Below are 68,573 nucleotides of genomic sequence, written 5' to 3'. Positions count from 1 at the left end.
GGAAGTTTTTGCCATATTGGGCCACTGTGGGAAAGTGAGAAGTTAACCTTCTTCTCACTTTCTTACCCACAGTAGCATTGTGCCCTAGGATGGGCTGTTACAGGTCAGACTGTGGGATGTAGAGAGAGAGGTCATGGGGACCTGGGGTCTGTCCCCTGACATCAGGTTACCAACTTCATTTCCATATATCTCACTCATTTCTGAATGGTTTTTCACGTTCTTAGCACCATAAATTTACATTTATTCCAACCTTTCTAACAATACTAAGGTCGTACTCTAACTCTCATTATTCACCAAGTTAGCAAAACTTCGCATGCACAGTTGGCAATCATGTGTATTGTCCCCATACTCATTTGTATGCAGGTGACATTTGTATGTGGGTGACATTTGTGTTTAATTATTTGGGATTTATTGTATGCATGGGTGTTTGTAACCTTAATACAGGCTTTCATGATTTATTTCAGATTTTTCCATGATGTTCTAAGGTGTTTTCGCATTCTCTGTGCATTGTTTTGACTGGAGTCTTCCATATTTGGGCAGAAATTGGTCCTTGCAATCTCCAAAAGTGTGGATCTTGGTTCTGATGGCTGGTTCCCTTCACATCGCCACCCTCATGTGTCCTTCAACATAGTGCAGGATACTCTATTCCTGTCACTGGCATAACTTCACAATGGCTGGGCCGATTGGCCCGAAAATTTACGCAGTGCTAGTATCTGATTTATTATATTTTCTATGTAAATTTCGTTATATGTTTTTAATATGGATATTGCGTGAACATCGGCTTTTCCCTGAGCTATGACTTCAATGTTGCTGAACCCATTAATGAATATCTCCATGATGCATGACCCTTTTGCTATGAAATTTTGTGTGAATTGAGAATAGATCCCTCTCTTTTCAATGAGCTATCAAACTCGTCTCGGTCGTTACTGGTTGTTCTTTGCACTTGCCTTTTGAACATTGTCCTTGTTTCCCATGAATTTCGGCTATTTCTCCATCCTCTATCAGTAGTTTTTCCTGAAATCACCTTCATTGAGTTTATCTAAAAGGCATCTACATTCCTTATTATAAACACAACATCGAGTTTTACATTGGTTCCTACGGAATCCTTGTTCTGCGGTACTTCTGGCCTCAGCTACATGTGGATGTGGGAAAGCAGTTTCTGTGGAGGTTTTCTGGTTGGTTTCATGGTCAAATCTTACCTGATTGGCCTCGTTCTTGCTTTGATATTCGTTATATATTCTCCCGAGCATTCCGTCTTGTTGATGCTAAGCTTGAAGTATTCTTATTAATTTTCTATCCTCATATTTGTCATATGTAGTTGTAAAAATTCGTAAAAATTCGTGAAAATTCATTAAAATTCAAGTTCTTCTATCCTCTCATTTCTACTTGTCGTACAGGGGTTTTGTGATTTTCTGGCATATTTCCATAATGAGGTTTCATAGAGTGACCATTATTTCTCCTACACCATTCATACCTCCACCCTGAGATCCCATGATGGTCCCAACCTCGGACTTTGACTCCACCCCAGTTTAAGTCCATTGCATTGGTGACCTCATTTCACGTAAACACCATTGCCAATATTCCTCAGACTACCAACCCTGCCTCTGTAAGCTCTGCTACCTCTGAGCTTCATGGACCTACCTCGGCACTTTCACCATTCATAGTGTATATTTCACACTTCTCCCTCACCCTTATTGGGACTACTGCTTCTTTCTATTTAGCCAGTTAGTCATCCACCCCACTTCCCCACTTCCCCTCATCCTCCTGCCCCTCTGGGCCCTCACACTCCCTACCTCCTTTCGGATGCACCATAGAGTCTAACCCTTGACCCTCAGTGTAGTTCCCCATCTGTGTTTCCCTTTGTCTCCATTCAGACACCTTTGTTCCGTTTCGGACCCCCTTGCCTCCATCTCTCCATTATATATAGACATTTGTACATACTCACTCACTCCTCACTCAGTAAACAACCTGAGCAACCTGAGCAACCTAAGCTACTTGAACAACTTGAGTAACCTATGCCCCTGTGAGGTCTCAGTGGGGTAGCTCAGCACACAGAGCCATAAGTGATACAAAGATGTGTATTTTATGGTGTGTGTAAGCAGTTAACGGAAGTTACCGCTTACCCACATGACTATATGTATCTTGTAATTACACATGGCTCAGGGTTCAGGGCTATTGCCCTGACATTCTCCCCCCTTGCGTTGCATTTGCAACACATACAAGGTTGATGATGAAGAGAATAAAAATAATAATAAAATGGGTTACATTGAGTTTGAGATTATCAATGAGTGTTTTATTGTTGCCACTTTAAAGTGGATGATTTATACATGTCAGTGAGAGGAATTGAGAGAATAAATGGGTGTGGGGCCGTCACTTCGAAGTGAACGGTGATACATGGGTATCGCAGAGGGGAAAGTGATGAAGGGAAGGAGTTTTTCGAAAATAGATTTCGACCCAAAGGTTATGTCTTTGGTGTTCCTCCTCACTTGTTCCGTGTGTTAGAGACCTGAGCGAGACGAAGGAGTTGTCTCCATGGCAGAGGGCTTTGGCCTCAGTGACTCAGACCAGGAGCGCTGTGCCAAGTTACATGTTGAAGGAGGGAAAAGCTGGTAGTACCCTGACACCGCTATATCACGGCCTACAGACGATACCTAGTGCCTGACACACAGTACCCCAGTCCCCCAAAGCTCGTTGAACCTCCCCTATCATTGTTGTATTTTTTGATATTTTTTCAGACCAGGTTACGGCCCACCTGGACATGTTACCTGATCCCCCTTTTAGTTCTCATTGCCAGTAAGTAAATTAGGGCACAGATGTTGCAAGCAGGGAGGACAGCTAGACCACAGTCAAGGGTCGCGTCGCCACTCTCACAGCTGCTCCCTCACCAAAGGGAAAGAAGAAGGGGGGGGTGGAAAGGGCACCTAGGGTTTTGGACTCACTGTGACCCTGGTCCCAACTAACTCAGCCACAAAATCAACACACTAGGTGGACCTCCCTGGAAGACAAGCTAGCAGTACTGCCTGAAAAGCACTGTCCCCAAGACTACAAGCACTCAGACACCACCCCAGGCACACGGACCTAGTACTTAGCAGAGCAGAGGGGAGAATCTCTGTATCATACTAGATACATGTTGTATATAAACCATGGTCATCCGAACTAAAGTCCGAGCAATCCAACGGTGTTAGGGATGGACAGAAGCGGATGGAACAACACAGAACAAAGAAAACAACAGAAAACATGAAAAATATATAGGAACGGCCACACAATCGATAAATTTCGACGATCTCCACAACGGCGGCACCAAATCTCCCGATACTGGACTCGTTCTACTCGTCTTGGTGATAGCTTTCCAACGATACCAAGTGCGTCCGTATCGGAGAAGAACCGGGGGAGATATGGCGAAATTACTGGGAAAGCGGCCCAACTCTAGTCGATTTTATCACTGGAGTGTAACCTATGTACAAGTTAAGTATATATAGTTACAGTGAGGCAGGCCCGTGAATAGCGGGACCAAGCGGAGCGGAGCTAATGGGGATAGATGTTAGCTGACTGAATATTACCGACGAGTCGGATTGCAGGTTTAACGGAATGATGGGTTATGACCCACAAGTGGAAAGGAGGGATAGGCCTGAAGGTAGACTTGCAGGGCAAGCAAGTGAATTGCCCAGCGGAGGTGGGGATGCACTAGCAGACATCGGAGCTGTCCAGAGAGCTTCAGGGCTCTGTACTTAGGGAGGCGTAGGTAATATATTGAATTAGAGAGGTGGTGACCATCGGGGGGTTCTGTCATGACCAACAAATCCCAGGGCTCCGTCAGCGGCAAATCAATGCTGATAGGCGAATCTGCCAACCCGAAACCTGATCCAACCAGCCCTCAATCCAGTGTCTGGCCCCCTGCCCTACCAAGTGAGACTTTGCCAACAATCAGACCCTAGACCCTGCCGGCATTCCGACTTCACTTCCAGTTCCTGAGCCTTTGGTGCTCCTGGCATCCAGTCCCTCTGGTTCCTCCTAGGCCTATAGCACAACTCAGTCTCACATCCCTGCCTCCACATCTCCCTCATATTTTGCATCTTCCATATTCCATGCATCTTCCACATCCAGACCTCTGCCCACCTCTGCACCCTCTGTGCCACTCCTGGTTGACCTCCACACCCTGTAGTCAGGTCAACACTCCCCTCCGTACCTTTGCTGGCCATCATGCTGTCCTCATTTGTGACAGCACTGATGGACCACCCTCTGTTGCGGACTTATCAGCGCCGCGCTGATTCCCGCATCCCATTTCGCGGACTTGTGTTGGTGCTGCGCACCGACCCCACTTTTCCTTTGGCCTTTTGCCACTCAGCAGCATTCATTCATTCCTTGCTGAGTGCCTATTATGTTCACCCATTTCATTCGCTTAACTTGCCAATATTGGCACTTGATCCGTGTGCTATTGCACTTTCCTATTCATTCATTTAATCTATTGGTACTTGATCCGCTTTGACTTTATTCATTCCTTGCCTCCCATCTCCCAGGTTCTCATCCTTGGTTTAGTTTGGTAAGTCCCCACTCATTTCCGCTTATTTCTGCACCGGACCGACTGGTCCCTCTTTTGATTTCTCTTACCTACTTATACCTTGTAAATACTTTCGGGGACCTCAGTCTGAAATCAACTAGAGTGCCCCCCCTGTCTGGTCTGAGTCCCTCCTTCTGCAAAGGGGGCTTCCCCCCCTCTGAGTCCATGCTTGCGGAGTCCACACTCCTCCTACAGGTCCACTCTGCCTGCAAGTCTTGTTTGAAGTCCGCTGTAAGTGTCAGTCTGTAAATATGGGATCTCCCCCAAATGTCAAGCTCAGGGCACAGTGCTCCACCTGAGTCACTGAGGCCGCAATCCCACTCTGCTAACCTTGAACAGCGCTTCCGGACGCGCCACACATTTCCGCCCGCATATCCACACATGTGTGCTCCAACAGACCTCTGTGTTAGACACTGGTCCGGGGTCGGCACCGAGGGTCGCCGTTGCGGGCCGCTATAGGCCGCGATGGCTGTGATGCCGTGAACAAGGCCTGGGGGTAGGGCATTTGGCCTCAGCAACTCTAAAGGGAGTGCTGTGCCCCCTAGCTGTCTCTTGGCCCTCATTTCGGACTCACTGGGGTTGCCTTGTTGGGGTCAGGACTTAGGGGTCATGGTCATATCGATATTAGAGCTAAGGTACAATAAAGTATCATACAGGATATATATAGGAGGAAGAAATGAATGGAAGCGGACCCGGGCCGGAGGCCGAAGGGTCCGGAAGCAAACAAGAAGAAGGAGCGGGGTTGGCTGCATAGTGGCCGGCAATGACTGAGGGTCAAAACAAACAATAACAGATAAATAAAGGAAAGAGTGTAGGGCCGCGATAGCGGCGATGGTATCGTAGCGGCGCTGGACTCGGAGTTGGGCCGGAGTCGGGCACGGGGATGATAGCGGCCCTGTAGGGGCCAAGTGGGCGGGGTAGAGGAGTCGCGCTGGGCATGGTGCCAGAGGCGGACTCAGGGTGGGGAGGTTGGTGCAGCAGCAGGGGAGTCGGCCAAGTGTAGGAGAGCCTAGGGGCAAGCGGGGAAGTGAGCAGGGAGTCCTCAGGGAGGATAGGGCTGGGGTCGGGACTTGTGCTCATGCTTGCATAGCGGGAACGGGCTCGGGCGGCATCGGGACGGGCGGGGAACGGGCCGGAATGCACGGCCATGACACTCTGCCACAACCTCCAACCTCGACTCAGACAGAAACCCATTCCGTCTTCAGTCCATCTTCCATCCATCTTCTGACAGTACTTCCGACTCTGACAATATTCCCGACTCTCACAATATTTCAGTCTCTGACAATATTCCAGACTCTGACAGGTTCGGAGGTGATTGCGGAAACCGGAGGCTCCGAGGTTAGTGGCAGAGGAGTGGAGGTAATCTGGAAGGATCGGAGGTAGTGGAAGATGATGGCTGTGGATGGATATGACACCGTGAGGATTCGTGTGTAAATGGAGTTTACACACGAGTGGTGGTGGATGTGGGTTTTTGATGAAGTAGAGATTTCCACAATTGTTACTTGCGGTTCCTTGCATACAATATTGTGTGTGGGGCCTCAAGTTGGGGGAAGGTGTTTTCACGGGCACCTCAATGGCGTATTACTGTGTCACTTTCCCTTTCCTCAAGGGTAGAGTTATCGCCCTGGAGGAGGGTTTTCCTCCAGGTTGTTCATCTGGACATCCAATTGCTGTGTCGGATGCAATGATGTAGCCTGAGCTACACTGTCGAGCTGTGGGCTCGACGAAGTGGGCACTGAAGGAGAGAACAAAGGAAGGTCAGTTGGGAGGTTCAAACGAGACCACCACCAAGCTGTTCCCTGGTTCTTTAGTTAGGATGGGGAAGTGTTCTAGTAATATTTGTTGTAATTATAGTACCAATCCGAGCATTTTGGCTAATTCTATTTTATGGGTTAGTCTAAAAGTTTCCGAGAATTGACTTACAGATAAACCAAGCCGTGCAGAGCTGTTCCTCCATTGTAATTTCTCAATTTGTCTGGGTGTAATTCTGTGTAGGATCGTTTAATTTGGATTTTAACTTGAATTAAATCTTCTACTTGGTGAAGTTTCAAAGATTCTACTCAGTTAATGGGTTTAGATTGTGTCTGAAGTGTCCCTTGAGTTTGTTTTATTTTTTGTCTTATTTTATTGCTTGTTTTAACAGTAGCAAAATAACTGTTTTGTGTTTACACTTTGGAATCTGGAGTGTTAACCAGCTCTCCTGTTGAAATATTTACTTAATATTTCTCTCCCTAATTGCTGCCTTTTACTACAGTGGCAATCTTAACTGTATATCACTTTTTCATGCTGGATTGACAACCAGAAATGCTTGAGAAAAATAATACTCTATTTTCTTACTTCTCTAAGGGGGGTGAAAAGTCCCAGAAAGGGTCTCCCTTTTATACTCCTTGGGTTGCCTTCCTTTTTCATGCTCTACCTTGTATTTACAGGATTTATTTACAGTGTATTTTCCTCAAACTGAATAAAAAATGAAATTTTCACGCTATAGTTCTACTGCGCTCTGCTGCACTGAACTGCAGCTCTACTGCAGTCATACTGCGCCTAGAATCCTTATTGTCCTTCCTCGCCTAAGCTATTTTAATGGTTAATTAGAACTTGACTGCACTGCATTTGTCGCAGTTTTCTATTTCAAATTTACCATTAAGTTCACTATGACTCAGTCATTCTGAATTCAAACTTCGCATTACTATGCGTACGGCTGCGCTGAGACCTTCAGCTGATTTATTCTATTTTTATCCAGTAACATTTAGTTGAAATGAGACTTGAAATGATAAATGAGTGAATTATTCAGGTTTAGAACCAAAAGAAAAAGTTGCTAGTAGTCAAGAATTGTTCAAACGAATGTATTATAGCTCTCCGCTTCATTGGTATATCGTTCCCTAAAATTCCTGCCATGGTCCATCATAGTTTAGTGGTTTTTGTGGATTTCATCCATCTGCCCTGATTCCCCTTTGTATTATTACATCCTAGTCCTCCATATGTATTGTTCGTTGTTATAGTAGGTCGTCCTCGAAGATATCATATTTTTATGTATTTTATTTGGGGCTCTGGTCCTCTAGAAGCTGTCTTCCCACGCATTTTCAGGTTTCTAACTTCATGTCCTTGTATCTCATTCATTTCTGAATGGTTTTTCACGTTCTTGGTATCATAAATTTTCATTTATTCCCACCTTTCCAATGGTACTAAAGTTGTATTCTATTTCTTGGTATTCGTCGAGTTAGCAAAAGTTCGCACGCACATTCGGTAATCACATGCGTTGTTCCTGTAGTCGTTCGTATGTGGGCACCGTTTCTGTTTAATTGTTCGGGATTTATGGTTTGCTCAGGTGTTTGTATCCTTTATACAGGCTTCCGTGATTTATTTCAGATTTTTCCCTCATGATCTAAGGTTGTTTTGTACTTTCCATGCTTTGTTTTGACCAGGGTCTTCCTTATTTGGACAGAAATTGGTCTTCGCGATCTGCTGAAGTGCGGATCTCGGTTCCGATGGCCGGTCGCCACCCTCACATGTCTTTAAGCATGATGTGGATTTCTATATTCCCATCATTGGCGTAACTTCACAACGGCTGGACCGTTTGGGCTGAAACTTTGCATAACTATAGTTTCCTATTTATCATAATTTTCGTGTAAATTGCGTTGTGTGTTTTAAATATGGATCCTACGTAAACGTCATCTTTTCCCTGAGCCATGACTTTGATGTCGCTCATCCCATTATTGAATATCTCATTGATGCGTGAACCTTTTATTATGAAAATCTGGGTGGATTAAGATTAGATCCCTTCCCTTCTAATGGGTTATCAAGCTCGTCTCGGTCGTTACTGCTTGTTCTTTGCGCTTGCCTTTTAAACGTTGTCCTCATTTTCCGAGAGTTTTGGTCATATCTCTGTCGTTTATGGGTAGTTTTCCCTGTAATTACTTTCATTGGGTCCATTTGGGAGACATCTGCATTTCCTATTATAAACACGACTTTGAATTTTGCATTAGTTCCTAAGGAATCCTTGTTCCGTGGTACTTCCATCCTCAGCTACATGTGTGGGCATGGGAAAGTAGTTTCCGTGGAGGTTCTCTGGTTGTTTTTATAGTCAAATCTTGGTCGATTGTCCCAATTCTTTGTTTAATATTTGCTATAAATTTCCCCGAGAATTCCGTCTTGTTGATGCTAAGCTTGAAGTATTTTTGCTAATTTCTTTTCTTCCAATTTATCGTATGTAGTCGTAATAATTCGTAAAAATTCGTTAAAATTCAGGTTCTTCTATTTTCTCATATCTACTTGTTGTATGGGGTTTTGTGATTTATCTGGCATATTTCCATAATGGGTTTCCATAGTGTGACTGTTATTTCTCCTACACTGCTTACCCACATGACTATATGTACCTTGTAATTACATATGGCTTGGGATTCGGGGCTATTGCCCTGACAAAAGGCCCCCAATTTGACAAAGTCCATCTGGACTGCTTGATCCATGGATTAGGGGGACCCGCATTCAACCTCAGAATAAGACTCCAAGATGAAACTCTCCTCAGGGGAGACGAGGGCATGTTCCTCGAAGTTCTCAACATACTGATGAGAACTTTCATCAAAGCCTCTGCCATGTTGAACGCAACAAAGAAATACTGCAACGTTAAATACGAAGCAGAGAAAGGCTTAAAACAGTTCTACTTAGAACTGTCCAAAGCAGCGTCCCAGATGGTAACGCCGCCAGACCAGGTGTCCTTTAACACCAGGTTTCTAAACAACATTCCCCTCAAATGGAAGAGGGAAATGATCGCTCATGACAGAATCAGAGCGGACTTCTCCTCAAACAAGGAGATGATAAAAGCAATATCTCATGTAGATGAGATAATCAATGGGCTGAAGATGTCTTCAGCCTACAAATCGGGATATTACACCCGAACAACCACCACAGCGACCACAAGCTGCAGTAGAGCTCTCCCATCAGGAAAGAGGATACATCCTTGAAATATTCGAGGAAAACCGGCAAATGCGGCAAAATAGGGCAAACAAGAGATTGCCCTAAACATCATGCTATGAGCGATGAAAAGCCAAGGTGCATAGCTGCCATGGAAATCATGAACACATCAGAAGAAGAGTCGGAAGACTCATCAGATGAAAAACCAGAGAACAACTCTGGTGACTCCGGAGCATCAAGCTTCGAAGTAGAGGACCCATATGAGGGACCCCAATACTCACCTGATTCAGAGGGTGAGTGTCAGGGCTTGGTCCTCGATCGGGGACAGCCTGACCTCAGTCCTAGGTGTGCGCGGTGTCCCGGGTGGTTGGGCGCTAGACCCTGTCCTCAGCTCCTCAAACTCACTGAAGGGACTAAGCGGGGATTGAGTTGTCATGTATTACAGAGGGTAACTACAACTTGCCTAAGCGGGGATTGAGTTGAGAAGAAGGGTAAGTTTCCCTATTCCCCGCTTGGCTACTATAAAAAGGAAGTGTACTGTACAGTTCATAACGTGACTCCAGGTAGAAGCCGAGCATGTTCCTGCGACTCGGAAAAGGTGTCACATGGGTTAAGGCGAGTTGCTCGCCTTAACCCACGTGATTTTTCCCGCGGGCTCACATGCGGGCTGAAGTTGTGAGAGGTATGTAGGGATGGGGAGGTCTGGGAAGTGGGGGAAGTCTGGGAAGGTGGTTCTGGGGTGTGGTTGGGTGCCCTGACAGCGGGGTCAGGGGTCGATCCCTGACAGTGAGGAAGTTAATGTTGGGACCATAAGGATGGGCCCAATGTCAGTCATTGACCATGACAACATAAATTACAAAATAAAACTGGCTGTGGCATGCCAGTTAGAAAACACGGCAGATGAGAAAGTTGCCGAAGCCTTGGTGGAAGCACCAAGAAAAGACACCTTGGGGAAATACACAAAAGTGCCCAAGGAAAACAAGGAGAAAGGGAAGAAGGACCAAAAGTCCATTGAAACCCAGACCCCCTTGTTTGATGCGAAATTTTGCATCTCAAAAGACGTGGGAAAATAGACCGCAAATAGACCGCTCTCGACAAAGAGAACGTTGATGGCTCACATGAAAATAGCAGGCATAAAAGCCTACACGCTATTTGACAGCGGAGCCAAAATGGACGCAATATCGCCAGACTTCATCTGTGCGGTCCACATCCCAATCCTCCAATTGGAGAACCCAGTCATCCTCCAAATGGGGATGAAAGGAACAAGATCACAGATCTTGTTCGGAACGAACGTAGACATGGAAATCAATGGCCACATAGAAAAACACTATTTCGATGTAATTAACATTGAAAGATACGACACCATATTTGGCACTCCCTGGTTAAATAAAAACCAGGTAAGCCTAGACTTCCGGTCTCATAAAGTGAGAATGGCAAACAAGGGTAGCATAGACACCCTTGGAGTCAGTGAAGACCATGCGATGAGATCACACAGGTGGAAAACTTGAGCAAGGGCTCGAGAACAGCCAAAAAAGAAGCCTCCCTGACAAGGAGGTGAGACAAAAACAAACCTCAGGGTAATCAGAAGAAAGTACCCTGAAGGTTGGCCCAACCCTAGTCCAGAAGGACTAGAACTTCCAGACGTACCACATCTGGAAGGTCTCCCCATGAACAGCCCCGAGTTCGAAATACTCAGGGAATGGTGGAGAGAGAAATTCGAAATTGTAATGGCACCAGCACCATTAGAAATGCCTCCCCTGAGGGAGAGTGAACCATCAAATCCTGTTAAAGGATCCAAACAACAAATTTTGGGAAAACACCCCAAGATGTCCTGCAGCACTGCAGGAGGCACTAGCAACCAAAACAGATCGCTACAGGAAAGCAGGATGGTGGTATCCCACAAGCAGCGAGTGAGCATGCCCACTACTATGCATCTGCAAAGCAGATGGATCTTTGCGCACAGTAATCGACGTGAGAAATCGTAACTTGAACACGATTCTCGACGTCACACCAATGCTGTCATATCCCGGAATCCCGACCCCGCGCACTCCCACCACATCACACCTTCCTAACAACTTCACCATCCCCTACACCATGCCTCCCCACTCCTCGAGTCACCTTCCCTCCTGACTGTCTCAGCTCCGGTCTGGTTGTGGCACACCGAACCTTGGCCACTCCCATCCCGGAAGCTCGGTCCCGAGTTGGAACATTCAGAGACTCCGGATTTGCTCCGATATCCCAACGGACCTCCGACATCCCGTGACATACCCTTAAAACATTCCTCCACCCATTTCATTTATTTGAGTCACCTAATATCCTTCGGATACGCAATTCCGCTTTCGGAGCTACCCACATCCTTCGGTGATCTCACTCACGTTATCACTTATTAGTCACCTTCCATTCTTGGCATGACTACCTTCTTCCTACCATTCAGTCGGCTAACCCCCCCTTACCCATTTCTCGTTCCCGCCCTCCTTGGTCCGACACCTCGGTTCCCCGTTTAAGATATCGTTCGGGACCTTTCGGTACCTCTTGGTATCATTCGGCACCTTTCGTTGTTGCCCCATTGTCATTCAGACTTTGACTAAGTCCTTTCCATTCCTCTTTATAAATACCTGTAGATTAGAACCTGTAGTTCCTCAGTTCTAATCTCGACTAATATGCTACCCAAAGTCCCTCTGAGTGAATCCCGTTCTGTTCTACAAGATACCTCAGACATAAGAAATATAAGGACTAACTGAGATGTAATGGAGGCACAGCGCTCCCTCCGAGTCGCTGAGGTCACGTCCTTCTTAGAGCCTCTTGTACCATCCAGCAGAACCGGGCTCCCTGAGAAGCTTCGGTCCACTACTGGAGCTCTCGGACCCCCCTCTAGTTGAGCCCCACCTGCATTCGGACTCACGCATTTACCCCTACAATCCGGGTTTTTGACAAATGCCAGACATGCGACTGATCCAAGAATCAGTTGCCAGAGCAACATACCAATCCAAGATCAATATGTTGGATGTGTATGAACAAATATGCGTGGATCCAGACAACATTCTCTATGCCCCACAGGATGTACAACTCAAACATGATGCAGCAAGGAGATTGCAATGCTCCTTGTACTTTCCAGTGCATGTTGACCTGGGAACTATGAGGAGAAGTAGGCAGACGTCTACATGTCTGGTTCCATGACATCTTCACCAGCACAAGCTCGGTGGAGGACCACAATAAAGCATTATTGTGGTTGTTCACTTGCCTCAAGGGGGCAAAGTTCTATATAAGCCGGAAGAAATTCCAGCCATTTGCCCCAATCCTAGACGTTCTAGGAAGCCACATGGATGAACAAGGCATCCACACTCAAGTGGACAAAATGGAAAAAATCCACAACTGGCGAGAGCCAGTAGACCACACAGGAGTCCTATGATTCCTGGGAATGGTAGAATATCTATCGATATTCATGCCGAATGTCAGTCACTACACAGGGCCACTGCAAACAATCTGCTCCAACAAACAGATATTCAGGTGGACACCACTCCACCAGAAATGCTTTGATGAGATCAAATGTCTCGCATGCAGGGCTCCGATTCTGAAGCCCTGTCATATCCGTACAATCCTGACCTCCACTCCGGGCTCCCAGAACTCTGAACCTGACTTCCAGAGTCCTACTTCCCTTCTGCCACCTCCTCCTTGCCAACTTCCAAGAGGTTATCCCACTTCCGGCTCCAACACCACCTTCAGTCCGACTCCGGAACATTCCGGGCCCAACCTCATCCTCGACACCTTCCAGATGAGCACACAACACCTATGCTCCCAACTCCGGACCTCTGCTCCAGAATCCTGGTTGCATCTCCGTCTCCAGAACCTCCGGTCTTAGCTCCGACCTCGGACTTAGACCCCACCTCCGCTTATACCCATTGTATTGGTTAGCTCATTCCATTTAGTTACATTTGCCAATATTCCAGAGTTTAACTTCCGAGTTCGGACTTTCCGGACTTACGTTGGACCTTGCAACTATTGCATTGCTCCATTCAATTCCGCTATTCTCCCTCATTCCTATTTGGGCTGCTGCTTCCTTTCTATTCAGTCAGCTGGCCATTCCCCACTCCCATCCTCCTTCCTTCCTCCTTGGGCCTTGGGCCTTCACTCCTCCTTTGGGAAACACCATTGAGTCAAACACTTGACCCTCGGTGTTGTTCCTCCTTCCAGCTCCCTTTGTCTGCTTTTGGAGTACCCTTGCTCCTTTTGATTCCGGACCCCTCCTTATATACAATGTACATAGTAACTTGTAACCTCAGTCCGAAATCGACTTGATTTCCCCCCAAGAGACTTCCCCTCTGCTAGATCCGAAATTAGGGACCCCTAGGACAACCAGCAATGGCACAGCGCTCCGCATGAGTTGCTGAGGCCAAGGTCCTTCCATGCTAAGTCTCAGATTCCATTCTGGAGACACTCACCCCATGACGGGATCGCCACTACACATAGCCGCTATTCCCACCGAGTCCCACATGCTGGGACCTTGCCGCTTTTGGAGCTGTCCCTGACAGAGTACCATGAGTTCACAAATGTGTTCAGTAAGAGCAAAGCCTTGATGCTAGCACCGCACCATGAGCATGACCTGAAGATCGACCTTGAGGAAGGCACTTCACCACCCTTGGGAACTATGTATTCCCTCTCTACTTCAGAACTCGAGGCTCTCCGGGCGTTCTTAGATGAACACCTAGCCTCCGGGTTCATTCGCCCCGCCACTTCCGCTCACGTGGCACCGGTCCTCTTCATCCACAAAAAGGACGGTCCCCTCCATCTTTGCGTTGACTTCCAAGGGCTGAACAAGATCACCAAGAAAGATCGCTATCCACTTCCCTGCATCTCAGACCTCCTCGATGCACCTAGCCATGCCACTGTCTATACCTGACTCGACCTCCGGCATGCTTACCACCTGGTTCACATTGTGGCAGGTGACAAGTGGAAGACTTCCTTCCGCACACGCTATGGCTCTTACGAGTGGCTTGTCATGCCATTCAGTCTCACGAATGCACCTGCAGCCTTCCAGCAATTCGTCAACACAATCTTTGCCAACCTCTTGGACGTTTCTGTGGTAGTCTACCTAGATGACATCCTTACCTACTCGGAAGACATGGCTTCACATCAGGAGCATGTCCAAGAAGTTCTTAGGAGACTCCACAAACATGGCCTATACGCCAACCCAAAGAAATGTGAATTTCACATGGACACTACGGAATATCTCGGATACTGCCTTTCTCCCTCCGGACTCACCATGTCCATCAAGAAGGTTAAAGCCATCCAAGATTGGCCCGAGCCCTGTAAAGTCAAGGATGTCCAGTCCTTCCTTGGCTTCGCTAACTTCTATCAGCATTTCATCCACCAATACTCTGACATTGTGGTCCCCTTGATGCACCTCACACGTAAAGGAGCCCCCTGGTTATTCTCTGATGACTGTCGTTCTGCTTTCAACACCCTGAAAGAAGCCTTCACGTCTGCTCCCATCCTGATGCATTGGGTACCCGACGCCCCCCTCATTGTAGAAACTGATGCCTCCGATTACACAATCTCCGGAATCCTGTCCATCCATTGCGATGATGGAGAGATCCGCCCTGTCACTTTCCACTCTAGAACACTCTCGGTGCCGGAGCTCAATTACAACACCCATGATAAGGAACTGCTCGTCATTCATGGTGCATTCCAATCGTGGCGTCACTGACCACAAGAACCTTGAGTATTTCTCCACCACCAAACTCTTGACCCAGCAGCAAGCCCGCTGGTCAGAATTCCTCTCCCAGTTCCACATTATGTCCAATTCCATCCTGGAAGACTTGGAGTAAAACCAGATGCATTGACAAGACACTGGGACGTCTATCCCAAAGAAGGGGATATGGACTACGCTCGCATCAATCTGCAGAACTTCCAACCGGTCTTCACATCAGAGCAGCTCACTGTGTCCTTACGAGCCATGTTCCTAGCTGCCACAGTAATCCGGGCAGCCATACTCGTCGATACAGAGGCTCTCCATTGAGACATTCTGTCAGGGCACAGCCCCTGACCCCACACACCCTCAGGTACCCTTCCCCTATTTTCTCCTATTTTTCCCTTCACTGTTCCACAATCCCGCATGCATGCAGACCCGTGGGAACGTTCTGGGCGAGTTACTTGCCCAGAAACCATCACAGCCACGACCGTGGGAACTTTCTGGGCAAGCAGCTCGCCCAGAATCTTCCCACAGGGGGGTGCCAATTATGGAAAGTCAGCAAAGAGCCGAAAACTGTATAGTTCCCGACTCCCATTTGTAGCGGCTTCCCAGGAGGTTGAGAAGATTACCCTTCTTCTCAACTCATTTCCTGTGAAGGCTGGGGCTAGCCCCCTCAGTGAGTTTGAAGATCTCGGACTGGGACTAGATACCCCAGCAACTAGGAGGATCCCCCTGGGCCCGTCGCGGAACGAGGGCTGGGCCCTGACACATTCTAGCCTCCCTCTCCTCCAATACCACAATCTCTTCTCATCTCGCTTCCCCCAACCTCCCCAATTCCTGCTGGTCCATTGATGCCGAAGGCCTGTTAAGGCTGGACAACCGCATCTACGTTCCGGATTCCAATGACCTTCATCTCCGCGTTTTGTGAGACAAACACAACCACCAGCTCTCCGGACACTTCGGTCAAAACCAGACTCTGGACCTAGTCTGTCGTGATTATACCTGGCCAGGCATCCATAACTTCGTCAAGAGCTATGTGTCCTCCTGTACTTCTTGTGCCCATGCCAAAGTTCCCCATCACAAGCCTTACAGCTTACTCAAACAACTCCCCATCCCTGAACATCCTTGGAACTCCATCTCAATGGACTTCATCGAACAGCTACCCTCCTCTTCTGGATTCACTTCCATCTTGGTCGTTGTGGACTGCCTGTCCAAACAGTGCATTTTCATTCCTACCCACAATACCATCACCTCTCCGGAACTGGCCAAGCTATTCCTCCTCCATGTGTTCTCCAAGCATGGAGTGCCTTCCCACGTCACCTCCGACAGGGGTCCGGAGTTTGTTTCTCATTTTTTCTGTTCACTTGGTAAGGCCCTCGACATCTGCCTCCACTTCACCTCCAGTTATCATCTGGAAGGAGACAGACAGACCAAATGGATGAACCAGATGCTCGAGCAGTACCTGCGTATCTATAGTAACTACCAGCAGGATAATTGGTCCAAACTCCTACCTCTCATGGAGTTCGCATACAACAACACTCCGAATGCCACCACAGGCGTCTCTCCATTCTTTGCCAATAAGGGCTACCATCTGAACATCACCGTTCACCTGGAGCGAGACCTAACATCAGTACACGCCCAAGAGTACTCAGTAGATCTCAACTCCCTCCACCACTTCCTTCGCAAGGAAATGCACCATGCTCAGATCTGTTACCAGGGCCCGGCAGACTCCCATCGGAGTCCTGCCCCAGCTTTCGAGGTAGGAACTTCGGTCTATGTAAAGGCCAAGTATTTCCGTTCCACCTGACCTTCCAAGAAGCTCTCCGAGAAAACCTCGGCCCATTCAAGATTATAGCCCATGTTGGAACCCACTTCCTCACCCTCTGCCTGCCAGAAAACATGCGAGCCATTCACCCAGTATTCCATGTCTCACAGATTGAACCCTCCATCCCAAACATCATTCCAAACCGCCATCAGCCACCTCTGCCTCCAATAGAAATCGAAGGCGAAATGGAGTTCGAGATCGAAGAGATACTCGACTCCAAGATTGACCAGCGTAGATGCAACAAGTTGCTCTACCTGGTCAAGTGGCTAGGCTATGAAGGGACCAACAAGGAGACACAATGGCTCCTTGCCAGCGAACTCAATCATGCCTCCGACCTCATCGAAGCTTTCCACTCCCAGTACCCAGACAAGCCTGGTCCCGAAGCTCCTTAGGAACCTCGACTCCTCTCCCATCTCTCCTTTCCCTCCAACTCCTCATTTCCATTTTCATTTTCATTTTTTCTCTCTTCTGTAAGTACAGCTCCCCTCACCTTACTAATTCTGGGCCGTCAAGGGTTCAGGCCTAAGAAGGGGATACTGTCATATCCATCCACAGCCATCACCCTTGACCACCTCCGCTCCTCCGCCACTAACCTTGGAGCCTCCAGTTTCCGCAATCACCTCCAACCCCCCCGATGGTCACCACCTCTCCAATTCAATATATTACCTATGCCTCCCTAAGTACAGAGCCCCGAAGCTCTCCAGACAGCTCCAACGTCTGCTAGCGCATTCCCACCTACGCTGGGCAATTCACTTGCTTGCCCTGCAGGTCTACCTTCAGGCCTATCCCTCCTTTCCGCTTGTGGGTCATAACCCGCCATTCCATTAAACCCACAACCCAACTCATCGGTAATATTCAGTCAGCTAACATCTATCCCTGTTAGCTCCACTCCACTCAGTCCCGCTATTCATGGGCCGGCCCTCGCTGTAACTATATATACTTAACTTGTACATAGGTTACACTCCAGTGATAAAATCGACTAGAGTTGATCCCCCTTTAGTTCTTGTTGCCAGTAAGTAAATTAGGGCACAGATGTGTAACTTGGCACAGCGCTCCTGGCCTGAGTCGCTGAGGCCAAAGCCCTCCACCACAGAGACAACTCCTTCATCTCGATCCGGTCTCTAACAATGCACACCAACTCATTCCCTGTGAAGCCCAGGGCAAGTCCCCTCAGCGACTTTGAGGAATCAGTGGCTGGAGAAGACTCTCCAGCGCCACTCCCGGGCCTCATCACTATGTCCCCTCTGGATGAGGGACAGACCCTGACAGAAATACTTCTTGGAACTCCCGAGTATTGCAAAACTTGTGGAGGATTACAATTCCCTGGGGAACACAGGACAAATCTCCTGGGAAAGTCTAGGCAAAGCTGCCTATGTGAAGTCCCAGTTCAAACCACTCAGGACTCCTGAGGAATGTGCTGCAAAAGTTGTGGGGTGGGAAGCGAAAGCTTCCAAGTACTGAGAGAGAGATGCAAGTCTCTGCACTGGACAAATGAGCCAGCAACCACCCTTCCCCATGGGAAGAATGGTAAACCTACCATATTCTACACCCGAGCCAAGTGGCTCAGGAACACAACAACCCACTCCCACCCAGGAAGTGCCCACCTCATTGAGTCCACAGCTTGACACTGTAGCTCAGGCTACATCATCGCATCCGACACAGCAATCAGATGTCCAGATGAACAACCCAGAGGAAAACCCTCCTCTGGGGCAATGACTCTACCCTTGAGGAAAGGGAAAGTGACACGGTAATATGCCATTGAGGTGCCCATGAAAACACCTTCCCCCAACTCGAGGCCCCACACACAATATTGTATGCAAGGAACTGCAAGGAACAATTGCGGAAATTTCTACTCCATCCAACCCACATCCACCACCACTCGTGTGTAAACACCATTTACACATGAATCCTCATGGAACAAGTGAGGAGGAATACCAAAGACATATAATCTTTGGGTCGAAATTTATTTTCAAAAAACTTCTTCTTCTCCTTATCACTTTTCCCCTTCATGATACCCATGTATCGCCGTTCACTTCAAAGTGATGGCCCCACACCCATTCATTCCTTCAATTTCTCTCACCGACATGTACAAATTGTCCGTGATAACAAAACACTCATTGATAATTTCAAATTCAATGTAACTTCTTCTTTCCTTTCTTTTCTTCATCATTAACCATGTATGCATCACAAATGCAATGCAAGGGGGGAGAATGTCAGGGCAATAGCCCCAAACCCTGAGCCATATGTAATTACGATGTACATATAGTCATGTGGGTAAGCAGGAACTTCCGGTTAACCACTTACACACACCATAAAATACACATCATCGTATCACTTATGGCCTCATGTGCTGAGCAACCCCCACTGAGACCTCACAGTATGTCTGTGACCAGTTATCGCTAGGCATTGTGCTGGTGGAGGACAAGGTCCATGGCATATGCCTGATTCACAAGATAGCAAAGTCGATGGACTCCAGGAATTCGATGAGCATTCATGTGTCAGGGACTCGTCTGGGGTCGAGGGAGCCCGGGTGTAGTGTGAGGCCCCGGCCCATGTCTATATTCCGCCCACAACATCAGTTGATGTTGTGTTGTCTAATAATTATGTCGTGATGCTAATTTAGCATCGCGGAAGCTTCTCTATTTATTTGTGCCGAGAATGCATTAGATTGTATATAAACCCTCGGGGTAGCTGTAAAAGGCGGATCAGCCTTTACTTCTACCCCGTTAATATACAGCAAATTCAAGTGTATACTTAGACGGACATCTGAGGCCTGAGGTGAACGGGGGAACGGAACGTTACCATCCCCAAACTAGTAAGATAATCTTTCACTTTTTTACGCTCTATTCTCTTTTCCATTCTCGGCACCATGTTACCAGTGCCGAAACCCCATTTGGCAACGTGCGCATCGTCGGCCCCTGACAATGCGCGACTTCGATCAAGTTCTCACGTGAACTTGTTGAACGACTCGACACCTCTTCTGGATGTCATGGAGATACAACACCAGGAGTACGTCCAACGCTCCTGCCAACACGGCCGGCCCCTCCACTGGCTGTAGGGGGGAAGACAACACCACCTCAAGTGATGGTGGTGATCTGGGCCTGCAAGGGCCCAGGGACGCATCCACCTATATGAGAGACGTTGACGAAGTCACAACGTCTGAAGCCCTCGCAGCTGAGACTCTCGCAGCATACGTCCCAATGTGCGCGTTGCATCCTCCATCCCCAACCCACTCCCTCATGTCTGAAACAGCGCGAGTACTAAGAAATTGCGTCGACCAAGTCGACAACGACATTGCCGACTTGAGGGGCGATGTTCATAACATGAATACCCAAATCTCTGGGAATAGCAATAACATCGCTCGTCTAGATCATAACATCATTAAGGTGGAGGAAAGACTTAATGAGAAATTAAACAAAATTCTCCTCACGCTCTCTCGACACGACGAGCCAAAGCCACCTGCAGCAACGGTGGATAACCCACCTGCAAACCCTCCAGTGAACCCAACAACAAGTGGGGACCCTATCATCGTCTCTGACCAGACGAAAAAACCCGCTGTTGAGGCGCAGGCGCCCCAAGAGGTCCCTGTAGTCCCCGTTAATCAAACGGGTCAACCAATCACTAAACCCGCTGTGGAGGTGCAAGCGCCCCAGGAGGTCCCTGTAGTCCCCATTAATCAAACGGGTCAACCAATCATTGGGGTCCCCATACCTGGAGGGATCCCCACTGTCTCTGCTGTCATCACAGAGGCGACAAGTTCACGCCCGTCCGTCAAGGTACAAGAATCTAATGGACGATTTGTTCCCATCTTTAGTGGAACTAAGCCACCTACCCCATTGACGGCGCCAGTAACCACTGACGCCAAGGGGAAAAGTAGGGAGATCGACACAGGACAACTGGCTGGATCGTCGACTGCAGGGGAGAGTGGAACTTCTCCATCCCATTTCAGGCCAGGCTTCGTGCCCGCGCCATTCATTCTGTCGTCGCAACCCACGAATGGTGGGGTGAAAATACCACGCGTTGACGCTACTCAAACACGTAATTTCCCTCCCAACCACGGAAGAAAGAAAACAGTGCCAATGAAGGCCACTGTGGAGACGATACAGGAGGAGGACAGTGACGTGGAAGTCACCAGTGTTCCGTACGATTATTACACACAGAAAAAACGCCCGATCTACGTCCAGGATCGTGTAGATGACATTGGCGGACAGCCCGCCAAGGTCAGACCTATCTTCGCTAAGCGTAGTCTCAGCGAATCTACTTTCGACTTTAACGCCCATCTGGATGTAGACGCGGCATTCATATACAATGTGGGTCATGGGGCAAACGGTGAAGACCCCAAAAGACTGTCCCACAGCACAGCACTCAGATGGGTGCTGGATAACTACCACCGATTCTCACAACCGCCTGCGGCTCCAGAAGGGAGCAAGAGGCATGTAGACCAAGTTAGGTCTAACTCAGGAAGAAGGCCCTGCCATCCGAATGGGGATGGTGATGATGAGGTTGGTGGCGAGGGTGGCTCATCCTGGCCCAACCCACCATTCCTTGACCCATTTGGCACCGAGATAAAACGGGAACCTTCATCCAACTTTCCAAACCGCTCGTCTGTACGACCCGGTTTGTTTGACTCAACCATGCGTTCATACGCAGCACCTGCAGCACGAGCAGTGCCTGATCCATCTGAGTTCATGACTCAGCTTCTTGAATCTGCACACCGAAGTGTAGAGGTTCGAATCCTGCAGCCACTGCCTGCAGATGTATGCCCAGAACTGCTCAAGAAGATGCAGGGACAAACTCCGACCATCAAATGGTCTGGAGAAAATAACTCAAAGATATTCCACAACTGGCTGCACTCCTGGCTAGCCTATATGTCGTCGTGTGGGTGGAAGGGTGAAGCTTATAACGAGTTTCACGTCCACACTTTGACAACCGCCGTTGAAGGTGAGGCGCAAGACCTCCTAATGCACTATATACGCATTGGAGTGCAGAACGGGGTAACTCCCCCATTCTGGGATCTACTGGAGATCCTTATCTGCACCTTCATCAAGAAGTCTGCAGCAGTAGCATCCACGAAAGCGTTCAAAACGCTTTCATACGATTCCACGAAGGGAATCAAACACTTCTATAATCAGCTGTATCGTGCAGCTGAGGAGATGATCACGCCTCCTGACCAGGCAACGTTCAATGAACGTTTCCTGAACGCCATCCCTGGCGAAATGCATTGGGAGATGGTTATGCGCCACAAAATTTCCGTGGACTACACAACGAAAGACGAGTTGTGGACCGCTGTGCTCCACCTGGACCATGCATACAATTCAATTAAGGCGATCTCTGCATATCGTAACGACTTGCAAGCGCCAACTGCATCAAAAATGACGCAAAAACAAGCCAATACTGCAGCAGCACCCAAAAAAGCTGCTGATTCTTTGTCTGCCAAGAAAGTGTACAAAAACACATTCGGGGGAAACACATCAACACTGAAGAGCAGACAACGCTCAACCTTCCGTGCGAGCTATTCGCCGGCTCCAAAAACAGAAAAGTCGACGTCATCTACAGCGACGAAATCGATGCCATCCTTGGATAAGGATGGGAAACCGCATTGTTATAAATGCGGGAAAGTAGGGTATCAACATGATTGCCCAAATCACAACAAGCCCAAACCGCGCATGTACAACATAGCGGTCAAGTCTGATGAACGAGACCTACAGGACTCGGAGCCTGTAGAAGAACCGGAAGGTGTTGAAGATCCTGCAGAGGTGCAGGACTATATGGCCGATGATGAGGCGTTCGACGATAAACTTGTGGATGACCTGTACGACCCCAACCTCCTCGCTGAGGCAGAGGAGTACATAGAGGTGGATGCCAACATGTTCGTCAGTGCTATGATGTTTGTGGATCCCACGGATGAAAACTTCTCCATTAAATTAGCGTCTGCTCGGCAAGCGGACAAACTGCCATCTGATGAGCAGATAGTAGCTGAGCTTGTTGACAATGCAGTAAAATCCTACAAAAGGGACGGCATAGTACCAGTCCCAAAACCTTCATCCAACAAACTGTCAATGCAAAGTGTGGCGAGTTCTTCAGTGCCTAACAAGCTTCTGAAGAAAATCCTGCCAATATTCGATGCGAAGTTTAGAATCTCGCGAGAAGTGGGTAAATACCCTGAAAACCGCAGCGCCGACTTAAGGTGGACGCTCACCGGCGAGGTTAACATCGCCGGGGTAAATGCTTTTGTCCTATTTGATAGTGGCACTGAAACAGACGCCCTATCTCCAGATTTTGTCCAAGCAGTGCACATTCCACTGCTCGAGTTGCCAAACCCCTTGGTTCTCCAGATGGGGACCAAAAACAGTCGTTCGTGCATAATGTATGGCACGAATACTCCCGTGACCATTCATGGGGTTATGACTACTCACTACTTTGACATTGTCAACATTGACCGCTATGACGCCATTCTCGGAGCTCCTTGGCTGAATGCCAATGGAGCATCCCTCAATTTCGATTCCCACACCGTCCACATAAAGACGGGTGATACCAAAACGTTTGATGTTCTAACGGAATGGGGTAAAACTTCCGTGGGGGCTGCTGCACGCGGTCGCCCCAAACTTCCCCGTGTGCCGAGGACCGAAGTGTCATCTAAACAAACGGCATGATGCAATACGGCGAAGGCTGTTAACCCTTCGCCATGCGTACTTGCCATGTCCGCTCAAAAAGACGCGGAAACCCCCCAGTGGCCCAATCACTGGCCAAGCCCGAGGTCGAAAGACCTCAGGCTTCCCGACTGTTCCCATTTAGAAGGGCTGCCAATGACAGACCCTGAATTCGTGCCACTCAGGAATTGGTGGCATGAACGTTTCAAGGACATCATGGCACCAGCCCCTGAGGTCCTACCCCCGTTCAGGGAGGTTAACCACCGGATCAACTTGATTGATCCGAATAAAAAATATATAGAAAGAAGGGCTACATGCCCTCAAGCCCTCAAACTGCAGCTTCGAGAAAAGATCGCTCATTATGAGCGAGCCAAGTGGTGGGAACGCAAGGCAGTCGTGACGGCTGCCCCACTTCTTTGTCTTGCAAAGAAGGATGGTTCTTTATGGACTGTAATCAATGCAAGAAATCGCAACGCGAACTCTATTCTCGATGTCACGCCCATGCCTGACATGCGCTTCATCATGGATAGTATGGCTTGGGTAACTTATCGATCAAAAATCGATATGACGGACGTGTACGAACAGATTTGTATCGAACTAGATTGTGTACAATACACAGGGATGAGTACCCTGTACGGTACTTTCATATCAAACGTGCTGCAACAAGGGACTGTAACAGCCCTTCCAGCGCGTTTTGACTTGGATCCTAAGGGACCAAATCGGTCGAGCCATCCACATATGGTTCGACGACATCTTCACTGGAACTACGACAGTGAAGCAACACAACGAAAAATTCTTGTGGATATATACTCATCTAAAGGACGAGAAGCTCTATGTGAGCCCAAGAAAATTTGAGCCATTCGCCCCCGTACTCGACATACTGGGGTGTAAAGTGGACTCAAACAGAATCCACGCAGATTCCGACAAACTAGACAAAATAAGAAACTGGTGGACGCCAGAGAACCACACCAAGGTTCTTCGATTCCTAGGTCTCATTGAGTACCTAGCGAAATTCCTGCCCAACGTCAGTGCATACACTGGGCCGTTGCAATCCATATGTACCAACCATATGCCGTTCCGCTGGAGCGCCCTACACGAAAAATGTTTCATGCAAATCAAAGTAATCGCGTGCAAGACGCCGATTCTAAAGCCCATAATCTGGGATATACCAGATTCAATTGGTTCAGAAGACCGAGAGAAGTACCGTGTCTGGGTGATCACCGACACCTGCCCCGCTGGCGTCGGGGCCGTGCTCGCACAAGGTGAGGAATGGCAAACCTCTAACCCTGCTGCGTTTATGTCGAAGAAATTCACCCCGACTCAACGGGCGTATTTTGCCTATGAGCTGGAAGCTCTAGGTGTTCTGGAAGCGCTCACCAAATGGCTCGACGAGCTGACTGGTGGGCGAAAGTTCACTGTGGTCACTGACCACAAGGTGCTTACTTACTTCAAAGAGAAGAATCACACTGCGCCACGTCACATTTGTTGGCAAAATTTCTTTCACGGTTTCAATTGTGACATCGTGTATGTACAGGGCCACACAAACAAAGTGGCTGATGCCCTGTCGCAATACTATGAATCCTTGTCAGACGAGGATGTCCACTACGACGATTACGTATCTGCAGATATACAGATTGATAAAGAGGGCGACGACCTGCCCTTGGCGTGTGCTGAGGAAGCACGAGAATTATTACACCTGCACAGGTTGAAACTGCAGTGCATACGCCTGGGTGCATCCCACTCTATCGGAGACGCTCAGGAGCCACGAGATCTCGAGGCATCCGAGCTCGATCCCCCTGACGATTGTCAGGGGAGGAGGGAGCTTTCCCTCGAAGATGTACTGCCGCCATTGGCAGAACTACGTCCTCATGTAGAGGACAAGGCTTTCATCACAAGTGTGAAAGACAGCTACTCCAAGCACACTGCTTGGAAAGGGATCCTCGCAAAACCTGAGGATTTCCCTAAGTTCTCGATCGTCGATGACCTAATTTTCCGTCTGAATGATTCAGGCGAACCATGACTTGTCCTCCCTGAATCTATTCATAAAGGGGAGAGGATTACAGGCATCGCGATCGAGCATGCACACCGAATCCTTGGTCACCTCAGCATCAAGAAGACACTCAAGTACATATGCAAACACTACTGGTGTCAAAAGACATCGAGAAATTCTGCACGTCCTGCGGGACGTGCCAGACGACCAAGAAAAGCAAACTCAGATATCCGGGACTGCTTCACCAGCTCCCGGTCCCTGAGAAACCTTGGGAGTCAATCGCCATGGATTTCATTGGACCATTCCCGACGAGCCTGAGTTATAACTACCTTTGGGTAGTTCTGTGCTGACTAACGTGCCAGGTTCACCTAGTGCCTGTGATGACCAAGGTCAAGACTATTGAGCTGGCGCATCTGTTCCTGCAACATGTTGTGCGCTTGCACGGCATGCCAACATCCATTGTGTCAGACCGCGACATGAAGTTTACGTCTCAATTTTGGACTGAGTTACACCGACTAATGGGTGTTAAACTCAAGTTAACTACCACGTTCCATCCTCAAGGGGATGACCAAGCAGAACGAGCGATCCAGACGGTGGTCCAGATCCTTCAGTCATTCGTCCGACCCGATCAGCGAGATTGGGCCATGCATATACCCATGGTAGAATTCGCATTGAACTCAAGTGCAAATAAATCAACGGGATTCACCCCGTTTGAGTTGGTATATGGATACCTCCCACAGATGACCATGTCTCTGCCGTCATCCGAATTGCCGGGGGTAAAATCCTTTGCCCAGCAGGCCCTGGACAACATCCAGGCCGCTCACGACGCTATTATTAAGAGTCATGTAGAGCAGGCTATCCAGGTCAGCGCCCTGATTCCCCCAAACTGAAGAAAGGGGACTACACATATCTTTCAACGAAAGATCTGAACCTCCCCAAGGGGAGGGCGCATAAGTTGTTGCCAACTTATATTGGCCCCTACAAAATACTGGAGGTATTTGAGGACTCATCAAACTACGTCCTCAGGCTTCCCCCAGTGTTGACGCAAAGAAATATCTTTGCGAAGTTCCACGTCTCACAGCTCGCACCTCATGAGCTGAATGATCCTGTGCTATTCCCTGGGCGTGCCGTAGAAGTCTTTTACGACTTTGGCGACGACCCAGAACGGGAATACCAGGTTAAGGAAATCGTCGACCATCGGTGGGACGACGATAAATCTTTATGGTTCCGTGTCCGATGGGGACTTGGTGACCTTACTTGGGAACCCTTGGCCAATGTAAACAATCTAATTGCGTTGGATGACTACCTAACAGTACAAGGGGTAGAGACTGTCGAGGAACTGAACCGTCAACGACAGGATCAGACGCTGGACAATAGATCCAGCGGACCATCACGACCACAGTGTGAACGTCGCCTACCGGTCCGATACCAGCGGATATCAATGCCTTATCACGGCCAACTATGGCGTTGAAGCCATGAGTTGCCTAAACTGGCAAGTCCGGGAATATCCGAATAATATCGGATAAATGCGACGAAAGCGGGATCAAATCCTGCTTCCTACCATCAAATTTGAAATCGCTCAAATGAACGTGACTGAATCCCCCCTTGCTGATTCTTCCCTCGACCTTTCCCCCATCAAGGAGGCCCTCGTAGACTCCAGTCCAAACTCCCCACCTGTAAGTCCCACCACGGATGCTGCCATGTCATCGATGGACAACAACTCCACAGTTGCTCAGACTGTCACCCCTGAAGCGCCCAGCACGGGCGTTTTAACCCCAAAACAGGACCATTTGGTCCTGCCCACTCGCGTAAGCGTGAGTGAGAAATACCCCCACCTGCCGCGTTCCACACAGACAGGGCTCGATCAACTCGAAATGATTACGGAAGTCGTGTGGGCCCATATCGAGAAGAAACTCGAGAAACGTAAAGAGACTACGTTCGAAGACGAACGTAGGAATGATGAGCTCGACAAGCTCAGGAATAAGTATGAGATGCTGCAGAACGAGGCCGACAACCTGCATTCTGAAAACGACCGTCTTCATCGATGGATCGAATCCCTCCGAAAGGCCAACGACAAACTCAACGAGGACGTTTTTAGAGTCGTGCACACGGCAAGGGGACACCCTGCATCTCCCAAACCCACCCCAATTCAATCTTCTGCTCCCTCGTCGTCACGGCCCACTGTTCCCCAAACCATCGTTATCCCCGGGGTTGGCCCGGTGGATCCTGCGTCGGCCAAGTCTGCACCATCGAAAAAAACCACCTCTTCCAAGAGATGGGCTCCCACGTCCAATGATGACGAGATGGAAGGTGAATGGGTCATCGACACTGATGCCCCCTTTGAAGAATTCGTTGCAAACCGTCCACCCGGCTACCACTACTACGAGTACTATGATGCCAAACTCACTGAAGTGCATGGCGAACCCCTACCCCCACCGACATATTGTCGATCGGTGGCCCTTCCTACCCGCTTCTACGACATCGACCATGTCGATAGAATTGAATTCCCAGACGCAGCTGCGCTCATCCGTGACAAAGAACTGTCAGGGCAACCACACCTGACCATACAACCCCAGAACCACCTTCCCTAACCTCCCCCCACTTCCCTCATCCTCCCATCTTTCACAACTACAGCCCGCATGCGAACCCGTGGGAAAAATCACGTGGGTCAAGGCGAGCAACTCGCCTTAACCCATGTGACACCTTTTCCGCATCGCGGGAACATGCTCGGCTTCTACCCAGAGTCACGCTATGAACTGTACAGTACATTTCCTTTTATAGCAGCCAAGCGGGGAATAGGGAAACTTACCCTTCTTCTCAACTCAATCCCCGCTTAGGCAAGTTGTAGCTACCTTCCATAATACATGACAACTCAATCCCCGCTTAGTGAGTTTGAGGAGCTTGGGATAGGATCTGGCACCTGGCTGCCTGGGACACCGCAAGTGTCCAGCTTTGAGGTAGGGCTGCCCCCGGACGGAGGCCGGGCCCTGACAAGAACCTAAGTGGTTCGAGTTGGTTCGAAACTACATACACACCAAAGAAGGTGTGAGGTTCTATGCTACAATGTACCATCTTGCCTGGTCGTTCAAGACGGGCAAGCCCTCGCAAGAGGACGTTGACACCTGTACCAACTGGTACAGGGTGGCTACAAACAACTGCGCCTCACGAATGCGTATGTCACACGACGACATTGAGACGGAGGCGATAAGACTTCCTGACCAGTACCCCCCGGCTCGTATTGCATGGATGTACATCCTCACGTGTTGATGGATAAAACCAATGACTGACAACGCTCGTGAACGTCGTAAAATTCAACATCAGGAACGAGCACTTATGTACTCGAACCCTCCCCCAACGTCATACTCAAGCCCACCTATGATGTATGCGAACCCACACCCTGTGGCGTATTCAAACGCCCCACCTCCGCCACAATACCCCCCTCCAACGTATGCACACTTGTCGGTGTACGAATCTGCCTGCGCACCACCAGTGTGAGGGCGTGCTCCCTCCTCTTCTCATGGACACGGCCATCCCACGCACCATGCCCATTACTCGCACCGTCGTCAAGACAAGGATTCGTCCATGAACGACGCTGACATCGAGACTCGTCACTATGACGACAACTATCTCAGCAACGATGTCGCTGTCAATGCAGCTAGGTCCACAACGACTCATAGGACTACGTTGAATCGCCCATCCGGCTCTGGCCCGTCCGGGTCCACACCACGTAAACGGATGAGGAACTGACCCCTCATATCCATACCTTCGTCAATGACAATGCCGTCGTTGATTACTCACGTTCGTCAACGACAATGCTGTCGTTGATTGTCTATTCTGTACCCTTCCTCTTTCGTCAACAACAACGTCGTTGATTATTCATTTTCTTTGTCGACGACAACTCTGCCGTCAACGACCTGCACTGTCAACATCGTCATGGTGGACAATGGTATTTAATAAACTCACAACGACAAGAAAGTCGTTTCATCGTCGACAACTCTGTTGTCGAGATCTGGGTGCATATGTTCCAGGAGAAACTCTAAGTGGGCTTCGCCTACAAACTACTATTATAGCCTCCTGCAATGAGTGTGCCCCCGTTTGCATACATCTTTCGTATGTAGAACGCTAAAATTTAATTTCTTGAAAATGCTTGCTTTCCCCTTGTGTATATATGCTTGTCCCCTATCTGCGATTTAATATCGCAAGGGAGGAGGATGTGAGGCCCCAGCCCATGTCTATATTCTGCCCACAACATCAGTTGATGTTGTGTTGTCTAATAATTATGTCGCGACGCTAATTTAGCGTCGCGGAAGCTTCTCTATTTATTTGTGCCAAGAATGCATTAGATTGTATATAAACCCTTGGGGTAGCTGCAAAAGGCGGATCAGCCTTTACTTCTACCCCATTAATATACAGCAAATTCAAGCGTATACTTAGACGGACATCTGAGGCCTGAGGTGAACAGGGGAACGGAACGTTACTGTCCCCAAACTAGTAAGATAACCTTTCATGTAGTGTCCAGGGCTGAGAGCCTGGCGGGGGGCAGATCGGGCGTGCATACTGACAGGCCCGATGTGGGACAGTGGTCCCTGGCCACTTAGACTGAAGTGGAAAGTTGAGAAGAAGGCTACTTCTTCGGTTCCCACTTCAGGTTCATTTATATACATGCGGCTTAGATCACATGACAGGTGCCACGTCACCCTCACACACAGCCGTAACCACCCGGGTGTCTCCGTGGGAGATCCTGAGGCCATCTGGTGCATGCACGCATGCTGGGCACAGTGGGAAGTCGCCCGAGGTGCCTGGGCTGGGTACATGGTGGGCGTGCAGCAGATGGGTCAATGGTACATTGATACAAAGAAGGTTGTCCATGTAGAATAAAGAGAGAATAAAGAAGAAGTAAGATAGGAAGAAAGTGAGGAAGGGAGAATGAGGAGAGAGGAAGGGGAAGGGGGAGGAGGTGAGGAAGGGTGGACAGCGGGGTACCGGGTCAGGTTGGGCCAGGTGGAGCCGGGTCAGGTGGGTGTGCCCTGACATCATGCAAGGTAAATAGATTGGACTGTTGACAGATATCCAGCTCCAACCATGGTAGAGCACAAGTATTGTACGAAGTCCTGCTTGCTGAAGGTGTCTGGAGAGCTTCGCTGAATGTGAGGCCAAATTTCTCATGATAGCAGTATACAGCCATTTTCAATTGAATTGTCACGTGAGCAATTTTCGGTTCCACTTGAAAATGAGGCCCAACACAAAGTACTGCATATCTTGGCACCCACATGAGCTAGCCTCTTGCAGTTTGCTGAAAAACGTTTGTCACTTCATTCCCTTGAGACTCTTTTGAGCGATAGTTGTGATTCTCATTTTTTGTGAGTTTAGGTTTTCCACCTTTATGCACGATTTCCCTGACAATGGCTTGGCAGAATTGGCTGAAATTTAGGCAGAACAGAGTACTACCCTATACCTTGGGTGTTTTTTCTTTGTTTGTTGGTGCGTTTTATTTTTGATTTTTTATCATTTATTTGGTCTCAATCACATTGAAATGTGTTTGTGCACAGTTTCCTTGACAACGGCTGACCAAAATGGGCCAAAATTTGGGCAGGGAGGAGTGAAACCCTATACCTTGGGTGCTTTTTTTTTCTTTTGTTGGTGCTTTTTGTCTTTGTTTTGTTATCATTTATATGATCTCAATAGTGTTAAAGTGCATTTATGCACAGTTTCCTCGACAACTGCTCAGTGGAACCGGGTGAAAGCTGGGCAGTAAGTAGTCTTACCCTTTACTTTACCTCAGGTTCTCTTTCTGGTTTCTATCATTTTCATCTTCCTTGTGGCTATCTTCAAGTACATCCAGAACACTACTAATTTATGTATTGTTCAAGTGTACATAGCGGCTCCTTCCTTCATTACATCTCATGGCACCTCTGAACTTTTCAAATGATGATTTTAAAGTCTGGATTGTGGTGATTGCTCTTTGTAAGGTCGGTTGGGGTTCTGACCTGGGTGACTCCTCAGTCCTCTGGCTGTGTCAGGGACACATCCGGGGTTGAGGGGGCCCAGGTGTAATGCCTGGCACTGAGGCCGTCATGGGGTGTGGAGCGGGCATGCGTACTGATGGGCCCGATGTGGGACAATGGTCCCTGGCCACTCAGACTGAAGTGGGAATCGTGAGTTGTTATTAAAAGGGGAAACTATGCTACTTACCTGAAGTGGGAATCATGAGAAGAAGGTTACTTCTTCGGTTCCCACCCCAGGTACCTTTATGTACATGCAGCTTGGGTCACATGAGGTTTGCCACATCACCCCGCATACAGCTGCAGTCATCTGGGTGTCCCTGTGGGGGATCCTGAGGGTGTGCTGCACATGCATGTGCTGGGTTGCACCGTGAGGGCGTCCGGGTCATCCGGGGCTGGGTGTGTTGTGCGCACGTCACAGGCAGGTCAATAATACATAGATATGGGGAAAGGTCGTCCATGTAGATAAAGATAGAAGAAAGAACAAAAGAGCAAAAGAACAAAAGGACAAAAGGAAGAACAAGAAGTGAGGAACAGTGATGAAGGGTGAGGAATAGAGGTGAGTGGGATACCAGGTGAGGGCAGGTGGAGCCGGGTCAGGCAGGTGTGCCCTGACAGGCTGTCAAGATCTAGGCTGTATTGAGCTATGATTCGACAAGTGGGTGAGGGTAAAGAGTGAAGAACCCTTTACCCAAGCCCGAGCTATACATATGTAAATACAGTTGTTTTACATTGTATACATGTCAGGGCACACCCAACCCCCCCTCCACCCAGGTCCACCCAGGTCCACCTCACCCAGTACCCCCTTCCTTCCCCCTTCTTTCATCTTATGTTCTTCTTTCTTATTCTTCCTCCTTTCTACCTTCTTTTCTATTTCTGTTTCTATCTCTATTCCTATTTCTATCTTACACGGATGACCTTCCTTTATATCTATGTACTATCGACCTGCCTGCGATGTGCACATGACATGCCCAGCCCCGGACGCCCCAGACAGCTCCAGGGTGCAACCTAGTACACACATGCACAGCATACACCCTTGGGATCCCCTGTGGGGACACCCAGGTGACTGCAGCTGTATGCAGGGTGACATGGCAGGCCTCATGTGACCCAAGCCACATGTATATAAACACACCTGGGGTGGGAACCGAAGAAGTAACCTTCTTCTCATCATTCCCACTTCAGTCTAAGTGGCCAGGGACCATTGTCCCATGTCAGGCCCATCAGTACACACATGTGTTCTGCGCCCCACGAAGGCCTCAGCACCAGGCGATACATCTGGGCCCCTTTGACCCCGGACATGTCCCTGACAATACAATGGAATAAAGATTGAATAAAGAAAAGGAGAACATCCAACACCCATTCCTTACACTCTTGCAGCATATTCATTCAGTCCCTACTTGAAGTGTTCATAGCTGCAAGTGATAAAAATTAGAAAGAGAACCTGAGTGTAAGGGGTTGGTGTAGGTTCCAACCCCAGTTCTCCTCAATCCTCAGGTCGTCAATAAAGTTGAGCTGTATGGAGCTTTAATTATCAACGATGGGGAGGAAAAGGAGTTCTGTTCCTTTTCCCAAATTCCCACATTATTGTATATACATTGTTTATACATGTTTAAATCGAGACAAATATACAATAAGATAATGAATGAAGGGTGGGGTTACCACTCCTTACACTGAGGTAAAGGGTAAAACTACTTAGTGCCCAGCTTTCACCTGGTTCCACTGAGCAGTTGTCGAGGAAACTGTGCATAAATGCACTTTAATGCTATTGAGATCATATAAATGATAACAAAACAAAAACAAAACACACCAACAAAAGAAAAAAAACCATCCAAGGTATAGGGTTTCACTCCTCCCTGCCTAAATTTTGGCCCATTTTGCCCAGCCATTGTCAAGGAAACTGTGCACAAACACATTTCAATGTGATTGAGACCAAATAAATGATAAAAAATCAAAAATAAAATGCACCAACAAACAAAGAAAAAACACCCAAGGTATAGGGTAGTACTCTGTTCTGCCTAAATTTCAGCCAATTCTGCCAAGCTGTTGTCAAGGAAATCGTGCATAAAGGTGGAAAACCTAAACTCACAAAAAATGAGAATTACTGTAGTATAACGAACATTAGTTCATTCCCACAGCCTCCGGAAGTTTCCGGAGGCTCCAAATCAATTCAATCCAAAATCTTCGTGTGACATGCAACGAACTTATGGTCATTATAGTACAGTACGACTATCGCTCAAAAAGGTCTCGAGGGAATGAAGTGACAAACGTTTTTCAGCAAACCGCAAGAGGCTAGCTCATGTGGGTGCCAAGATACTGTACTGGCACAACCAACAACCGGTCATGCATCATCCAGTTTGGAGCGTGATGCCGGACATCCGACCGGCAAGCTTGAGTGATGCATGACAGCCAACAGGCCGAGGCCAGAACTGCATGACACAACCCCTCAGACAACGGGTTTTCTGTCTTATATCCGAGAGAGTTTGATAATATTTGAATTTTGAAATGGAAATTCTCATGTCAAATTTTCTGCCTGGTATTATGGATGGATTTGTGCTTGCCAGCTGTATTGTGGCTTGTGCTGAGGAAACTATCACATACAACAACACCCCTAAATTTCTCATTGGTTGCTACAGGCTGTTCTCGCAAGCATCCTACTGGTGACAGTGGGATTCATCCTAACTCTACTACGGTAGTACATGAAGGACAATTCTCAGAAGCCATAGAGGATGATGTGGAGGTGATGTTGGAGGAGGTTTATGAACATCTCGACACCGGAACCCTGCCTGATGGCCTTGCCGACATGAATGGTGGCCTTCAGTTGAGTTGGAATGCTGCTGAAGAGGACAATGCAGAATCCATTGGAGAATTCACTGTGGCAGTTGGGTCTGAAGTTGGTAGTGGTGAGTTGGGATGGGGTAAGCGGCTTAAACAGGCGAGAAATCTGGAGACAGACACGCTTTTAACGATGTAGTTGGAACATTTGAATTGAAAGCTTGCACAGCCACTATATTCTACTCAAAGTGCGTGATGCCGGACATTGGGCCGGCAGGCCTGTGTGACGCGTGATAAATTCCAAAAAAACGCCGACCGGCAGGGTCAGCGTGACGCGTGACCGGTTGTTGGTCATGCCAGTACAGTATGCAGTACTTTGTGTTGGGCCTCGTTTTCGAGCGCGAGCGAGCGCGGAACCGAAAATTGCTCACGTGACAATTCAATCGAAAATGGCTTTGTCGCGGCGGAGCCGCCCGAAGCCAGTCACCGAGAAGCCGCACAGACTGTTATTATTCCGATATCTCGATTTATCTCCGGCGCCACACTCCTTGACACTTCGCTGGCTCACGCCTAGGAACTATGGAGAAAGCTGATAATGAAAATCTCCAATTCACGAAATTCGAGCGCGCCGATGACTATTTCAAGCTTTTGAATGACCTCCTCCAAGCCAATCTTTGGGTGGAACCGAGCTCAGAAGAGGATGGTAATGATAAATGGGCATTATCCAAGCTTCAACTCCTTGTAATTCCTGTGCCCTCCCTTTTTTCCCCTTTCAAGGCTAAAAACGGGATTTTTGATCTTGTCAGTTGGATGAATATCAAGAACAAGCATGGTTGCTCGATCCGTATCTGAAGAGAATGCTTACACCCCCGATCGAGTCGCTTCGAAATTACACGCATCAATATGTTAGGACCGAAGCTAAGAAGCGTCCCAGGATTTCCTCTCGCGTCACCCAGTTGGCAATGCTTATTTATTGGATAACAAAAACGAGAGGGCACAAGACTGTTGGTACGTTTATCGGACATGCTACTTCCTCACTTCCATTCAGGCTAGCTGCCTCGTTCCCTGCATAGCTCGCTTCTTTCCTCACCAAGTCCAAGATGTATCGACAATGGTTTCCTTCGCTAGAAACTCAGATCCAATCATGCATGAGTCTACAAGCTGGTCCTTCCGCTACATATTGATCCTCTGGCTGTCCGTCATTGCAAACATACCGTTCGATTTGACTCGTTTCGACCAAGATGCAAGTGATTTGGATACAGCATCGACGTTGGAAAATTTGGGGAAAACTTACTTGCAAAAATCTGGTATGGAAAGCGAAAGCTCTGCGCTGCTGTTGTCTAGGCTATATACGAGGTTTTTGCGCGACAATTCGTTGACGAGCTTTGACGCGTTTCCTGAAATTTCCTCCGCAGGAACGACACATCGTCCCGATTACCAAGCTTCCTGCAGTGGGCGAGGGAATCGCTTTCCAGCAGAAATGAATTCCTTGTACGGAAAATCTCCCCTTCTTGGTCGGTCTCCCTTTTCCGACTGGACAGCTGCACATAGATCATAGGAATCCTTCGAGTGATGGGCGAGATCTTCCAGTCCTCCACAAATCAACAGTCTCTCGTCTACCGTGACCAGATGATAGACTTCATTCGAACAATTCACGACGATACAGACTACACTGGCAATACGGTGATTCGAAAGTGGCTGAGTAAGCTTACTGGTCGTGCAATGCTGGTCGTTCTTCCTCCTCCCAGGAGCTCAACGTCCCGGAAACGGGGTGAGTGTTAATATACAGCCACAAGCCACAAACTAATGATGAGTTTATCACTTCAGCAAAAGTTCTCAAAACCGAAGGGCCTGCGGATTCGTATGGAAACTCAGTAGATGATGACTTATCAGACGTCCCAGAAGCCGTGGAAGAGGCACTCGAATATTTGTTCACAGCATTAGAGGATCGGGTACGTGACTAACCCCTTTTCTCTTCACGTTCTGTACATGGTTCTCACAACATCTCCCTTCTATCACATAAGGACACAATCGTTCGCTACGCCGCCGCCAAGGCATCAGCACGTATCGCCGAACGACTCCCGTACGACTTCATCGATCAAATTCTCGATAACATCTTTTCGTTATTCTCTGTCCATATCGTCGAAGGAGGAGGTCAACTGGACCTCCCAGCCGCTGCGGAGGCTACATGGCATGGCGCCTGTCTTGCATGTGCCGAATTCGCTAGGCGGGGGCTCATCTCCGATAGAAGACTCCCTGATCTCCTTAATTGGATGTACAAGGTGCTTACTACGCTGATCGCATCTATCCCATTTTTTGTTAAATTATCCATAGGCTCTATACTTCGATGTACGAAGAGGCTCCCACTCCATCGGCTCAAACGTCCGCGACGCCGCCGCATATGTCATTTGGTCACTTGCGAGAGCTCAGACGAACGATAGTCTACTACCATTCGCCACTGAGTTGGCAAGAAGACTGGTCGCGGTTTCGGTGTACGACAGGGAAATACACATTCGCAGAGCGGCGAGCGCTGCCTTTCAGGAGAACGTCGGTCGACAGGTCAGTCCATGCAGCTACAACGGTTTAACACCCGCCTCCTCCCCCCTCCTAGCTCAATCGGATTGTTTGCTTCCAAGGGAATCTTCCCTCATGGGATCGACGTACTACGCAAGACAGATTTTTACGCTGTCAGCATTAGGAGGACAGCCTTTCTGAAGTCCGCGCCTCAAGTAGCGGTGTACGTCTGAGGCGATTGAACGCCAACCGTGAAGCAGAATACAAATCCCTTTTTTTTTGAGGATAACAGGCACTTGGAATATCGGTCCTACTTCATTGACCATCTCGTTAATGTCTCCCTCAAGCATTGGGATCCAGCTATACGGTCGCTTTCCGCCCAGTCCCTTGGTTGTTTATGCCAATTAGATTTGGGGAACCTCGGTCCCGAAATGCTGCATCGATTGGTGTGTACTTTCCTTCGAAAAGACGCGCTCAAGCCCAAGTGAATAATTTTTTGTAGTCTCCAATGCTGAAATCAACGGAACTGAATGAAATTCATGGCTCTCTTTTGAGTCTTTCTGAATTGGCTTTGGCGTTTCACTCTGCCATTCCGCCTCGGGAAGCCGATCGACTCGAGGTACTGTTGTACACAAAATACCCACCACATTCTCGACAATGTTCATATTGACTTCTTACCTCAGGTCTTCAAACTGCTGGGAAGAGTACCCCCTTCCGTGCTCAAGAAGTATGGCAATGAACTCGTGCTCGGAGCCCTTTGCGACCTCATTGCGACCTCTGCATCTGAAATTGCCTTAAGTCTCCCCGAAGCTTCTACATGGTGGCGCCCCGTTCTTGATCGATGCATTCAACATCGTAACGTTGCAGTGCAAGAAGCTGTTGCGCGTGCATTTGCGTCCACCAGCCAACTGGTGTTGTGCAAGGATGTCGTTAATAGATAGGGCCATTTCCATTCGACGCGCAAAGTGTGTTATTGAAAAGCTAACATATAATTGCACAGCTGTAACGCAACTCCATACCAGTCCGCCTTCTGCACAACAGAGTCTGGCTCGAGTATTGGGTATCCTATCATACTCCAAATTGCCTCACGGCGTCAATGACGCCATTTCTTGCCTTTTAAACTGTGTGGACGTCAATGTGAGTGGACCCACGTCGACCGTGACCCTGGAAGATTGATCTCCCCAACAGTCATCAAAATTCTCGAAAAATGTGGAGGCGCGTCGAAATGCTCTGGAAGCCTTGGCTCGTATTGTGGAAAGTTCATCTTTCGGCACCCTTCAAGGTATATATACATATAGCTGCAAACGTGGTTTCGACGCTCAGGCTTTTTCTTCCCATCGCAGAGATTGGCCAGTCAAAGTTCCAGGAAATATTCGGAGCTTTCATAAATGGCCTTAATGACTACACCACTGATGAGCGTGGAGATGTGGGCTCCTGGATACGGATAGCTTGCGTACGAGCGATCGGCGCGTCTATATCTCGACTTTTCGTAGAAAAACAACTAGCGACCTTGGAAGATTGGTTACCTCAGCCAACGTATCACCTTGCTATTTCCGGAACATTGAAGCAAGGCGCGGAACGTCTCGACAATGTTCGTCAAGAGGCCGGAATCCAAATACGTAGTGTACTGCAACGAATCGGTGGTGGGACAGGGACCAAGGGCTATGATGCATATCACCTGGATGGAGAAGAGACGCTTTGGAAGTTATTCGATTCGTAGGTTGGATGCCGAATGTCGCATTCATTATCGTATCCAACCAATTCTTTTTCCTTCCTTCCGCAGGGAGCAGACTGAGTGGTTAAATCCTGCCTTCATCTTCCCAAGAATCGTGGAGGTTCTTCGAATTCCTACCTACCGGAAACAAGTGCTTCAAGGGTTGACACTAAGCGTCGGAAGCCGGAATGAAAGCACCGTACGTCCCCCCCCCCCTCCCCTTCCCTCGAGCATATCGACTCTTGCCATTTTTCAAATGTAACCTCCCTTCTAGCTTCGACCGGCGTCTGATGCATTAGTCCAACTATCCTCAACTCTTCCCATTGTCTCTTCGAATCCTGATGATGATGACACCAGCCTTGTCACATTATTGGATGATTTACACTTCATCGGACGTGAGAACTATGCTTCCAATCAGAGCTTTGTGCCAGTGATGCTAGCTTTCGAGCTGATTTTACGAGAGGCATCGATGGAGCGAATCAGTGACTCCGAAGACGGTAGCGCTATGTACGTCCAACGGAGCCTTTCGGGGTTGCACGGCCTTTGTAGTTGATTAGTTTTTTTTTCTTTCCAGTCTCAAGAAAACCCTCGATCTTGCATGCAGAAACTTGAGCAAGTTTAAGAACATTCAACGAATTACGGCTTCGATGAAAGTGTAAGTCTTCCGCGACGGTTTGATGATCGCTACATTTTTTTTTTTTAATTTTAATAACACACTGGGGTGGGTTTCTAATATAGGTCAATCGTCATGCTTTCTTGCCCACGTTTACGACGACAAGCGGCTTCCTACGTAGAGTTTTTCCTGAGTCATTCGTTCCCAACTGTGAGTATTAAAAAACCATTTTTTAAAACAATCAATCACCCCTTTGGAAAAACGGCCGGCGGGGATACTGAGTCAGTTTTGTTATCGTGATTGAGATTCGTTCTGCGACCGCCGAACAGCTATACTTGGCCCTACAGACATATCCGATAGTCGAGGAGGAGGATGAAGAAATCGATCGCTTACTGCTGGAGACTCCATGGTGCGTAGATGGATCAAAAACTTTGCTTTGTTTGTTTGTTTGTTTTTGCTGACGTTCTCGTGAAGGTCGGGATCACTCGAGGAGTACTCAAGTTCTTTAGCCAGTTTAGGAATACTATTGAAGGGCGATGGGACGTGACATAACCCTGGAGCTACACGCCTCTCGACGTTGATGTCAAGCAGGCTACCAGCCCTCTATGGATGTAATGCGATTTCCATGTTAAAGTGTATATGTAATTATGTATTGGCCAAATTTTTGAGCTTCAATCATCGAGTTCGTTACTGAGCACAAGACCTGGCCGGAATCACTTCGATCCAATCCCCAATGTTTCCCGACCCAACCCGGGGTCGAACGTGGTCTCCCACGGCAATTAATTTAGGCATGGGAATGTCCGAAATACACGTAATCCTCCAGCCACTACTTATCCCTGCTGGTGGTAGTGTGAGCCAGAAGATACTACAGCAGCGGCTTGCCAACTCTGAGGCGGGCATGAAAAAGGGACGCGGTCACTCTCTCTCAGTACTAATATAATGCCCCTCGTTCTAGCTGCTGAACTTTGCACATTACTCAGCAAGGGCCCGCCTTTCGGTCCGGAAGGACTGCTTTGGAGCTAATTAATATTTCTATGGCTGTGCCCGTACGTACGTACCTTGGGGTGTGTCTAGATTTTCCACAGCTAGCTTTGCTTGCTTGGAAAGATCGAAGCTGATCGTAAGAACTGAGTACAAGTTATCATTAATTAGCCAAGGAAGCGGTCCGGTTTTTGGCGACGTATATAGTTTGGATGGGCTGGCACTATATAATGGCCCCCCAGTGTTATTGCATGTGTGCATGTGGGGCAGCATGCCATGCATCGCAAGAGAAAATTAAAACCGAAAAGCTGCGCGAGCGACTAGCTCGGTGTGATGTTGCGAGTGTTTGCGAACCCCCCCATGCACCTTCTCCACCGTCCAGACCAGCGGTTGCGACTTGGATCCGTCCGTTCCGTCGGGACCCGACTCATTGGGCAGACTGTTGACTCAGCGATAACAATGGAAGGTGGGGGGGCGTATCTATCCCCTTCATGATTCTTAGTTAGCACCGCACAAAAAAAACGTGGGATTAATGTTCAAAAAGTTATTCCGAATTATGTACATAAGAATAGGAACTACATATGTAAAAAAAACCATGGATTAACGATCAGCAACTGAGTTCTTCTTCTTCTTCCGACGACCATTCATAAGAAGTGGCGCGTGGGGCTGGGCCCCCCCCTCAACATGTGAAAGAAGGCGAAAGGCGCGGAGACCTTTTTCCAACTTCCAACTTATGTACTCTAGATCATGCGATGGAACCAGTTTTACATATTTCCGTCCTTTCCCCACACCGTCGCCGTTTGCTTTGGAGATATGTACAGTAAGAGGATCTGAATTGTGATATATATATACGTAGGCAAACGCAGATGCTTTCCTGTATCTGTTCAACGGTACGAATAGTATAGTAGGAGCTAGGGGTGGTTAGGACGACCCACGCGCACGGACTACTTACGCGCAAGGGTGCATGTCGGCGTTTACTGTCACCAGAATATTTTGGCGACATGTAACACGAGGGGCCCCCACTAGGCAAGGTCACTGGGCCTCTATTGGAATAGAGGGGTCCTCCCCCACAACGGCGTAAGATTGAATTGGTTGCTATTTAGAACGATATCTATCAATCCACTTCTGAGCCACAATCAATCTGCCTAAGCCTCACTCCACCTCACGTGCACGCAAACATGCTAACCGAATTAGTAGAATTCTAGCCAATATTGTTGAGCTTCTATACGGAAGGACCTCCTACCCCCCCAGTCCAGACTTATCAGGTAAATTGGGGGGAGGGGGGGGGGAGGGGAGCCACTCATGGATACCGAGATAACCAACGCATATCTACTATGTATGAGGCGCAACAACGAAATTGATTTTTTCAGGGGAACATGGATAAAACGACAAACCACAAGATCAAAACGTGCTGGAATGACAATTCATCTCCAAATTTTTTGTTTGTATCCAAAGAGGGGTCGCGAGAAGAATTCGAAGTGCAAAGGAAGAAGAAGAAGAAGAAAAAAAAAAGGGGGTGGGGGGGGGAATATGCATGCAGCGGCGGTTCAACGACGCGAGAAAGAGAGAAAACGAAAACTTATCCAACTATGTACTACATGGAGTGACAAACCAAAAAAAAAAGAAAGAAAACTATTACACCGCGAGCGCGGTCGCCCACATGATATTGCTCCCTGGAGCGGTAGCGGCAGAGGTAGTAGTACTAAGCCTCCTCCTCCGTTCTTGAGCCAATTTTTCCAAACAGCAAACGTGTCTCTTCGTTCCAGCGATTCGAAGGTTCTTCAGTCTACACTCCCGACTGCACCAAGCTTCGCCACACTTGCCACATCGAGGGAAATCCTTTCCGTCGTCACCACAGACCGCACATCGAACGGTCGATTTGAGAAGTTTGCTGGCACGTTCGACGGCTTTGAGTGCTGGATCTAAAGGAGGGAGAGGAAGAACTTTGTCGTCGTCTCCCATGCGAGGTACTTCTTGTGAAAGAAGAGTTGCTTCAAGAGTGTTCGGCGGAGTTCGCGAGAGACGGCGGTTGGATCGTGGCGGACCAGATGTTTTAGAGGGTCGAGGTGAAGAGGAGATTGGCGTCGTTGGTTGTTTTGGTTTATTTTGAAGAGTTGGAAGTGTAGTAGGTGTCATTTGGGACACAGGGATGGAAGGGGGGGTAGGCGATTCTGAGTTGGCACGCGGGGGTTGTGTATGTGTCGTCGCAACCTGAACGTTTTGCTCTTCCGGGGCCGCGGGTGTAGTAGAACTAGTCGATGGAAAGAAAAATCTCATTGACGGATGAAGCGTTGAAGCGCGTGCCCGGACGCGTGCAAGAAGGGATGGGGATGGGGGTGGGATGACGCTGTTGAGGCTCCCGCCTCATTTTGTGGTGTTGGCCCGGTCAGGGACCCCGTTTTAGAGTGAATTTTGGACAAAGCGTCCTTGGCTGGCGAGCAATGTTGCGCGTTTTGATTCTTTGCGTCCATCTCGGAGCGAATATCCTCTGGTTCCGCGACGGAGGCTCGGTCCCAAAAGACGAAAGAGGGGAGGGGGAGGAAGAGACTGTCATGCCTGAGTCGTGTGACAACGGAAGGTGTGGTTGACGTCGTAGACCAAATTGATTCAACTTCACCGGGAGTAATGACCTCTTGCGCCAGCGGGGATTTGTGCAAAGTGTATGCCATGTGAATTGCGTCTACAGGGGTGATGTCGAACACTGGAGATTCTCGAACCAGGTTTGACTTTTGATATTGATATTGCGAGGATTCAAGGATCGTAGGGGACGCCGGAGGAGAGGGTAAGAATGCTCGTGAAAACGAAATGAGCGACCCCACCCTTTGACGTCTACTTTTCCCAATGGTAATTGTCGCAGGAACGTCTCGTACGGTGTCACAAACGGTTTCGACCGTTCCGGTGTACGTGCTACTAACCGTCATCGTCAACGAAGGCACGCTACCAGAGCGCGATGATGACGTCAAGACGGAGCTTTGACGCGTATCGTTCCCTTCCAGGGATTCATCCGAGCTCGATAACGACACGTTTGACATGCGATCGTCGAAAGATATCGCCTTGACACGATCACCCTTGGCCTCGTTATGGAGCTCATACCCGCGCTCGTTGTTGTTGTTGTTGTCCGCGTCGACGATAGAGGACGGGAACGGAATCGCTTGCGACGAGGGAGGATGGGCCATGTGAGAAGGGTGTTCATCGCTGGTAACAACCTTATAGGCACCACGGCGGTGCAAAGGATCGGTGCAGCCGAATTGCTCAGGCGCCCTTGTCAGGTGAGGATTCTCGCCTGATTCGGCTGTCGCACCACCGCCAGTAGTACTGTGGCTGATATCGAATTCGGAGGCTTCCGCCTGCGGAAGCGGGAGATGACAACTTTGGCAAATAATACCCTGGATGGGGAACGGTAAAAACGGTGTGAGAAAATCCAGACGCAACATTTGAATTGATCGCGCCTTCAGGGATAGAAGGGCGAAGAAAAAAAAAATAATAGAACGGGATCAAAATTTTAATTGTTGATAAGGAAACTCACAAGACACTGAATTGAAGCCTCAAGTGATCTCCTGGTTGCGTCAGGCAATAACGATAGTGCTCGTGTGACACCTTTATTGTGCGATACCAAGTAGTGAATAGTGTTGGTCAGGGTGCACAGGTCCTGAGGCTCGACCGATATGTCCGAAGAGTGCCAAAGGAAAGCAGAGGATTCGGATTTCGACTGTGCGGAGTGAAGGGAATCGCCGGGATCAGGTTCACTGTTATCCCACAACGTTTTGAGTGACGAAATTAGCATGTTCTAGTGGGGAATGAGTTGGAATATTGGTAGATTCAATAGATGTAGCGCAGATGCATGTGAAAAAAAAAACGCAGCGAAAGATTGCGTACCAATCGTGTGCTCAACGACTCTCCGTTGAGACTTGGATGCATCGAGTCGAGTTCATTTTCTCTCGATCTCTGAGATGATGAAGGTGGGAATGGATCACCGGTCGAAGTCGAACCCGCACTAAGACTAAGTTGACCATCCGACTTGATCAACATGGCCTGTAGGACGGTGACTATCTCGGTAATCAAGTTTGACGCAGTCTGGTTAACCGAAGTGAGAGATAAAGATGGAGAGCTTGTGTTGTTGAGTTTGTTCTGAGGGAGAGGGCCTGCTCCTGATGACTGGACCGAATGGGTGCAGTCGGGCGCATTCCCCTCGGGGAGGTGTCTCAGTGTGGCCACAGATGAGTTAGCGGTCCAATTCGGACTTCGTACCCCTAGAGACCCCATAGCCGCCTGAGCTGGTGTGTACGACGCGGCCACAATGGTTGGCTCCTGCTTACTCCACACATCAGATTCGAGCGTCATGAAGGTCGACTCAGGTCAATGTGTTTAGAAGTCTTGGCAGATCGCGGCGGAAAGCTTGGCTATTCTCCGTTCGAGTACGTATCTCTGGTAGGGGGAGGAGCGTTACAGCAGGAACACGCAGTGATTGATAAAAACCAAGGGGGGGGGGGAACAAAAAAAATATTGTTCAGATGTTGAGCTTCTGAAAAGGACCATTAATCGCGAAGTATTACATAACCAGTCCGTCACTCTCGCACGGCCACACTCAAAAGAATACATTTCAAGACACCAAGACCAGGCCGAAAACCGCTCAACTGGGTAAAAAAAAGATACCATCGATTGTTTGCAGAATTGGCAAGGCCGCTCAGTCACGCTCACCCTCAGGAAATGCCCCTTATCGATAAGGCAAGTTTCTTCCCATCATGAAAATCCAGAATATGAGCATTACACCATAATAATGATCTACGAGTGTGGTAAAGAGAATTGGCACTTCTGGGTTCAAAACGTGGCTACCGTTAATAAGATACAGTTCGCAACAGATCATTCATTTCCAAACAATGGCATAGAAATCTACGTTGGAAAAGGATTAGTGTATCTGAGCCTCAAAAAAAGAGAAGCAAGAGCAGGCGAACACAAGGGCACGCACTGATAGAAACAACAGGACGAACAGTCTCAGCCAGGAGGTATTGGCATTACTAGGAATGCAGGTATGATGCAACTGGGCGCTGTATCGTCATCGAATCGGACTTTATACATGCGGTCTGCTTTTGCTGGTGCAACCGTCTACAGAAAAGGGAGGGAACGGTTCAGCAACGTGGAACGACAATTCAGAGGAAATTGAATATAACGAAGGAAGGACCACAATAAGCGAGAAGAGAAGCCAGCGGCCAATCTCTTCCACTTTTTGTGGCTTGAGATCCGCCTTTGTCATGGTAATGCTCACCCTAGCCCCACCCGCGGCTGGAAAGCGCCTGGGACCCTCGAGGATAGTTGCACGATAGAAAGACGTTGTTTCAGGATATAATCCATATATTCTCGTACCCGGAGAGTACTCTGGAAATAAATTGGGAAAGTTGGGATCGGGGAGCACGACCAGAGAATCCGAACTAGCTTGGTACAGGCTAACAGATCCCAAGCCCAAGTGTAGTCGTCATATTAACAGGGATCAGGAACCGACGGTCACACGACGAATGATTATGGACGTACGCTCCTTCATCATCAGCATCTTCAACTTCATGCCTAAATTAGGCAAAGGGCACAGGACCAGGCGAATCATAGGATGATTTAGTTATTGCCCTTATAACGGGAAGATTTACTGGACTTACAGCTTTGCATTAAGTTGCCGTTTGAATTTCACAAGGATCCATTGACTATCTCTTCCCTCACCGGTGGCAGGGTCTATCCCCGCGGGTTGATGATATGCAACTTTTCGGCCAACTTCGAGCCCTCCCAATCCACTTGGCGGGTGGCCTTTCTTGTTCTTTCCTGTCCCTGTAAAGCCAGAGGCACCTCCTACACTAGCCAATGCAGTTGGGCCAGCACCAGAAGCAACTCGTCCATGTGGTATTTGCGATGTTGTCGATGACGCAGAGGCGGATGCGGGGGAGTCCAATCGAAGCCGGTTGTTACGCTTTTTGTCTGTAATAAAAAACGTTAACAGGCGGGTGTGAAATAATCGACAAATGGAGAGGGAGGGCACCTGATATTGGCGCATCTGGTGCGTTTCTTAATGCAATTATTACTTCCAAGCGTTGCAAAGCCAGGTCCATGAGACTAGACCAGATTGAGTGAATGAATTTCAGGAACATTCCTGCAATTGGCTAGCGCAAAAAATACGCGAGAAGCTAAGCGTTTTGCTCACTTGACCTCTTTACGTGCACCATCCCGTAACTCCTCCAATCCATGAACGAATTTCTTCTCGGTCGACTTGAACTGTTCGAATCCGGTTTCGGTCTCGAGCTCGGGAAGGTCAGCGATGAATCCATTAACTTTCGCAAGCGTTTCTCGCGGCCCAGCAGAATTGCGAAGTTCTAGGAGTTCATCGAGTGCTTCGACTGCTTGGGCCCAGTACTGAGACTCGTCTGTGGCTTCGGCGGAATAGAAGTGCAGTATTGAAAAGCGAGCACACGCAGTAAGACAACTTCGGGCCCCACTCAGTTTCTGGACGTACCGTCATTACCACTACTCCTGGCTGTCGTACCGCTGGCCGCTCGCCTCATAGGAGCTCACTTGTGCCGTCTGGTGCGGTCCAGGTCGTTTCTTACAGTTGTGACCAGGAGAACGTGTGTGATGAACGGAGCGCTCCCTCAAGCAATTCGGCGCCCGGTATCAGCCGGTCAATTTAGGCGCCCATTTCCGTTCCCCAATCGATAGCAGATCGATCAGCAAAAATGAAATTGAGTACATACAAAGTTGTCCATCTCCGGTTGGTCTAAAGAATCACGCTGCCCAAACAAAAGAAGCCACAAAGTGAAAAAAAAGCTACAGGCAAAACAACCTCAGCGCTCTGGGGCGACTCATCCCCTGGATGAGTGGATGAGGTAAGGCATCATCATGATCATAGATCCTCGAATGGCCTGTGGTCTTGCATTGGCGGTAGTGTGTCTTCGTTGTATGCTTCTTGACGTCACTGAACCAGAATTGCTGGTAGTGATACTCGCGCGAGCTCTTTGAACCACAGATCTCGAAGCATATGTCCCAGGGCGCAGCGGCGGTCGGTAAGTCTTGGGTGGTACTGGAGGCGAAATAGAAGATGGTTTAGGACTGGGACTCTGCTGCCGAGCAGCTTCTCCTCCCCGATCAACGTTTGCCAATGCGTCATTCTCCCTTTCCTTTAGCTCCCGGTCCTTCTTCGTCTCCCATTCCTGTGCCTTCTGTCGTTCCTTCGTGGCTTCTCGCTCCCGTACCCGCTCTTTCTCGTGTACCTTGATCAACTCCCTTTGAAGCACCTTTTGGCGTTTCGTTCGTTCCCTCTCCAGCGTCTGCTCCTCCCGCGTTCTTTCTCTCTCCCTTCCCGCCTCAGCCCGTCGTTCCTTCAACTTTTTGATCCTCATGGCCAACTTCGCTCGTTTTTGAGCGGTAGCATCCACAACGGCTCGAATCGCCTGCGCCATTTCTTCCATCCCTTTCTTACACCTATAGGCTATCGGCAGCGGATTGCTTGCTGTACCCAATCCTTCTGCATCTAGCTGTACAACAATAGCGATAGCCTTCTCGGGAGTAGATCCAGGTCTCAGAGTCGAACTAAGTAGATCTACTTTTGTGTAATCAAGGGCTGGCGAACGGTCACGACGTGAGAGGTATACGCTTGCACGCGAGGGATGAAACTGCTCTCGGTTGCAAATATACTTCTTGAGGTTCCCAACAGTATGAGGAGGTGGTGCCCAGTCAGCGAAGATGGAGCTAAGCGAAGGGTCGTTTACATCCAGCGGGTTTTGAGCAAAGATGGCACCTTCGTCGCTGGCGTAAAGACGGTAGTAGACTATGGAAAGAGATTCATCCACATCAGACCCTGAGAATAACACGGATCCTGGCGTTGCCGCATGTACTCACTTCTGGGCAATTCTAATTCCGCTGACCCACCACTGGAAGTCGAACCAGATCTCTGCGTACTTGACATAGTTTCCACAGCAACGAGAGCATCCTTTTGAGCGCTCCTTGCATCCGTCGACTCCTCCTGCTCAGATTCCTGGGTGTCCGGCGCAAAGAAATAACTCCGTGTATTGATAAAGCTAAACGTTGAGAACTCCGGGTCCCGTTTCAAGCTATCCTTGGTGTCCTGCACCGTTGCTGAAGACATGCAGTCAAGACAGGTCTAGGAAAAGATGGTGCCGTTCTGCGAGGTGTCTGACGACGTGCGAGGGGAAAGAGAAAGATGTGAAGGCCGTCCATACGCCGTGTACGTTGAGGCATTGGCTCCTGAAAAGGAAAATTCTCCATTTTGAATAGGAAGAAACGTGTTAGGCGTGCGACGAGCCGCACCCCAACGGCTGAGAAACTATTATCAGGGCCAAGTTACGAGAATCGGAGGGGAAGGGTGCAGGACAACGTGGCAGTGGTGAGAGTCATCAGTCGCATTCAATGCGTCAGGTGAACGATGCTTCAAACACGTTTCATGCCCGCGATGTACAATGTGCTCTCGGTGTGGAAGTTGCGCAAAGGACCCTTCGAAGGCATAGTTGCCGAGAACAACATGCCGGAAGTTGAGCGGCTCAAAGCTCCTGGTAGCAGGGGATGAAGTGTTGACAAGAATCAGCACGGACACGGATCCAGATGTATCCTGTGATTGCGCAGCCTGTACATCAGCAAACCTCCCATGTCGATTGCCGCGCTATATATCACTTCTATTGCACAATCAATTCTAGAGGGTACCCTGATATATAGATGTCATATCAATTCTATTTCAATGCTGATAGTAATGGTTGTGGTGCTATCACAATCAGCTCAAGTGGACACAGATGACATTTTGGTTTCGAGTAGTAAATAAATCAACACAAAAGTGAGAAACAAGTTAAAGGCCAAATTTACCATTGTGCATGTCATAGTTTACCTTCCCACTAATTGGACACCACCTCTCCATGTGTGCCGTCAATCTGTAGCATAGCCCTGATGCTAGAATAGATATGTGTCAGCTCAGCATAGTAACTTCATCTGTTTAGTCTCACCTTAAGTCCCTCTTTACAATGCAAGTGTAGCCACTCAGCACTATGTCCATAAGGCTAGCCTAATCAACATGAAAAGATGTCAGGCACAGGATTACCATTGGAGCCACTGCAATAGCGCTGCCAGGATGAGGATATGGGTTTGTTGGGATTTTGGGGTGGAGCCATACACATGTTGGGAGGGCATTCAACTTGGTATCTGAAGGAGAGATTGGAAGGCAGATGCTGCACTCACTAATATGGTGCTGCTCCCATGCCTGCTCAATGTCTTGAAGTCATTTTCTCGCTTGCCAAAACTTCAAGTTCAAAGTTTGAAAAAAGGGATGAACGGACTTAAGCCAAATTTGATTCCGGGAAATTCAGTTCGGTACAATAAAATCTGCTTTTGATTGTCAGGGCACAGCCCCTGACCCCACACACCCTCGGGTACCCTTCCCTCGTTTTCTCCTATTTTTCCCTTCACTGTTCCACAATCCCGCATGCATGCAGACCCGTGGGAACGTTCTGGGCGAGCTACTCGCCCAGAAACCATCACAGCCACAACCGTGGGAACTTTCTGGGCAAGCAGCTCGCCCAGAATCTTCCCACGGGGGGGGGGTGCCAATTATGGAAAGTCGGCAAAGAGCCGAAAACTGTATAGTTCCCAACTCCCATTTGTAGCGGCTTCACAGGAGGTTGAGAAGGTTACCCTTCTTCTCAACTCATTTCCTGTGAAGGCTGGGGCTAGCCCCCTCAGTGAGTTTGAAGACCTCGGACTGGGACTAGATACCCCAGCGACTCGGAGGATCCCCTTAGGCCCGTCACGGAACGAGGGCCGGGCCCTGACAGCAGAAGAAGGGTTAAACCTAGTTGCACCCCCCACCCCGATGTCATTAGAGGAACAGATTGCAGAGCTGACACGCCAGCTCCGGGACCTCCAGGCCCAGCTGACCACTCAAGGGCAACCCACAGCCGTAGCCCCTCCACCCCTCCATCATGCCCCAGTCCCAAAACCACCTAAAGTGGCCGCCCCCACCCCATTCTCTGGGTCCCAAGATGACCTAGACCGTTTCAAGGCCGAGTGCGGGCTCTACATGAGCATGCGGCACATGGAGTTCCCAGACGAACGCAGCCAAGTCCTATTCGTCCTCTCCTACATGAAAGGAGGCACGGCAGGGCCATGGGCTACTCAACGAATCAATACCCTCCTGGCCCCAGGGGCCCCAGCCACTACCTTCGATGACTTCGCTGCGGAGCTGGACTCCATGTTTGCTGACCCCAACCGCCAAGCCACTGCCTGCCAGAAACTTGTCTCGCTCCGACAGGGGAACGAACCAGTGGACAAACTGATCCAGCAGTTTGAGCTGTATGGCCCTGTTTCACGGATGGGAGATGTTGCCCTGGTGGACCGCTTCGAGCATGCCCTCCACCCCCGGCTCCGTGAGAGCATCTACCGCCTCCGGCCCATGCCCACAACTTGGGCTGAGTGGAAGCGCGAGGCCTCAGTTCTTGACAACCAATGGCGGTGATTCCAAGCCACCCAACCTCGCCTCCCGGCCACCAAGCCATCCCCCTTCCTCTCCCAACCTGCTCCAGCACCCATGCGCCCTGCCGCCCCAGCCACCATCCCAACCCCGACCCCAAAGCCAGGCCCCCAGCCTATGGACCTGGACCGCATGCGCCCTCCCTGGGAGGAGCAGAGACGAGCAGGTCTCTGCTTCAACTGCAACCAACCAGGGCATGTGGCCCGACACTGCCTGAGACTGAGACCCCAGCGAGCCCGCCTAGCCCTGGAAGACCTCCGGGCGATTGCAGACCTACTAAGGGACCACCCTCAAGGACCGGATCAGGCAAAAGCGGAGGAGGCGGGGGAGGAACTGGCTGAGGATTTTTGAGAAGGTGACCGGTGAAGGATGTGCCCCGGCCGCCCCCCAGCATCACTGTATCCGCATGTAGATACCATGGTAATTCCAGAACTACTGCATGACCTAAACTACACCGAGTGATTGCTAAGAAAAGAAAAGCCACACCCACTAACCCCACAAGGAACAGCTCCCCGGACGCAGTAGCCGAAGTGGCCGTCCCCCCACCTGCGATCTACGTACTGTCCAAGCGCCCCCCCGATCCCTTAACCTCCTGGTGAAGCTGACTGCCACCACGTCCCTGGCCTCAGTCACCACCTCTGCCCTACTAGACTCGGGGGCTACAGGGATGTTCATAAGTCGTGACTTTGTCTGAAAACACAACCTGGAGACCATCCCCCTCCCCCAGCCGGTCCCAGTCCACAATGTGGATGGCACCCTGAATGAGAACGGGTCCATCACGGAAGAGGTGGAAGCGCTCCTTAGCTTCGGTCGGCACACAGAGCGGGCCCGGTTTGCAGTAACCAACCTAGGCCGTCAGTCAGTCATCATTGGTCACTCGTGGCTCCTGCACCACAACCCGGAAGTGGACTGGGCCCGGCAGAGAGTCACCATGTCCCGATGCCCACCTGCCTGCCGAGGCCTCAGGCCACAGCCGGTAACCCCAAAGGACCCTGACCTCACACTGGAACCTGGGGACGGGGTGTATGCTGCGGTAATCCCCCCGGATGGGGGCACGACCTGAGAGCGACTACCACCCCATCGCAGTGGTTAGCCCAGGAAGCTCAGGATGCCACCTCGAGGGAACAACCCTTCGAAGAGATGGTACCGCAACACTACCAAGACTTCAAGGATGTGTTCTCAAAGGAGGCCTTTGATGAACTACCCCTCCAGAAACCCTGGGACCACGCCATTGACCTTATCCCTGAGGCCAAGCTACCACGGGGAAAGACATTCCCATTGTCGCCCATGGAGCAGAGAGAACTCGACGACTTCCTCAGGGAAAATCTGGCCAATGGACGGATCCGCCCATCTAAGTCCCCCATGGGGGCCCCGGTGTTCTTTGTAAAAAAGAAGGATGGCTCCCTGAGGCTGGTCCAGGACTACCGGAAACTGAACGAAATTACGGTCAAGAACTCCTACCCCCTCCCCCTCGTCTCTGTCCTCACCTGACTCCGCACGGCCAAGTGGTTCTCAGCCCTCGACCTGAGATGGGGGTTCAACAACGTCCGCATTAAAGAAGGGGACGAGTGGAAAGCTGCCTTTGCCACCAACCGAGGGTTGTTTGAGCCGATGGTAATGTTCTTTGGACTGTGCAACTCCCCTGCCACCTTCCAAACGATGATGAATGACATTCTCCGAGACTTCATAGACCGAGGGGTTGTCATCTGCTACATGGATGACATCCTAGTGTTCACGTCTACCCTGGAAGAGCACCGGAAGGTTGTCCGAGAAGTCCTTACCACCCTGAGGAACCGGAGACTATTCCTCAAACCGGAAAAGTGCAAGTTTGAACAGCAGAAGATCAACTATCTGGGGCTAGTCATCTCGGAGAACCATGTTGCCATGGACCCAGTGAAGGTGTGAGGAGTGACTGATTGGCCAGTGCCCACCAAGGTTAAGGAAGTCCAATCCTTCCTTGGGTTTGTAAACTTCTATCGCCGGTTCATCCGGGACTTCTCTGAGAAAGCCCGACCTCTCCATGCACTCACCAGGAAGTCCAAGCAGTGGACCTGGGGCAGGGAGGAACAAAGGGCGTTTGATGGATTGAAGGAAGCCGTCACCTCAGCGCCGGTCCTCACCTTCCCCTCCGACTCTGGCCTCAGGCTAGAATGTGATGCCTCGAACTTCGCCACAGGAGCAGTACTCTCTCAGCTCCAAGAGGATGGAGAGTTCCACCCAGTGGCCTTCATGTCCAAAGGCTTCTCGGATGCAGAGAGAAACTATGAGATTTACGACAAAGAGATGCTGGCCATAGTCCGGGCCCTAGAGGAGTGGCGCCACTTCCTCGAAGGCACCCCAGAGACCTTTGACATATTCACTGATCATAGGAACCTCTCCTACTTCCGCTCAGCCCAGAGGTTGAACCGACGCCAGGCCCGGTGGTCCCTCTACCTCTCCCGCTTCCACTTCTTGTTGGTTCATAGACCGGGAAGGCTCATGGGGAAGCCGGATGCACTGTCCCGCTGCCCAGACCACCTGAAGGGAAAGGAGGACAATATGGACATGACCCTCCTGCGCCCGGACTGGTTTGAGGTAAGAGCTACAGAAGGGGTTACGGTGGAGGGAGAGGAAGCAGACATCCTCGACAGAATACGCAGAGGGAGGGACCATGACGAGGGGGTGGTGAAGGCACTGAGGGAGCTAGAGAAGGGCACCCTACGCTCAGACGAGTGGGGAAAGGAGGGAGAGTTGATCCTCTACCGAGGACAGGTGTACGTCCCAAGAGACCCGAAACTCCGCCATGACCTGGTCCGACTCCACCATGACTCAACAACAACGGGACACCCAGGGCGCTGGAAGACCCTAGAGCTCATCTCCCGCAACTACTGGTGGCCCAAGATGCCCCGATACATAGCCCAGTACGTCTCAGGATGCGACACCTGTAACCGGGTGAAGACATTCCCCTCCCGAAAGGTCGGGAAGCTCATCCCAAACAAAGTCCCATCCCGCAGGTGGCAAGTGATCTCAGTAGACACGATTGGCGAGCTCCCAGACTCCAAGGGGTACAACGCAATCCTGGTGGTGGTGGACCGGCTCTCCAAGCGCATCCACGCAATCCCTACCATTACCACAGCAGACTCAGCAGGCATAGCCCGACTCTTCCTCGAGCACGTCTGGAGACACCATGGCCTTCCAGAAGAGGTGCTCAGTGACCAAGGCAGCGCATTTGTCTCCCACTTCTCCAGAGAGCTGGCAGCCCTCCTAGGAATCAAACTCGCCCCCTCAACAGCCTACCACCTGCAAACTGATGGCCAGACCGAGCGAGTCAACCAGGAGATAGAAGCCTACCTCCGGGTCTTTGTCAACCACAGACAGGATGACTGGGCTGACTGGCTGCCACTTGCTGAGTTCGCCTACAACAACTGCGTCCATTCCTCCACCCGTCGCACCCCCTTTGAGCTTGACTCCGGGCAGCATCCACGCATGGGAACTGAGCCGACCCGCACATCCGAAGTCGAAGGGGCTAATGACTTTGCCTCTCGGATGATGAAAATGCAGGAGGAGGCAAAAGCGGCACTGGAGCATGCAGCGGATGAAATGGCACGGTATTATGATAGGAACCGGAGAGCAGCACCAGCATACCAAGTCGGGGACAAGGTCTGGCTCAACACCCAGAACTACACAACAGACCGGCCAACCAAGAAACTTGACCACAAGTGGATTGGCCCCTTCCAGATTGTTAAGGTAGTATCCCCGGCAGCGGTAAAGTTACAGCTCACAGCCCGGCAGAGGGGAATCCACCCGGTGGTCTCGGTCACGAACATCCGCCCCTATGCCCCCAACAGGATTGCCGAACGCCAGACAGACCCACCCCCGGGCCCGGACATCGTGAATGGGGAAGAGGAGTATGAGGTGGAGAAAATCATGGACTCCAGGTACCGATATGGACGGCTCTGGTACTTTGTCAAATTCTCGGGCTGGCCAAACTCGGAAAATGAATGGCTCCCCAGGGAAAACCTGGAGAACTCCCCAGACCTCATAAAGGAATTCCACCAGACCCACCCGGAAGCCCCCAAACCGGCAAGGACAAAAGAACCCCGCCAACCAAGAACTACAGCCGCTTCGAGGCGAAGCGGCATAGAGGGGGGGTGATGTCAGGGCACAGCCCCTGACCCCACACACTGTCAGGTACCCTTCCCCCATTTTCTCCTATTTTTCCCTTCACTGTTCCACAATCCCGCATGCATGCAGACCCGTGGGAACGTTCTGGGCGAGCTACTCGCCCAGAAACCATCACAGCCACAACCGTGGGAACTTTCTGGGCGAGCAGCTCGCCCAGAATCTTCCCATGGGGGGGTGCCAATTATGGAAAGTCGGCAAAGAGCCGAAAACTGTATAGTTCCCGACTCCCATTTGTAGCGGCTTCACAGGAGGTTGAGAAGGTTACCCTTCTTCTCAACTCATTTCCTGTGAAGGCTGGGGCTAGCCCCCTCAGTGAGTTTGAAGACCTCGGACTGGGACTAGATACCCCAGCGACTCGGAGGATCCCCTTAGGCCCGTCACGGAATGAGGGCCGGGCCCTGACATTGATGCAAAGTCCGTGGCTCAATATATTCATTGTAATGAAGGAGTTTCCATGGGAAGTAGAGGTACGTAATTGTACACTGGGTAGCAGTGATAGAACTGATTGAGGCTCGACCAACACATAGATTGTGGGGATGGAGAAAATTGCAGAGATAGAATTGCTGCCTATCACTTCTATTGACCTTCAAGGTTTGCTGATGTAAGTATGGAGGTGAAATAAAAGATCCAAACAAACAACACTAATCGGCGCTTATTCGAACAATTTGGCCATCTCAACTGCCCAAACATGGGGGTGGGCAATGTAGGTTGGTTCTGTGTTCCGCTTATGTAATCACATGGAGCAGCAAAGTGCACCAAACATGTCTCGTGTACTTTCTCACCACACACAACAAATAAAGAGAAACATCATTAGTAAACATTAATCAGATTGACCTAAAATAAAAATCGTTCAGAGGAATTTTTGAGAAAGTCAAAAATGGCTGTGTTGTGGTCGAGGAAATGTGTATAATTTGCCCATATCTTCAATTGTAGGAAGTTACATGCAAATTCCTCTGAAGGTTTTGTAGAAATCTACTATCTGCACCATATACCCGATTTATATGCTCTCAGGAGGATACTGGAGAGAGAAAGTACAAACAGGGATTTTTGTTATGGTTTATTTGTACTTCCGTTTAATTTATCAAGTCTTATGAGAAAGCAGGCCAATATAAGCTATGCAGCAAAGCCAGTGCTTGTGTCAGCATCTAATACAGGCTAGACTTCAGAAATATGAGTCCAGATTAAGTGTCAAGGGTACCAGCTGGGTCGTGTTTGCCCCGATGCAGCACACAAGTACAAATAAACCATAACAAAAATCCCCATTTGTACTTTCTCTCTCCAGTATCCTCCTGAGAGCATATAAATTGGGGATATGGTGCAGATAGTAGATTTCTACAAAACCTTCAGAGGAATTTGCATGTAACTTCCTACAATTGAAGATATTGGCAAATTATACACATTTCCTTGACCACAACACAGCCATTTTTGGCTTTCTCAAAAATTCCTCTGAACGATTTTTATTTTAGGTCAATCTGATTAATGTTTACTAATGATGTTTCTCTTTATTTGTTGTGTGTGGTGAGAAAGTACACGAGACATGTTTGGTGCACTTTGCTGCTCCATGTGATTACATAAGCGGAACATGGAACCAACCTACGTTGCCCACCCCCACCAAACATGTAAGGATAGTGTAATGCTGCAGTGCACTCACATGCGTGCATGTGCCACCATTACACAATAGGGGCTATAGGAAGGACCAGCTATGTTGCACAGTGGGAAGTAAATTGTGGTAAACAACACTGTGCAGCCCAGGTTTTTTTCTAGATCACGGTATTTTACCTATGGCATTTTGCCCCATGGAAAAAACCTGGTTGGCAAAAAACCTGGGTTGTTGTGTGTTGGAAATTGTGAGGTCTTAGGGTGGCTCAGCACACAAGGCCATAAGTGATACAAGATAGTGTATTTTACGGTGGTGTGTAAGCAGTTACCCGGAGGTTCCCGCTTGCCCATGTGACTATATGTATCTAATTTACATGTGACTCGGGGTTCGGGGCTATTGCCCTGACATTCTCCCCCCTTGCGTTGCATTTGCGACGCATACAAGGTTGATAGTGAATAAAACAGAGTTTTAATAGTTGATTTACATTGAGTTTGGAATTATCAATGAGTGTTTTGTTGTTGCCACTTTAAAGTGGGCGATTTTGTACATGTCGGTGAAGAAAAGAGAGGGGGTTTAAGGAATGAATGAGTGTGGGCCATTACTTTGAAGTGAACGGCGATACATTGGTATCGCAGGGAGAGAAGAGAAAAAATGGTGGAGTTTGTCGAAAATGAATTTCGACCCAAAGGTTGTATGTCTTTGGTGTTCCTCACTTGTTCTGTGAGGGTTCATGTGTAAGTGGTGTTTACACACGAGCGGTGGTGGATGTGGGTCTTTTGACGGAGTGGAGATTTCCGCAATTGTTACTTGCAGTTCCTCGCATACAGTATTGTGTGCAGGGCCTCGAGTTGGGGGAAGGTGTTTTCATGGGCGCCTCGATGGCATATTACCGTGTCACTTTCCCTTCTCTCAAGGGTGGATTCATTGCCCTGGAGGAGGGTTTTCCTCCGGGTTGTTCATCTGGACATCCGATTGCTGCATCGGATGCGATGACATAGCCTGGGCTACATTGTTGGGCTGTGGGCTCGATGAAGTGGGTGCTCCCTGGGTGGGAGTGGGTTGTTGTGTTCCTGAGCTGCTTGGCTCAGGTGTAGAGTACGGTAGGTCTACCGTTCTTCCCGTGGGGAAGGATGGTCGTTGGGCTGGTTGTCCAGCATGGAGACTTGCGTCTCTTTCCCGGTATTTGGAAGCTTTCGCTTCCTGTTCCGCAGTTCTTGCGGCACGTTCCTCAGGAGTCCTGAGTGGTTTGAACTGGGACTTTAAGTAGGCAGCTTTGCCTAGACTTTCCCAGGAGATTTTTCCCTTATTCTCTGGGGAATTATATTCCTCCGCGAGTCTTGCGATACTCGGGAGTCCCAAGAAGTATTTCTCGGTTTCCTTCGCTTTTTCGCGAAGGGTTCTGTGTACCTTGCCGCTTTTGAAGGCGGCTTCGGCCTGTTCGTACCAGTGTACGAATTCTTTCCCACTCACGCTTGTCCACCAAGCGTATGCGGCGTCATGCGCCGCTTCTGACCCCGCTATTCTCCTCATGGGGAAGTTGGGGTCGATTGTTATGTCGACTGGAGCTTCGACTTTACCGAACTCGTTGAGTTCGGCGGTCTCGTATAGCATGTGGACACTTCCCTGCAGGGTAGCTTGCCCATAGGGTGCTGAGGTACTCAGTGGCCCGCCGCCTCTGGCAGTGGTCCCCGTTTTAGGGTCTGCCGTTGGTTGCCTACCGCTCTCCCTCTTCCCCTCGACATGGGTTTGCCCCTCTGAGGGCGGGCCCTTATGCAACCCGGACAGGGTCGCCTGCCCACGGGGTGGCGGGATAGTCGGTGCCCCACCCCTTGATGCGCTAGTCCCCATGTGGGGTCGTGTCTCATGAGGCCCGGAACCGTATCCCCTCCCCCTGACCTGGGAGGCCCCCGTCATGATGGGTTTGGCAGCGAGGTCTGCCAGTGCACGTGCCTCTCTGAGCTCGCGTTTCAGTAATTCGATCTCCCTTTTTTGGAGATCGACTTCTCTCTCTGTGTCTTTCAGAGAGTCAAAGATGCCCTCAGCATCTCTTCGTGCTCTGTTGTATTCGCGCCTCCAGTGGGCACAATGGTCACAGGCGTCTTCTGACGCCCTCGAGTTATCAGACCATGCCCGTTTGGACAGTCTGGACGAGGAGCCGCTGTCGCTCCCTCGTCTCCCTCCTACGAGGGACTTCATCTCTTTCAGCTCCTCACGGAGCTGACCTGTCTGAGCAGCTACCGCTGACGTGATAGCTGATTCCCAGCCTGCATTTGGCTGGGGTGTTGTTGGACCTGGGCCGAATTGGCTAATCCAGGGGTTGATCTGGCCAGGGAAGTTCCCTGGGGAGTATGCCTGGGGCTGCAGCAGCAAATGCTGCCCCTGGAATGGCACTTGTTGCGCCATCGGTGTGGTTTGCACCGCATATGGTTGGAAGCCTCTTTGGGGATGCTGGGGGTATGCGGTGCCTGTTAGCAATGCGGATGGTTGTTGGTTCGCAGCACTCATTTGTGCTGCGTGCGTCGTGTAATCCATGGCGCTTATCTGCGCCTGGTGTTGTTGTTGTTCTGGGGAGCCTTGCTCCCTGGGTTGTTGTATTTCGATATCCGGTGGTTTGTTTGGATCGAACCGAGGGTTGCCTCCCCCAGAGAACGACATTTCGTCGTTATGTTACTCGTGGTGGTGGGAGGGGTTTTCGTTCTTGCGTGCATGGGATTCGCTGCAGATGTGTGTTCTTTTGCACGTGAGCCTGTGGTTCATGTGGTCTAGGCAGGTTACTCGCCTAGCCCATGTGATTTCTAGTACATGGTGTGGCTGTCCGGGCGAGTTACTCGCCCAGAACTTTCCCATGCTCTTGGCTGTGGGCCATCGTCCCTCGGCTTTACTTCCTCCACCTCCGTTTTTGGGGGCATAGTGATGCCGAGAGTTCCCTGTCTTCTTTGATAGGGAGTTTTTCTGGTTCCCTTACATTTTGTAAGGTGAGGTACTCGTCCAGGTGGACGAGGTCATTGCAATTTCCTAGGGGTTCCCATGTGGTGTCCCCTAGTTCCCATTTAACCTTAAACCAGAGTTCGTTGTGAACCCACATGTGGTTTAGGATTTCGCGAACTACTGCTTCGCGATCGGGGTCTTCCCCAAAATCGTAGAATATGTTTACTTCCCTATTTGGGAAGATTTCCTGGTCATTTGGCTCGTGAGGTATGAGCCGGGATACATGGAATCTTGGGTGGATTCCGCGTTGTTCAAGTTGTGGTGGCAACTTGAGGACATAGTTTGACGTTTCTGGAAATGTTTCCAGAATTTCGTAAGGCCCTATGTATAAGGGCTTTAGTTTTCCTGCCCTGCCTTTGGGTAGGTTCAGCTTATCCGTGGATAAGTATGCGAGCTCACCTTTTCTCAAAGGCAGGTCCGGGCATCTTTTCTTATTCGCCTGGATTGTTTGAGCAGCGCGATTATGTATTATCGCGTCGTGTGCTGCCATGAGGTTCTCCTTCGCTTTTTGAGTGAAGTCATTTACTCCCGGGTAGTCCGAGAGTGGTGCTGTTAGGCACATCTTTGGCATATGGCCGTAGATTAATTCGAACGGGGCAAATCCTGTCAATGTGTTCGAGCTCGCATTGATTGCGAATTCCGCCATTGACAGTTTCGCTGCCCAGTCACGTTGGTCTGGTCTAACCATCGCGCATAGTATTTGTACTACTTTTTGTATCATTCTTTCCGCTTGGCCGTCGCCTTGCGGGTGGAATGCAGTTGTGAATTTCAACTGTACACCGAGTATTCGGTGTAGTTTGCGCCAAAATTTTGACGTGAATTTTGAGTCTCGATCTGATATGATCGAGTGTGGTAGACCGTGGAGTCTTACAACTTCACGAAGAAATACGAATGCTAGTTCTAGTGTGTTCGTTGTTGTCTTTATTGGAATTAGGTGGATGTTGGACGTCAACCTACAGATGATTACCCAGAGGTAGTCATATCCCAAGCTTGTTGGGAATGGACCTGTGAAGTCCATGGCTATTGACGACCATGGTGTCTCCGGGGTCGGGAGTGGGTGAAGCATTCTGGGATTTCTCCTGGTGCTTTTCTTTGTCGTTTGACAAGTTCCGCAAGACCTGCAGAACTTGTGGGTATCCTTTCTCATCGACTTCCACCAGAAGTGTCAACGGAGGGTTTCCACTGTTTTCTTGGATCCTAGGTGTCCAAGTGTTTCGTGGATGTTCTCAAGGATTATTCCCTGAATGGACTTCCTTTTGTAGTTTCCTTTTGGGACTACTATTTGGGTCGTTCCTCCTCCAAGTCGGGTTATCAGCCCGTCTTTTACGGAGAAGTTTTTGAAATTCCCCGGGTTCTCTAGGATTTCCCGGTGGATCTGGCTTTTCAAGTATCCAGATTTTATTGCCTCAATGAGGTCTTTTTCTTCGAATTGTTTTCGAAGGTTCTCTTCTGGAGTTATGATTTCTTCCAGATTTTGGGCGCTCCCCCTAGAGTTTCCTCTAGGTTATCGCTCCCCCCTAGAGCTTCCTCTAGGGTGTTTTTCGCGTGTATCACTGCGAGTCTCTTTCTCTCTGAGTTTTTACTCAGGGTACTGCTTAGTAGCAGTTCTTCGTATTTCTCGATTCTGTCGGGGATAATGTCTTCTGCATTTTTGTCCAGGTGGATGTCCACCGACACATAATCGTCGAAATGCAGATCCTCGTCCGTTGACGAGTCGTAGTATCGTGAGAGTGCATCTGCCACTTTGTTTTTGTGGCCTTCCACGTATTTTATTTCGCAATTGAAGCTTGCGAAAAAGGCTTGCCATCTCAGGTGTCTCGCTGAGTTGTGGTTTTTCGCTTTGAAATATTCCAAAGCTTTGTGGTCCGTGATTACTGTGAATTCACAGCCTCCCATGAGGTCGTCTTGCCATCTCATGAGTGCTTCGAGGACACCCAGTGCCTCGAGCTCATAGGCGAAGTACCTACGTTGTGTGTTGGTGAACTTTTTGGACATGAATGCGGCCGGGCGGCAAGTCTGCCACCTTTTGCCTTGTCCAATTAATGCACCCATGCCTGCTGGGCATGCATCTGTTATGACCCAGATGTGGAGTTTGGTCCTCTCTTCTTCTGAGAGGCTTTCCGGTGGGTTCCACTGGACGGGCTTCAGGATCGGAGCCCTGCATGCTAGACGTTGTAGGAGAAATAATATTCAAAGAATAAAACAATGATCTATCAGAATAGTCAACGAACAGGTGACAAGTTCAGACGTTTAACAGATCTCATGATCTTTATGAGACTGGACAGACATTAGATCATTATAAATTATCTACACCCATGTAGTATGAGATTTAATCTACTACAATCATGCCTAGAACTTGGCATAGGTGTAATATTCAAAGAATATAACCCTACAACAAGAAAATAGCACATAGACGGCAGAATAAGAAGGAACATTGGGAAAGAAATGTGAATATCTCGGGAACCAGTAAACTTTTGACTGTAATCTTTTTACCATCTGAAAGGACTGTTTCTTAACTTTATCCACGGTTTTGTTTCATTCTAAAAGCTTCAAAACTGACGGAGATATCGCTCAAACGGCGAAACACCTTATAATTCATATATATTTATTTGCTAATTCTTACAAAAAGTAATGTGACTCAAGGGAAATATATTGGCGCCCGGAAGTCTGGCGGACCGAATACCATATGATAGAGCATTCCCCGGCGCGGGCGGACAGTTTTTGATCGCATCAGAAGAGGAGAAAATGCTAAAAAACCGGATCTTGTATATTTTCCCATGATTCATCAAAACCTTTTGATTTTAAGCTCAAATAAATCGGAACAAAGGAATGATTGATGATCTGGATCTCGGATCATAAGCATGAAGTGATTCAGAAGTCTGCGGATCAGTTAATTAATTGGGAAGGCTCTAGAACATTAGTAATGATGCGGCTTCACAAAAAGGGGTCAATTAGAGAACAGTCTAGAAAGTTCCTTTATAGCCAAGTCATTTCTAAAGATAACCGTTCGTAATTAGGGCGGTGTAGAGCATAGCTTCAGCGCTACAAGATCCCGCTGAGATCGGCCCAAAAGACAAAGAAATGAATTACTTATTGCTGAGTCATGTCCTAAGTCCATTATTAAGCTTACACAGCCCAAGCCCCTATATCATTCTAGAACTATCTATAATACAAATGTAGCACATGTAACTAGTGCGAGGCGTGGGAGTAGAGAGGCCTCTGAAAAGCATAAAAGGCCACCGCTTCTTCCCCCTCTCAAACCTCAGGTAGAAATAAAAGTTTAATTCTCCTCACCAGTGGTTCGTTCGTTTGCTCCAAAAGATAAAAGCAAATATTAGTTGTTAGCTAATATAAAACTAACACGTCACTCTAAGCGTGAGTTAGGGTCAGTTAGACACAGCTGAACAAAAGTGTCATAGTGAGAATTAGTGAGAATTTGGTGGAGGGACTTCTTAATTGAATAATCTCTCAGCAATACTTGGTTATCACACCACAGGAGAAAAGTGAGCGATCCTGAACCTGCTAGATAACTAGCACGCACTCTAAGCGATAGAAAGAGCAGTTTGGTCACTCCTGTATTGAGTAACATTTATTGCGGAATTATTTTATTAGTAGTTTTTCCTTCAGTAAATTATCAGGAAAATCATGTCCTACTGAAAAGTGGTATATCTAGGTGTAATATTGACTAGAAATCATAGTAAAGTCAATATAAAATTTTATCTGTAGACGATCTATACGTCAGGTGAGATTGTTGGGGGGTGTTTATTGTTGTTTAGACAGTGAACAATCATATATTTGGCAACCAAAACACGGTCAGTACGCAAATCAGCACAAACTCTAATATCGTTATTGGACGTAGGAAACTGGTTACATAAGGTGATCCAGCTCCGCTCCTTCAGCGGTCCACATCCCAATTCTCCAATTGGAGAACCCAGTCGTCCTTCAAATGGGGACGAAAGGAACAAGATCACAGATCCTGTTCGGAACCAACGTGGACGTTGAGATCAACGGCCACGTAGAAAAACACTACTTCGATGTAATTAACATCGACAGATACGACGCCATCTTCGGCGCCCCTGGTTAAACAAAAACCAGGTAAGCTTAGACTTCCGGTCCCACAAAGTGAGAACGGTGAACAAGGGCAACATAGACACCCTTGGAATAAGCGAAGACCGTGTGACGAGATCACATGGATGGAAAACTCGAGCAAGAGCCCGAGAACAACCAAAAAAGAAGCCCCCCTGACAGGGAGGCAGGATTGAAACACACCTCAGGGTAATCACAAGAAAATACCCTGAAGGTTGGCCCAATCCTAGTCCGGAAGGACTAGAACTTCCAGACGTACCACACCTGGAAGGTCTCTCCATGAACAACCCCGAGTTCGAAATACTCAGGGAGTGGTGGAGAGAAAAATTTGAAACCGTAATGGCGCCAGTGCCATTAGAAATGCCTCCCTTGAGGGAGGTGAACCATCGAATCCCGTTGAAGGATCCGAACAAGAAATTTCGGGAAAACACCCCAAGATGTCCCGCAGCACTGCAGGAAGCACTAGCGACCAAAATAGATCGCTATGTAAAAGCAGGATGGTGGTATCCTGCGAACAGCGAGCGAGCATGCCCGCTACTGTGCATCCGCAAAGCAGATGGATCTTTGCGCACGGTGTAGGAGAAATAACGGTCACACTATGGAAACCCATTATGGAAATATGCCAGATAAATCACAAAACCTCATACGACAACTAGATATAAGAAAACTGAAGGACACAAATTTTTACGAATTTTTACGAATTATTATGACTATATGCGATAAATCGAAAGAAAGAAAAATAGCAAAAATACCTCAAGCTTACCATCAACAAGACGGAATTCCCGGGGGAATTTATAGCAAATATTAAAACAAGAATTAGGACAATCGACCAAGATTTGACTATAAAAACAATCAGAGAACCTCCACGGAAACTACTTTCCCACGTCCGCACATGTAGCCAAGGATGGAAGTACCACGGAACAAGGATTCCTCAGGAACTAATGCAAAATTCAAAGTCGTGTTTATAATAGGAAATGTAGATGTCCCCCAAACGGACCCAATGAGAGTAATTACAGGGGAAACTACCCATAAACGACGGAGATATGACTAAAACTCCTGCAAAATGAGGACAATATCTAAAAGGCAAGCGCGAAAATTAACCAGTAACGACCGAGACAAGCTTGATGGGCCATTAGAAAGGAAGGAATCTAATCTTAATCCTCCCAAATTTTCATAATAAAAGGATCATGCGTTAATGAGATATCCAATAATGGGAATAGCGACATCAAAAGTCCGAGCTCAGGGAAAAGACGATGTTTGCGTAGGATCCATAATTAAAACATACAACGAAATTTACACGGAAATTATTAAAAATGGGGAATTATAGTTATGCAAATTTTCAGCCCAAACGGTCCAGCCGTTGTGAAGTTATACCCATGACGGGAATATAGAAATCCACATCATGTGTAATGACACGTGAGGGTGGCGATGCACAGGGAACCGGCCGTCGGAACCGAGATCCGCACTTCGGCAGATCGCGAAGACCAATTTCCATCCAAATAAGGAAGAGCCTGGTCAAAACAAAGCACGGAAAGTGCAAAACAACCTTAGATCATGAGGGAAAAATCTGAAATAAATCACAGAAGCCCATATGAAAGAAATAAAAACCCGTGCATATCATAAATCCCGAACAATTAAACGGAAACGGCGCCCGCATACGAATGACTATGGGAATGATGCACATGATTACCGAATGTGCGCGCGAACTTTTGCTAACTCAACGAATACTAGGAAATAGGACACAACCTTAGTACCATTGGAAAGGTGGGAATAAATGAAAATTTATGACACCAAGAACGTGAGAAAACATCCAGAAATGAATGAGATATAGGGACATGAAGTTAGAAACCTGAAAACGCGCGGGAAAACAGCTTCAAGAGGTCCAGAGTCCTAAATAAAATACATAAAAATATGATATCTTCAAGGACGACCTACTATAACAACGAACAATACATATGGAGGATTAGGATGTGATAATACAAAGGGGAATCAGGGAATATGAACGAAATTCACGAAAACCCCTAAACTACGACGGACCATGGCGGGAATTTTAGGGAACGATATTCTAATGAGGTGGAGAGCTATAACACATTCGTTTGAGTAATTCTTGACTACTAGCAACTTTTTCTTTCAGTTTTAAACCTGAATAATTCACTCATTTACCATTTCAGTCTCATTTTAACTAAATGTCACTAAATAAAAATGGAATAAATCAGCTGAAGGTCTCAGCACAGCCATACGCATAGTAATGCGAAGTTTGAATTCAGAATCATCGAGTCATAGCAAATTTAATGGTATATATAGGGAATTTGAAATAGGTAACTGCGGCAAATGCAGCGCAGCCAAGTTCTAATTAACCATTAAAATAGCTTAGGTGAGGGAGGACAATAAGGATTCTAGGTGCAGTCTGACCGCAGTAGAACCACAGTTCAGCGCAGCAAAAGCGCAGTAGAACTATAGCGTGAAAATTTCATTTTTTATTCAGTTTGAGAAAAATACACTGTAAATAAATCCTGTAAATAGAAGGTAGAGCGTGAAAAAGGAAGGCGACCCAAGGAGTATAAAAGGGAGACCCTTTCTGCGACTTTTCGCCCCCCTTAGAGAAGTAAGAAAATAGAGTATTATTTTTCTCAAGCATTTCTGGTTGTCACTCCAGTGCAAAAAAGTGATATACAGTTAAGATTGCCACTGTAGTAAAAGGCAGCAATTAAGGAGAGAAATATTAAGTAGATATTTCAACAGGAGAGCTGGTTAACACTCCAGATTTCAAAGTGTAAACACAAAACAGTTATCTTGCTACTGTTAAAACAAGCAATAAAATAAGACAAAAATAAAACAAACCCAAGGGACACTCCAGACACAATCCAAATTCATTAACTGAATAGAATCTTTGAAACTTCACCAAGTAGAAGATTAAATTCAAGTTTAAATCCAAATTAAACAACGCTACTCAGAATTACACCTAGACAAATTAAGAAATTTCAATAAAGAAACAGCTCCACAGGGCTCGGTTTATCTGTAAGTCAATTCCCAGGAACTTTAAAACTAACCCATAAAAATAGAATTAGCCAAAACACTCGGATTGGTACTATATTTACAATAAATAATACTAGTACACTTCCCTATCCTAACTAAAGAACCAGGGAACAGCTTGGTGGTGGTCTCGTTTGAACCTCCCAACTGACCTTCCTTTGTTCTCTCCTTCAACGGTAATAGACGTGAGGAACCGTAACTCAAACACGATCCTCGACATCACACCAATGCCAGACATGCGACTGATCCAAGAATCAGTCGCCAGAGCAACATACCGATCCAAGATCGATATGTCGGACGCGTACGAACAAATATGTGTGGATCCAGAAGACGTCCATAGGACGACATTCTCCATGCCCCATGGGACGTACAACTCGAACACGATGCAGCAAGGAGACTGCAACGCTCCCTGCACCTTCCAGCACGCACTGACCTGGGAACTACGAGGAGAAGTAGGCAGACGCCTACACGTCTGGTTCGACGATATATTCACCAGCACAAGCTCGGTGGAAAACCACAATAAAGCACTATTGTGGTTATTCACTCGCCTAAAAAGGGGCGAAATTCTACATAAGCCGGAAAAAATTCCAGCCATTTGCCCCAATCCTAGAGGTTCTAGGAAGCCGAGTGGACGAACAGGGCATCCACGCTCAAGCGGATAAAATGGAAAAAATCCGCAACTGGCGAGAGCCAGTAGACCACACAGGAGTCCTAAGATTCCTGGGAATGGTAGAATATCTATCGATATTCATGCCAAACGTCAGCGGTTACACAGGACCACTGCAAACAATCTGCTCAAACAAGCAGACATTCAGGTGGACACCACTCCACCAGAAATGCTTCGACGAAATCAAACGTTGAAGGAGCGGAGCTGGATCACCTTATGTAACCAGTTTCCTACGTCCAATAATGATATTAGAGTTTGTGCTGATTTGCGTACTGACCGTGTTTTGGTTGCCAAATATATGATTGTTCACTGTCTAAACAACAATAAACACCCCCCAACAATCTCACCTGACGTATAGATCGTCTACAGATAAAATTTTATATTGACTTTACTATGATTTCTAGTCAATATTACACCTAGATATACCACTTTTCAGTAGGACATGATTTTCCTGATAATTTACTGAAGGAAAAACTACTAATAAAATAATTCCGCAATAAATGTTACTCAATACAGGAGTGACCAAACTGCTCTTTCTATCGCTTAGAGTGCGTGCTAGTTATCTAGCAGGTTCAGGATCGCTCACTTTTCTCCTGTGGTGTGATAACCAAGTATTGCTGAGAGATTATTCAATTAAGAAGTCCCTCCACCAAATTCTCACTAATTCTCACTATGACACTTTTGTTCAGCTGTGTCTAACTGACCCTAACTCACGCTTAGAGTGACGTGTTAGTTTTATATTAGCTAACAACTAATATTTGCTTTTATCTTTTGGAGCAAACGAACGAACCACTGGTGAGGAGAATTAAACTTTTATTTCTACCTGAGGTTTGAGAGGGGGCAGAAGCGGTGGCCTTTTATGCTTTTCAGAGGCCTCTCTACTCCCACGCCTCGCACTAGTTACATGTGCTACATTTGTATTATAGATAGTTCTAGAATGATATAGGGGCTTGGGCTGTGTAAGCTTAATAATGGACTTAGGACATGACTCAGCAATAAGTAATTCATTTCTTTGTCTTTTGGGCCGATCTCAGCGGGATCTTGTAGCGCTGAAGCTATGCTCTACACCGCCTTAATTACGAACGGTTATCTTTAGAAATGACTCGGCTATAAAGGAACTTTCTAGACTGTTCTCTAATTGACCCCTTTTTGTGAAGCCGCATCATTACTAATGTTCTAGAGCCTTCCCAATTAATTAACTGATCCGCGGACTTCTGAATCGCTTCATGCTTATGATCCGAGATCCAGATCATCAATCATTCCTTTGTTCCGATTTATTTGAGCTTAAAATCAAAAGGTTTTGATGAATCATGGG

General features: G+C 48.5%; 5 protein-coding genes across 5 annotated transcripts; 1 reads left to right on the top strand and 4 right to left on the bottom strand.

The window, feature by feature from the left end:
• Positions 1-34,973: 34,973 nt before the first annotated feature.
• EI90DRAFT_2938501 (ARM repeat-containing protein) lies at positions 34,974-39,696 on the top strand (the record flags this gene model as incomplete). Its single annotated transcript, XM_039055196.1, has 20 exons — positions 34,974-35,135; positions 35,201-35,402; positions 35,468-35,750; positions 35,810-35,885; positions 35,946-36,171; positions 36,228-36,346; positions 36,419-36,676; positions 36,729-36,953; positions 37,031-37,131; positions 37,201-37,354; positions 37,411-37,527; positions 37,592-37,837; positions 37,890-38,045; positions 38,097-38,190; positions 38,252-38,624; positions 38,692-38,821; positions 38,897-39,129; positions 39,197-39,277; positions 39,361-39,445; positions 39,541-39,696. The coding sequence occupies 20 exons, from the start codon at positions 34,974-34,976 to the stop codon at positions 39,694-39,696; spliced, it is 3,477 nt and encodes a 1,158-aa protein (XP_038910659.1).
• Positions 39,697-42,309: 2,613 nt separating this feature from the next.
• Positions 42,310-44,859, bottom strand: EI90DRAFT_2505165 (uncharacterized protein). Its single transcript, XM_039053146.1, has 4 exons — positions 44,533-44,859; positions 44,093-44,466; positions 43,743-44,003; positions 42,310-43,602 (listed from the first exon to the last, which is right to left on the bottom strand). The coding sequence occupies exons 1-4, from the start codon at positions 44,555-44,557 to the stop codon at positions 42,490-42,492; spliced, it is 1,773 nt and encodes a 590-aa protein (XP_038910658.1). The 5' UTR covers positions 44,558-44,859; the 3' UTR covers positions 42,310-42,489.
• Positions 44,860-45,228: 369 nt separating this feature from the next.
• On the bottom strand, positions 45,229-46,308 carry EI90DRAFT_3079173 (uncharacterized protein; the record flags this gene model as incomplete). The annotated part of the gene is made up of 4 exons (XM_039061816.1): positions 45,229-45,657; positions 45,743-45,775; positions 45,862-46,174; positions 46,236-46,308. The coding sequence occupies 4 exons, from the start codon at positions 46,303-46,305 to the stop codon at positions 45,285-45,287; spliced, it is 789 nt and encodes a 262-aa protein (XP_038910657.1). The 3' UTR covers positions 45,229-45,284.
• A 744-nt stretch (positions 46,309-47,052) lies between these two features.
• EI90DRAFT_3131588 (uncharacterized protein) lies at positions 47,053-48,335 on the bottom strand (the record flags this gene model as incomplete). The annotated part of the gene is made up of 2 exons (XM_039064401.1): positions 47,053-48,017; positions 48,089-48,335. 2 exons carry the CDS (start codon positions 48,333-48,335, stop codon positions 47,053-47,055), a joined length of 1,212 nt encoding a protein of 403 aa, XP_038910656.1.
• Positions 48,336-49,092: 757 nt separating this feature from the next.
• Positions 49,093-49,729, bottom strand: EI90DRAFT_3020265 (uncharacterized protein; the record flags this gene model as incomplete). The annotated part of the gene is made up of 5 exons (XM_039057488.1): positions 49,093-49,147; positions 49,201-49,259; positions 49,296-49,396; positions 49,433-49,465; positions 49,531-49,729. The coding sequence occupies 5 exons, from the start codon at positions 49,727-49,729 to the stop codon at positions 49,093-49,095; spliced, it is 447 nt and encodes a 148-aa protein (XP_038910655.1).
• Positions 49,730-68,573: the final 18,844 nt, after the last annotated feature.

Source organism: Cantharellus anzutake (genome assembly GCF_015039405.1).
Source record: "Cantharellus anzutake strain C23 chromosome Unknown EI90scaffold_78, whole genome shotgun sequence".
In the NCBI taxonomy this organism is placed as follows: Eukaryota; Fungi; Basidiomycota; class Agaricomycetes; order Cantharellales; family Hydnaceae; genus Cantharellus; species Cantharellus anzutake.
Note: the sequence above shows the minus strand (reverse complement) of the source record. Positions and strands in the feature narration are given on the sequence as shown.

Bases quoted from the DNA above. Each gene is read 5' to 3' on its own strand.
- EI90DRAFT_2505165 (XM_039053146.1), bottom strand. From the start codon at position 44,557: ATGACGCTCGAATCTGATGTGTGGA. The intron at 44,467-44,532 runs GTAAGCAGGAGC...TGGGGTCTCTAG, and splicing joins GCTCGAATCTGATGTGTGGA to GGGTACGAAGTCCGAATTGG. The intron at 44,004-44,092 runs GTACGCAATCTT...ATTCCCCACTAG, and splicing joins AGTCGTTGAGCACACGATTG to AACATGCTAATTTCGTCACT.